At 44.5% G+C, this 72,089-nt stretch overlaps 1 protein-coding gene across 1 annotated transcript; it reads right to left on the reverse strand.

Moving 5' to 3' along the window:
• Positions 1-10,284: 10,284 nt before the first annotated feature.
• Positions 10,285-45,027, reverse strand: Adgrf1 (adhesion G protein-coupled receptor F1). Its single transcript, XM_036167117.1, has 14 exons — positions 44,959-45,027; positions 42,154-42,214; positions 40,194-40,337; positions 38,412-38,585; positions 37,377-37,477; positions 35,740-35,798; positions 31,348-31,499; positions 28,591-28,754; positions 26,413-26,601; positions 22,938-24,302; positions 20,642-20,683; positions 19,119-19,178; positions 12,362-12,428; positions 10,285-10,358 (listed from the first exon to the last, which is right to left on the reverse strand). The coding sequence occupies exons 1-14, from the start codon at positions 45,025-45,027 to the stop codon at positions 10,285-10,287; spliced, it is 2,721 nt and encodes a 906-aa protein (XP_036023010.1).
• Between the last annotated feature and the right edge of the window lie 27,062 nt (positions 45,028-72,089).

A 72,089-nucleotide genomic window follows, 5' to 3' on the forward strand; every position in this document is an offset into this window, starting at 1 on the left:
AATTCACAAGAGTCACAAAATGACACTTATGAGAGAGCAACTAGCAATGGTAGAGAGCATGCCTGAACTGGCCTTCCCCTGTAATCAGATTCATGAACACCCTAAGTGTCATCGTAGAGCCTTCATCCAGCAACTGATGGAAGCAGATGCAGAGATCCACAGGCGAGCACTGGGCCGAGCTTCAGGAGTCCAGTTGAAGAAAGGGACGAGGGATTCTATGAGCAAGGAGTGCCAAGATCATGATGAGGGAACCCGCAGAGACAGCTGACCTGAGCTGGTGGGAGCTCCCAGACACTAGATCTAGAAGCTAGGGAGTCTGCATGGGACCCACCTAGGCCCTCTGCATATGGGTGACAGTTGTATGTCTTGGTCTGTTTGTGGGGACCCCAGCAGTGGGACCAGTATCTGTCCCTGGAGCATGAGCTGGCTTTCTGGAACTATTCCCTGTGGTGAGATGCCTTTGTTGACTCCCATGGTAGGCCTTACACTTCCTGAGGAGTGGAGGGCAGGTGGAGTAGGAAGGAGGTGAGAAGAGAAAACAGGAGAGAGGAGGGGGGAAACTAGCGTTGATATGTAAAATAAATGAAAAATAATAAGAAGGAGAAGAAATAGCAACAAAATAATTTTATTGTTGAGGGTCACCACAAGAGGAACTGTGTTAAAGGGTCACAGCTTTAGGAAGGTTGAGAACCATGTCCTACATAAAAGTCTCTCTCTGTCTCTCTCTGTCTCTGTCTCTCTCTGTCTCTGTCTCTCTCTCTCTCTCTTGTTTGATTATTTATTTATTTTGAGTGGGTCGTTATGTGTGAAAAAAAGTGTGCCTCTGTGCATGTGTGCCACAGGGACATGTGGAGGTCAGAGGATAGCTTCAGGACTCTGTCTCCCTTTCTGTCAACATGGATCCTGGGGATTGAACTCAGTCATCAGACTTAATAGTGGGCACCTTTACCCACGGAGCCATGTCACCAGCCCCAAATAGTCTGCTTTGTGTTAACTAGGGGAAAAAAAGAACTAGAAATTCTCTTGGCTTGTAACTTTTCAGTTTTAATTCTTTTAGAAGGCTTCTTTTGCTACTTTTGTTTCTACCTGACTGGGGACATCAACATTTTCTATAGGATAATAAACAAGAAATGGGAATATGTTTTTCTTTCTTCCTCCCTTCCTTCCTTCTTTCCTTCCTTCCTTCCTTTCTTTTTCTTTTTTTGGTTTTTTTGAAACAGGGTTTCTCTATAGCTTTGGAGCCTGTCCTGGACTAGGTCTGTAGACCAGGCTGACCTTGAACTCACAGAGATCCACCTTCCTCTGCCTGAGATTACAGGCGTGCGCCACCACCGCCCAGCCGAATTACGTTTCTTTCTTATTCTCAGCCCCTTCCATAGATATCCCTTCTAGTCTTTAAACATGATTTATTTTATTATTTTGTGTTTATGTATATGTGTACCACATGTGTATAGAAGCCCATGGAGGTCAGAAGACGTCAGGTCCCTGTGACTGGAACTGCCACTGTGAGCCTCCACGTGGGTGCAGTGAACTGAACCCGGGTGCTCGAAAGAGCAGTCAGTGCTCTAAACCACTAACTCCAGCCCTCCCTCTAGCTTAAGGCAGGCATTTTCCAGTCTGCATGAATAGAATGTCCCATTGTGTGTGTGAGTGTGTGTGTGTGTGTGTGTGTGTGTGTGTGTGTGTGTCAGAGATGGGAGATTTATTCAATGTGGTCACAGTGGAAAGAGAAATAGTTAATGGGACCCAGTGTTCAGAGACCCCAAATCCATCTTTGGGGGACTGACAGGAGCTTTGAGTTCAAATAGGGGAAGGCTAGGAAGAAGGGGGAAAGTGTGCACAATCCCAAAGTCCTGACCCTGGTGTGGTGCAGGAGGAGTGTCCTTGCACTCTTGAATACCTGAGTTTGCTTCCCCCACTGAAGAAGATGGTGAAAAGGGAAAGGCACTGTTGAAAACTCCTCAGTGCTTCAAGCCCCACACAGCTGCCCCGTCTGCTTCTCCACCTGAACCTCCCAGGGACCCGGCAAGATAATTATCGTCTTCCCCATTTTACAGTGTGCGGTACCACAGTCTGTCCAAGGACGTCAGTGAGGGAAATGAGGTTTGAGTGTGCATTGTCCTCTTGAATGATGCCTTTCCTTTAACCACACTGAGTTAAGCAGAGCTGTGCGGAATGCTTCCCCTGCTGTTGGTGTTAGCATCACCAACACTAATAAGAGAGGCCCTTTGTCAGGAGCTCTCGTCAAATAACAGGAATCTGTTAAGAATGTCAAGCATGTAAAACCCAGCTCAGGCCGTGGAATGCAGACCTGCAGCAGCCCTCACAGATACTGACAGGTACCGCATTGAGCCTCTCCTGCAAATATCTACCCAGCAGATTCCAAGCGGGTATGGTGGTCACACTGTGAAAACTCCCCATCCTCAGAAAGGTCTCAGGAAAGACTCGACTTCAGCTCTGTGGGCCTCAACTTTCTTCTCTCCGGAAGCCCAGCCATGTCATCTGTCTGGAGCTTGAACTTGCCTCAAAGCCCCTTCCATGCTGCTGTCCATCAGTCCATCTGCCCATGGCACTGATAACTCCTCTAATAAATTTCTTACTTTCAATAATCCATCTGGTTGTCCATCCTGAACCCTACCCAGAGACTTTTCAAAGAACTTTCAGGCTTCCTTCCCATACTCTCACCCATAATTTTCCCTATGATAATGTGCCCGAGGGTTGGCAAGGTAACCAGGTCGGTACAGTTTAGCACAGGAGCCAGGCCTCCAGCCTGTTCCGTTCTTAACACCCATACTCCATTGCCTGAAAAACCTCCATCCAACATTTTAGCTCAGGCCATTCCTAACACTCTCTTGACTGTTGAAGCTCGGGGAAATACCAGTGACGATGCAAAAGTGATCAGAAAGAATGACTCACACCATCACCACCTTGGCGCCTAATCGTAGCTCAGTCTCTACCAACCTCCTCTCAAGTTTTCAGTTTAGTGTCTCTGAACTTGAGTAGGCAGCAGTTGCTTGGATAGTGTATGGAAATGCAGGCCCCTGGTGTCCACGTTTTAATTTATTGTACGTGTTTATGTTGGTGTTGTGGTGTGTGTACAGGTGCGTGTGCCTGTATGTGCAGAGGCCAGAGGTTAGCATCTACTCTTTTTCAATTGCTTTCTTTTTTACTTTATTTATTTGTTTGTTTGTTTACTTACTTGAGGCAAGGTCTCACTAAGAGGACTAGGCTGGCCTGAAAGTCACAGAGATCCACCTGCTCCTTCCTTCTGAATGCTAAGATTAAAGGTGTGCACATCGTGCCCTGCTCCACCTTATTTTTGAGGCCAGATCTCTCACTGAACCTGTAGTTCACCAAGTAAGCCAGACCGGCTGGTCACGCAGCTTCAGGGGTCATCTTGTCTCTCCCTGCCCAGCGCTGGGATTCCAAGCATGCTCTATTGTTCCCAGAGGTTTTTTTTTTTTTTTTTCCTTACATGGATCTAGGAGAATCAAGCTCAGGTCCTTATATGTTCACAATGAGCAATTTACCTACAGAACAGTCTCGCCAGCCTGGACATAACATTTCTAACAAGTGCTTGAAGGCATGGACCTGCTGCTTGGAGTGAGACCTGGAGAATCGTTCTCTAGTCTAAGAGAAACCAGGTCATGACCAAGTCATATTTTTTGCAGACTTTAATATGGTCAAAACAAATTCTGACTGTGCCTCTGTGAATACGATTTCCTATTTATTCCTTTAAAATCGGTGGCAAGGGTGGGTGCTTCATAACATTCCCTCTTTCTGATGAAACAGGTGATAGATGGGGCTAGTTCTCTGGCCCAGCCGACTCCAGGAAAACAGAGTCACATTATCGCCAGTACCAGGGGAGGCTCTCAGACAGCACAGTTATCCTTGGCAGAGCCTGGGAGTGTGTTGTTGTGGAATTCACAAGCTGCCTTTCCCAGGTCCTGGTGAGGGATGTGGCTGAGATCTAAGAACCAGGAAGCCTTATCCACAAAACCAATGTGTCCCTTGGCAGTACATCACAGCAAGGAGCTCCTCTGCTGTGGACCAGAGCATCAGGTCAGAATTCCAATAGGGTGTCACCTCCCATGCAGTTGGCATAATGTAGCTGGTGGCAATGTTTGTATCGATGATTCCTACCCACCAAGATAGGGTCTTGCCAAACCCACTTGGGCTGGTAATCTCTGGCGATAAATTTCTCTTCTCCCAGGGTGTTAACTGTGAAGAGTCACAGAACCATAGAAAGTTCGGGATCCAAGGGACCTTTGAGGTTATCTATTGAGTGCAGGTTTGCCATTTCAAAGATGGAAAACTCAACTGTGGAAACAACAGAGAAAGTCGGGTGTGGGTTCCCCAGGGTCTCCCTGACCTGGACAGACTCCTCCACATCATCTCATGGGAGTCAGTCTATAGAATGGCATCCTGACTCATTCAGCTAGGTTCAAACCAGGTGAACTGTGGAACTACTATAGAGTTAGCAGTAGGGACTGAGTTATGAGACCCTTCTAGAGTTTTCTCCTGACCCAGCTCTCCTTCCACCTTGTCCCAGTTTTCAGAAGGACCTGGAATGAGCAAAGGATGCCACTCTGTTGGCAAAGGGCTGCTGGCCTAGCACGCGTGAAGCCCTGCGTTCAGTCCTCGGTAGCCTATAAACCAGCAAGCATGCTGTGGTTGAAGCAACCCAAGCATTTAGGAGGCAGAGGCCAAAAGGATCAAGAGGGACCTTTAGTTCCATGGAGATGTCACGGCTAGCCTGAGATAAATGAGATTCTGTCTAAAAGTATCTCTCTCTCTCTCTCTCTCTCTCTCTCTCTCTCTCTCTCTCTCTCTCTCCCTCTCTCCCTCTCTCTCTCTCTCTCTCTCTCTCTCTCTCTCTCTCTGTGTGTGTGTGTGTGTGTGTGTGTGTGTGTGTGTGTGTGTGTGTGTGTGGCGGTGAGAGTATATAGCTTGACGGTAGTTTGGTAGCATGCTTGTGTGGCTTGTGAGACTACTGACTCACTCCAAAGTGCACATATGTACGCGAGCTCTCGCACAGAATCTGGGGTGGGGGGAGCAACCCCATGGTGTGGTGTTAGAAGTGATATACTTTTGTTGTTTGAGCTATGGTCTCCCTGTGTAGCTTAGATTTGCCTCAAATTCATGAGCCTCCTGCTCCAGCCTCAAAAGAGTTGAAAGATGGAAGGCGTGTGTCACCATATCCATTGAGGGAATGAAATCTTTTAAAAGAGAACCTCAGCGTTCAATCACAACCCGAGGACTAAAGCTTTATGGGTATGCTGCACGGTCTTTGCTGCTTCTCTGAGGGAAGCCGAGCAGCATAAAGAACAGAGACCCCGCTAGGGCTTAAATCACAGCCGCAGCTGGAGGCTGGAGGGTGGGAAGACTGGGGTGGGATTCAAGTGGAATCCTCTTTATTCTCCTGTGTGCTTATACATAAGAGTGACGCTTGGCTGTGTGTGAGCCAGCCGGAAGGAGTACACAATGAAATCTCCCCAGGAACAAAGTTTATTGTTCAGTTTATTTTCACTTGATTATTACATGTTTTGTTGTTGAATTAAACCGTGTATGTTGCAGCTTATAAAAAAAAGACCTAATTTGATAACATTTCTATGGGGTGTATATATGTGCTCTAGTGGAGTATATTGTCTAGCTATGGGCCACAGGGTTGGAAGTCATTGGTTGACTTACGATGGAGAGGACAATCTGTTTACTGTCTCCTGGGGTGAGCCCGAGCCCTGGACAGAGGGTTGAGGTGCGGTACTGGTTAGTTTTCTGTCAACTTAACACAAACTAAGGTCATCTGGGTAGAAGGAAGCTCAACTGAGAAAATGTCCCCATCAGACTGACAAGTCCCTGGTGCATTTTCTTGATGAACGATGGATGCAGGAGGGCGCACCCACAGTGGTTAGTGCTCCCCACAGTGGTTAGTGCTCCCCACAGTGGTTAGTGCTCCCCACAGTGGTTAGTGCTACCCCGTGCAGGCAGTCCTGGATGATACAAAAAAGCAAGCTAGCAAGCCCTGATAGCAAGCTAGTAAATGGATTCCCTGCAGGTTCCTGCCACGCTTGAACCCAGGCCTTGGCTTCTCTTAGTGCTGGGGACTGTGGTAGGATGGGTAAGTCAAACAAGCCCTCTCCTCCCAAGTCACTTCTGGTCATGGTGTTTATCGCAGCGACAGGAAGCAGAGTAGGACAGGCACTGATGGCCCAGCAGCTCTGATTTCTCCAGCGGCGCTTGACTATAAATCTCTATTCTGGCTGCAAATCACTGTTTGTGGGTTTGGCGGTAGGAACAGAACTGAACCTACAAGAAGACCAAAGCCACCACTGCACCAAGGTGCATCCACCCACACAGGCTGCTTTCCAGTGGGTGAAAATTGCTCACAGGCCGTGGCTGATTGCTCCTTTGCTTAAGCAGTCTGCACTGTTTGCCGGCACCTTGGGGCACAGCCCTGGGAAGGAGAGGCATTGTTTGCCACTCGGCTGAGCAATTGTGCTCTGAGCTTCCTAACCTCTCCCATTAAACAGAGCAAGGATGCAGCCACACTCCTAATCAGAAGAGCAGCACTAACCCCAGCCTACCTCCATACTCCTGTGAGCTAGAGGCACTCAGGTGTGGTTAAGCTGTCAAGGTGTCTGAGTGAGTTTCTTGGTCAGAGCCTGCCCCCTACAGTTCAATAAAGGTAACTACAGTTCAGCTCAGCAGGCTTGAAAGAACCCCATTGTCTTCGCCAAAGAACCCAAGGAAGTAGATCTGGGAGTTTCTACCGAAGCCTTCCATGGGCTGAGTAACTTTCTAGTGGGTGGAGTGGCCATCTCTCAGCCTCTTCATTTGCTTGAGAAACAAAACTGACTTTTCCTCATAGTTCTTTAAAAATCTAGAGTTTACAGGGTGGGGCTATGCAGACAACCTCCAAGTTTTTAAGTTAAATTTTCATTAATTAAAAATAATGTTTTACAGGGCCTGAAGAGATGGCTCAGGGGTTAAGAGTACTTGTCGTTCTTGCAGAGAGTCCAAATTCAATTCCCAGCACCCACAGGATGGCTCACAACCATCTGTAACTCCAGTGCCAGGGGCTTTGACACCCTCCTCTGGCAGGCACACATGTGCTATGCAGACAAAACCCATGTATGTTAAACATTTCAAAGCATTAAAAATAATAATGTTTTACTTTGCATATACAAAAATGGGTTTCCCCTACACTATGCTCCCCACTCACTGGTCCCCCTTCTTCCCCCACAGATGTGTGAGCATGTATTAGGATTTAGGGAGTGTAAGAGGAGGACACATACACACACACACACACACACACACACACACACACTTGCATGTTCTCTGTCTGGGGCTTGAACTTGCCTAATGGGGTGACTGTCCTTCATTTCAGGCAATAGACCATAGCAGGAGTCCAAAGGCAAAGCACGGGGCCCACAAGACAAAGATTATCTCTACGTTTAAAAGCTTCTAAGGCAAAGTGTGGGCTGGAGGGAGCTGTATTGAGGAAGCAGGTTTAGTTAATATGTGACCCACCCAGCACACATGAGTGGTGAGTCACAGAGGTACTTGGTGGAAGAGCAGGACCATAGTCAAGCTGCCTCAGACCCCAGAAGCCCACTGGAGGTCTGGGTCCTGCTGGAACCTTCTCCGCTTGGGTCTGAAGGACCTGGGCACTCACTCTATCATGTGCGTATGTAGTGGAGTTGAAGGAATTGTGTCTGCCTCTATGTTTTTAAAAGATATCATAGTATTTGCATTAATTCTTTGAGAGTTTCATACAATGTTTAAATCATAGTCACTCTTCACTCCTCCGCACAACTCCTTCCAGACCCACCCCTCCTCTTCATTTCCTCTTTTTTCCTTTCTTTCTTTCCTTCTTTTATTTTTCTTCCTCTCCCTTCCTTCCTCCCTCCCTCCTTCTCTTCCTTCCTTCCTCCTCTCCCTCTCTCCCTTCCTTCCTTCCTCCCTCCCTCCCTCCCTCCCTCCCTCCCTCTCTCTCTTCCTTCCTTCCTTCCTTCCTTCCTTCCTTCCTTGTCTTTATTTCCCTCTCTCTCTCTCTTTTTTTTTTTAGAAGACACACTCTCCCAGTAGCCACCCTGGTCCTCCAGCTCCCACCCTCTTTCAAGCCCTCTCCTGCAATGTCCCCTGGGCCTTGGGTGTCAGAGCTGTGTTGTGAATTGGTTGGTGGTGGGCACCCATGAGTCTGTTCTCTGGTTGTGGGTATCTATGATGGTCTCTGTCTGCTGCAAAAAGAAGGTTCTTTGATGAGGGGCGGGAGCTACCCTTATCAGTCGATAAAAGGATAAGCTTGTAAAAGGAAGTTAGAATGGACACTGGTTTAGGAAAGTGGCTTTCCTGATGCCTGTGGTGAGCTCTGACAGTTTGTACCTAAGAGCAGAGTACAGAAAGCGGACTGGGCATCCTGGGGTGGAGTTTGGTAACTCTTGCTCCTCTCTGGGATGATGTGGAGGAGATATCATCATCACCCAGCCAAAGTCAGTCTTTGGTATTTTCTCCTGATAGAATTAGACGTTTAGAGATGCTTGTCTGGACTCTTGCCCGGAAAGCATGAGACTTGCTTCTCTGTGAGTGTTCACTCAGCCCCTTCTCTTAGGGTGATAATCCTTCCCTCGGTCACTTCCGTTATCTCTTGGTCCCAGTGGTCCATTTTTTCTAACCTATTCATGCAATCTACTTCCAAGATTGGGGAGGGGGCACAGTTGTCTGGACACTTGGCTTAGAGAGGGACCCGGGACTCTCATTGTCCTTTGTTTTTAGAAAAAGCCATTAATTACGTCTTAATTTATTGTGTATACGTGCATGTTCACACATATGCCATGGTCATTGTGGGCAGTCCAGAGAACAAACAACCTGTGGGAGTCAGCTGTCTTTTTCCACATGTGAGTCCTGAGGATCTAACTGAGGTCCTCGCGCAGCCCATGAGTTTCCTCTTTCCCTTTCTTTCCTTCCTTCCTTCCTTCCTTCCTTCCTTCCTTCCTTCCTTCCTTCTTTCCTTCCTTCCTTTCTTCCTTCTTTCTTTCTCTTTTTTCTCTCTTTCTCTCTTTCTTTTTTCTTCTTTCCTTCCTTCCTTCCTCCTTTCTTTCTTTTCTTGTTTTTTTTTTTTTGTCTTGTTTTGGTTTGGGTTTTTTTGTTTTGTTTTTTTAAGACAGGGTTTCTCTGTGTAGCCTTGGCTGTCTTAGAACTAACTCAATAGACCAGACTGGCCTTGAACTCGAAGATCCACCTGCCTCTGTCTCCCGAGTGCTTGCATTAAAGATGTGAGCCACCACCACTCATGATTGTTTCTCAAGTTGAGTTTGAACCAACTACACTGCTCTGTCCTGTACCCCAACTTTTTGCCTTTAAAAACCCTATTGACAATAAATTCTATGTCTTAGTTGCATGTGATATGCAATATGTTTTGATAGGTGGATGCGTTGACAAGTCATTATTTCAATTAAGACAGTGAATGTGTATTTCACTTTATAGGGGAATTTATATGCTCCTTTCTTATTCTGTATAATTTACCCACCTGACCCTACCCTAAGACAAGTAATTTGCTCTCTTTCTACAGACCATCTTGTTTGTTTATACAACAATTATATACTTGGGGGTGGGGGTTGGAGTATTTGCTCAGATAGTCTAGTAGATGTATGGCATTATCTTTTTTTTTTCAAAGCTGAGGATCGAACCCAGGGCTTTGTGCTTCTAGGTAAGCGCTCTACCACTGAGCTAAATCCCCAACCCATATGGCATTATTTTGTTGGTGGTTTAATTTTCTTAAGGGTTGGACATATTGACCAGGGGCTTTGTGGGTCACTGTCACATCTTCCTGGATCAACAATATGTGTCGTTTCTTTGTCCACTTTGTAATTAATATCATTTCTACTTAATTTAGGATAAAGGAGGCAGGGTTGAACCACTAAAGTCACCTATTTTGTTGGGTTTTTAAAAACAGATTATTTTATTTCATGTATGAGTGTTTTGCCTGTATGGATGTCTATGCACCTCATGTGTGTAGTGCTCATAAAAGTCAGAAGGGGGCAGTAGATCCCTTAGGAACAGATGATTGGGCTCCACCATGTGGGTGCTGCAACTGAGCCCGGGTCCTCTGCAAGAACAAGTGACTTAACCACTGAGCCACCTCTCCAGCCTCAGAGTGACCAATTTGTCCTCAGACCCCTAAGTCACAAAATCTCATCTGATTTGTGCATGTCTTCTCTGCCACGTGGCTCTGAAGGACATGTTGCTCAAAGAAAAATCGGCCCTTGCTTATGACTCATGGCTTTATTCTGTTGATAAAAACTGGGTTAATGTGATCTCATTGGACGAGTCTCCAGTATGAGAAAGCGAATACATGCCTGAAGGGGGAAAAGAAGACAAGGTAAGTCATTGCTGTTGTTTTTGATTCTAATATAAAACAAAATGACAATGAGCCTAGGGAATGTCTTAAAACAGGGGCTAATGCTAGGATGGCACTAAGGAAAAATGGAGAACATGCTTGGTTGGTTGAGAGAGATAGCCCTTCACTGACACCACAGAAACTTGCATTCGTCAGCTACCCCTGTAGATGAAAAGACTTTGTTTTCAGTTACTGCTGGAAAATGAGATATAACATAGACTTCAACTCAATGTATAGTTTACAGGATGGAGCCCTGGAAGTTGTCATTCTTTTTATCCCCCTGACTCATGGGGAACAAGTGTCTGAAAAGGTGGAGATCAAAACCCTCTGTCTGGTTGGAGGCTGTAAAAACAGGAAGGAAGGGGCTGGGGTAGGCACTTTTTCCAATGCTTGAACTGTATCTGGAATTTAAGTATTTTGTTTTTCCTTTTTTAAAACCATTTTACTATTTTGAGAAATTTATTCCTGCAAATGATGTATTTTGAGCAAATCCTCCCCATTCTCACCCTCCAATTTGTCCCCTATCCTCCCATTTTCTCTACCAATTTCATGTGTCCTGTTTTAAAATCTACTGAACTCATTAGGTACTCTGTGTACGTGCAGGGATGTAAGACCATCTACTGGACATGAGTAGTGTGGTGATTTGAATGTCCCCCATAGGTTCTGGCATTTGAACACTCGGTCCCCATTGGTGGTGTTTTTTGGGAAGGAGAAGGAAGCGTGTCACTGGAGGTGGGCTCTGAGAATTGAAAGATTCATGCCAGTTCTAATTCAACATCTCTCCTTCCAGATGTGGTTCAAGATGTAATTCCCTCAGCTCCTGCTCTCAGCATCCAGTTTCTTCCAGCTGCTGACTCCTCTCTACCATCATGGACTCTAACACTCTGCACCCATAAGCCCAAATAAACTCTTTCTTCTGTAACTTTCCTTGGCCATGATATTTTGTCACAAAAATAGAAAAGTAACAAATAGAGACAGCCTCACAAGTATCACACCTCTAAGAAAAACTGACTCTTCATCTAGGGAAACCTCAACCCTTTCCTCATCTATGTTGAAAGTTTGCCTGGATTGATTTTCTGCAGGTTTTATACATGCAGTCACAGTCACTATGAATTTACATGTGTGATGACGCTGCCATGTCCAGCAAATACTGTTTGGGGAGAGCTACCCACTATGTCTGATTCTTATAATCCTTGTGCCCCTCTCCTATGAAGATCCCTGAGATTTTAGAGGAGTAGGTATAATAGAGATGTCCCATTTAGAACCAAGCACTCCACAGCTAGAATTTAAATAGTTTTGATGGAAATCTAAAAAGTATTTAATCCTGATGGTGTCATAATTCAATGTAAAATGGGACTGAAGCTTTTCGGTAGGACTGCAATATAACTGGGAACACAGAATATCTCTTCCACTTTTTCCTCCATATCCCACCCTTCCTCCAAAAGCACCTTGACTCCACCATGTTTAAATGTCCAGTAATCATCAGTATATGAATTCACTGGGAACAGTACTTTCTCAACCTCATGAGGTGTTACACCTCCCTCCTCCAGGTCAGTTTAGAAAATAATAGGTGTCCATCACTGAACATCAGCACATCATCCCATGCCCAGCTGGCATAAGATGGATGACTCTCAGTAAGGAGTTAGCTGGGGCTGGGAGTTAGCTGGGGCTGGTCTAACCATACTCCTCAACCCTAGGGCCTTGATGATCAGTGCTCCAGGGGCGTGTGTGTGTGTGTGTGTGTGTGTGTGTGTGTGTGTGTGTGTTGTGTTGTGTTTATGTGTGTGTACATGCCTATGAACATCAAATCCGCAGTATTGCTTTATCAGCCCTGAACACAACCCAGAGGAACTCATATGCATGGCCATCTGGAACTGTTTCTTTTAATAGTTACTATCAGATTCTCTTCAGAATCATAATCTCTTCTTATCTCTTACATTCTTTGGCTGTATTGTAACTCACCTTTGTGTTGGAGTATGTTGAAAGGCTTTAAGCATTTGGGCTTGGTAACTATATCTGAGCAGTTCTGCTGTGCAAAAGAACAACAAAATAGTTTACGTTAGGTAGCTCATTGGAAATCAGACATGAAGGTCATGGAGGTTTGGTTCCTCTTTATAATTATAATCCTTTATAATATAGTTTGGGAACCCACGTCCTATATTCCTGTTAACAGCGTAATTTAAGGAATCACACTTAAGAAGGAAAAAAGCAGTACAGTGACTAGTCTTTAAATTTTTTATATAACCAGGTGTGATGGCACATGTCTAATCCCAGCACTCAGGAGGCAGAGGTAGGTAGATCTCTGTGAGTTCCAAGCCAGCCTGGTCTACAGAGTAAATTCCAGGACAGCCAGAGCTGTTACACAAAGAAGCCCTGCCTTAAAAACAATCGTTTTAAAGATAACTACAGACTAAACCAAGCAGAAGGTGGGGGTGGCTTTAGTATGACTTATCAGGGAAGACATTCCCCCCTGGGAAAGCACAGGTTTCAATTTTTCTTTAACTCCTTTTGGTTTTGGTTTGTTTTTTGGTTGTCTGTCTGTCTGTCTGGTTGGTTGGTTTTGGTTTTTTGGGACAGGGTTTCTCTGTGTAACTCTGACTCTCCGGGAACTCGATCTGTAGACCAAGCTGGCCTTGGACTCACAGAGCTCCGCCTGCCTCTGCCTCTGAATGCTGAGACCAAAGGTGTGCGCCACCACACCCAGCTTCTTTTAATCTGCTCTATTGCATGATTTTGTTTTGGTGGTATTATTTTGGTTTGGTTTGGTTCTTGAGACAGGGTCTCACTGTAGCTCTGGCTAGCCTGGAACTCAGAGATCATCCTGCCTCTACCTCTTGAGTGGTGGGATGAAATTAAAGACATGCACTGCCACATGATCAAAGAATGGAATCTGAAGTTTGTCTTGACTATGGATGAAGGCATGGCCTTATGGAAACTTACGGAAAACCAGAATATCTTAGTTACTATCAAGCAGGAAGCCTGGTTGTAAATACCATGGACAAACCATTGCCCCCAAAGAGTTAATTAAATCGGGCTTCCCAGTCACTTCATAGTCTTTTTTCTTACCCTTTTCAGTCCTTGGATGGGAAAATGCCCGGCTGGAAAGCTATCAGCCCCAGCAACTTTATGTGAAGTATAAAGGCTGCATAAGCATGCAGGCTGGCACAGCAGTCCCCTTGGCTGGTGTGCACACATATCCCTGGTGTTATTAAGCCCTACATAATGGCCTCTCTGGCCATTGTCCATTCACAACCTATGAGAGTGTTTTCTTCAACAATGGTCACTCTGTCTGTGGCCCACCCTCATCCCCAGGAGTGTAGTTCTCCACAGAGATCTCTCTCACCCTTCCCCATGCTCACGATTGTATTATTGTATTATTCCTTAATGAACTCTGCCTGGCTTCAATGTTTCGTCTTGTGACTCTCCTTTATTCCATGTACATAGGCTATGATTCTATTTGCAAGAATATAGAATAGTCACTCATTCATCCCTTCATCTGCTTTTTTAAAGTATAGGAGATGCTGGAGTTTATTTCCAAATAATACTGTGTTTCTGTGTTTTTATGGTTCTAAGAACCAACTAGGAAGTGGCCTTGGGGGAGACATTACCCCTTTTCATATCCATGCTCATACTTCGCTCGTTTGTACATTTGCCACTCGAAGCACTGAAACGAGCTAGTGCTCATTGTAAACACAGCCCCGACACAGCTTTGCCTCACTCTTGTACAACTTAGCATTCAGTCCTGTGAGTCATCCATTGCTTGTTGGTAGACAGACCATGGAGACTATAATAATTTAGGGACTGAATCACTGAGCTGGAGAGACAGATGGTGCAGCAGTTGAGAGCACTCTCTGCTCTCTGGAGAACCTGGGTTCAGTTCCCAGCACCCACAAGGTGACTCACGGGGTTCTGTATCTCCAGTTCAGGGGATCCATGGCCTTTGTGAGCATCAGACATGCACACAGTGTACATTCTTGCATACATGTAGGCAAAACAGTAATAGGCATATGATAAGAATATTTTTAAAAAATTGAAACTGAGCCACTAAAGCTGAAATAAAATGTTTCAAGCAAAGAGCAAGCATGAATTAGGAAATATAATAGTGTTTAGATACGTGACACCCTTTTAGATTTGTTAATACTGATTTATTCATTCACTCTCATATCGAGAGCTTTTGTTTGCCACACACTATTCCAGGCATTAGGAATGCTGGGAAGAATAATTTCCATTCCCATTCTCATGCCATGTGACATGGATGTTAAACCAAGAAGGGAGATGTAGATTCAGCAATGACCATCTCCCAGGCAACCTCAGCAGGACACAGGGTGGATGGTCCTCACTGAAAACATGGCAGCTTCCTCTTCCAACCCTTCTGGCCTGTCTCATCTCTTCAGTGTCCTTCTATAGATCCCTGCTGCATCACCTCTTTGCCTTCTCTCAGTCTCATGGCTCCAACCTACACCTGCTGCTCACCTTCTGTCATTCAGATGGGCCTTATGTCAAGAAAAGAAGCCACTCCGCTCATCTTTATTTGCTTCTGAATCTGTCTCTTGCTTCCTTTATCTTCTTCACCTATTTGCTTTCCACACCCCACAGTTCTAACAAGCCTGCTGCTTTTGTTCCTGCATTTATTATTTATTTATTTATTTATTTGTTTGTTTATTTATTTTTACTTTCCTGGCTCACCTGTATATAAGGTCCTGCATGTATACTTTGTTCTCTTCTTTTCTCCTGTTCTTTTCACTCACAAGCTCCTAATCTAAGCTCTTACTGTTTCCAGTTATGGTTGAATGCATATAGCTGTGTGTATGTGAACAAAAATGCAATGCTCACAGAGGCCAGCAGATGTCACTGAACTCCCTGGAGATGGAGTTAAAAGACATTTGTGAACCACCAGTGTGGGAGTCTGGGAACTGAACTTGGATTCTCTGCAAGAACTTTAGGAGATCTTAACCACTTAGCCATTTTTCTCCAGCTCCTATCTCTACTTTCTAATAATCCATAATCTGAGTTCTTGGTTTGGTTTGGTTTTCCATTTAAATTCCCTCAGAGAGAGAAAAACAATCACTATGCTAGTTAGTTTTTATTATTGGCTTGAAATATCCAGAACCACCTAGAAAGAAAGTCTTAACGAAGAGTTGTCTACCCTGGATTTACACAGAGACATGTGAAGTTCCATCCTAATTAGTCTTATCTATAAAAACCTGGAGTCAGATAACAGAGTGAAAGCTCAAAGATCAGAGAAACAGAGCAGCAGCCACTAGAGACTTCTTATCCCTACGAATCCTCAGACTGAATAGGAGTGCAGATCCTGTCTCCACCCACCTTATATTCTTGTCTCCACCTCCGAGTGCTGGGATGAAAGGCATGAGCCTCCCCTGGTGCTGGGATTAGTGTGTGCCACCACTGCCTGGCCTCTATGGTTAACTAGTGGCTAGCTCCACCCTCTGATCTCCAGGCAAGCTTTGTCAGAACACAAACAAAATATCATACAACAGGCATGTCTGTGTGGGAAAATCTTAATTATGTTCATTGATATGCCATCATTTTCTGAACAGGGCATCCTGAACTGTGCCATAAGCTGAGTACAAGCTTATGTCCCCACCCCCACCCCTCCCTCACCCCCCCCCTCTCACTACCCCCTCCCCTGCACTCGCCTGACTGCCGACTCCTATCACTTTGAATGCACTGTAACAAATGACCTGGACGTGGGAGCCAAACAGCCCTTCCTTCTCTAAGTTGCTTTCTGCCTGATATTTTATCACAGAAACAGAAAGTAAAGCCAGGACAATCATTGGACCAGACAACCAAAAAGGAAATCTAATTTTTACCACCTGGCTTGAATCAAAATGCGGAGGGCCATGGATGCTGAGAAACCGGCCCTCGTGGCCGTCACCGGCTAGTGACCACCCTCGCATCGGAAGAGCACTGACAGGACATGTCAGACACAGGGAGAGGTGCTGCGGGCATTTGAGCCTTCGACTCTGTTTTGTTTTCTGTCTTTGATTTTCAGTGAGGAAAACACGGACTTCCTGCTCTGAAGGGTAGGGCGTGCCTCACCTCATTTTATTCACTGATGTGTATTCTTTTCTGTAATTTCCTCCTTTTCCTGAGACTACACAATAACATCAGCTCACACCTTCTGGTCCCAGCAATTTGAGTTCAAGACCTAATACTAAAATCACAGACTATAAGAACCTCTTTGAGCTGCTGTGAAACTTTGCTCAGACCTATGGCCAATGGGGTACAAGTCACAGGACAGCGGCCAAGATGGGTTACTGTTCCTTACATCCACAGCAGTGCTCTGCTGTAAGCGGAGATCAAGGGAGCTCTAAGATGATTTCCTCAATGAGCTGTGATTTATTTTACATCTACTTTTTTGTGTATATGTGTGAGGATGCCACATATGTGTGGGAGAGCACCAAAGCCAGAAGAGTGTGTCAGATCTCTTGGAGCTAGAGTTACAGATGGTCATGTGGTGCCTGATGTGAGTGCTAGGGACCTTCAGGAAGAACAGCAAGTGCTCTCAACCACTGAGCTGCCTCCCCAGCCCATTCTTTTGTTTTTGTTTTCATTTCATTTTGCCCATGAGAGACCAAACCCTTTATGTTTCAGGAGCTAGCCTTGAACTCCCGACCTTCTTGCCTGCACCTCCCTAAACATTAGGACTGTAGTTGTTGGCTTAGTTGCTCTTCCATTGCTGTGAAGAGATACCACAACCAAAGCAACTCTTGTAAAGGAAGCACTTAACTGGGGCTGGCCTACAGTTTCAGAGGCTCAGTCCATTGTCATCATGACAGGGGTATGGCATCCTGATCCACCAGCAAAAGGAGAGAGAGGAGAGAGAGAGAGAGAGAGAGAGAGAGAGAGAGAGAGAGAGAGAGAGAGAGAAACTGGGCCTAGCATAAGCTTTTGAAACCTTTAAGCCCACCTCCAGTGACATACTCCCTCCAAGAAGGCCACACCTCCTAATCCTTCTAATCCTTTCAAACAGTTCCACTCCCTGGTGACTAAGCATTCACATATGGGAGCCTATAGAGGCCATTCTTATTCAAACCACCACCGTGGTGTACCTCTACACTTTAATGATTTTAAAATTCTATTGTTTCTTATAAAAATCTCTGAACACTCATATAAGTTTGTGTGTATAGTTAACTCAGATGACTTTTTAATCAAATAGAGACATTGCTACTTTAGCACTCTCTCTGAAAAGTCCTCCATGTCTTGTCAAAAGTCTTAAACTAACATTGAAAGCAGAAAATGTGTATGTGAGTGCTGTGCTATAGCACACCACCCTCACGGGCACCTTTGTAGAAAGAATGAAACAGCAAACCAACCCACTCCACCCCAACCCCATTCCCACCCCACCCCACTTCCACTTAACCCTAATCCCAACCCACCCCCAGCCCACCCCAACCCCAACCCCAATCCACCCCAACCCACCCTCCCAACCCCATCCTTCCTATGCAAATTCCTCAGGTTCTGGACCGCAGACCTAAATGCTGGGGCTATCAGGGACCAAAATCAGTAGTTTTATCCACTCACAGCAGACAAGGTAGTAGATGAGGGGGATAAGCAGACACAGGAAGAGGAGTCTCCTCCCACTCCTACTGGCTGAGAACTGAAGAATCTCATGAATGAAATTAGGAATGACCTTTACGGGCAAAGTGTCATGTCACAGTGCCTTATGTGTACTAAGGAGTTCTTTAATATTTTTTTTTGTGTATTTTTTTCATTTTGTTGTTTTTTTCAAGACAGGGTTTCTCTGTATAGTCCTGGCTACATGGAACTCGCTCTGTAGACCAGATTGGCCTCAAACTCAGAGATCTGCCTGCCTCTGCCTCCTGAGCGCTGGGATTAAAGGCGTGCACCCCCACTTCCTAGCTCCTTTAATTTTTTTAACCTCTATTTTTAAGTCACACCTCAAGAAATATCTTACCATCTTGTTTTTTTGTTAAGTTCTTAGTTAAACATAAGTTCACCAGAGTATTATTTTTACCTAATTTCTAAAATCTTTCAAACAGTGTAACTCCAATGTCACCAAAGTTGTATATTAGCTATGGCTAAGACACTAGAATGTGGCTCTCTTGAGAAGCAGCCCCACTGTGTGCCACTGTCCTCCTCTAGCCCCGCCCCTTTTTGCGGTTTTTCAAGACAGGGTTTCTCTGTGTGGCTTTGCACCTTTCCTGGATCTCGCTTTGTAGAACAGGCTGGCCTGGAACTCAGAGATCCGCCTGGCTCTGCCTCCCGAGTGCTGGGATTAAAGGCGTGCGCCGCCGCCGCCCACCTGGCCTCCCTCCCCCTTTTCAATGCCCATGCTTAAGTACACATTAACATGTTTTCTTAATAAACTCTAACCTTGCTTCACACTGACCCGCCTTGAGATTCTTTTCTGCATTTTCTGTCAAGAAGACCACCTTAATACAGAGCTGACAGAGTTTCTGAACACTCTGGCCACTACCAGTGGCTGGTGGCAGCATAGACACCCATCTCCGGCAGCCCTGACACCCACCATGGGTCTTGCAGGTTTCAAGCCTTCCTATGCATTTGCCCAGGCCCCCCTTACATCAGCTCTTTATCTGTCAGCCCCTGCCGGGCACCCTACCAAGTGATGATACCGGAAAAACAAGGGCCTTCCACAGAAGTGAGCTAGCCACAGATGGCATTGAGGGAAAATCCCAAAGCTCCTACTTCGTGCCTTGGAGCTGGAGGACATTACCTTTGGTGCTTGCTTCCATGAGCTTAACAAAGTCATCTTGTTAGACAGAAGTTGTCGCAGCTGTCGGGACATCAAAAAAAAAAAAAAAAAAAAAAAAAGGAAAGGAAGGGAGGGAGGAAGGAAGGGAGGGAGGGAAGGAGGGATGGAGGGATGGAAGGGAGGGAGGGAGAGAAGGGAGGAAGGAAGGAAGGAAGGAAAAGAAAATGATGAAAAGAGACAAATAATCCGACATCAGCATATTAAGAAAAAAGTACCCTTTAAGACTGTTAATTAGCAACGTCACTTCTATGCAACACGTCTAGAGCATTACACAGAAATATAGTAGATGACTCTCACAACCTCGCTTCCTAGAAGCAAAACTAGAATCCAGCATGAAACAACAGTATCTAATGCAGTAATGCATGAGCATCTGGCAATCATTGCTGGGGTGAAGTTTATCCGTGGAGGGAAGGGTTTGGTTTCCCAACCATGTGTCTGGTAGGAATATGGCAATTGTTAGAAAACTGCCTGTAAATGGGTGGTAATACATGTCAAATGAGTTTACAATACAATCCTTTCTATTTTTAGTATTATTGGTTGATTGATGTGTATGAGTATTTTTGCTTGCATGAATGTCTATACACCACGTGTGTGCCTAGTGCCTGTGCGGGTCAGAAGAGGTAGCTGGTCCCCTAGAACAGGAATTACAGATGGTTTTAAGTCATCATGTAGTTGCTGAGAACCAAACTTGGGCCCTCTGCAAGAGCAACTCCAGCCCCAATAAAAAAACCGTTTTGTCTTCTTACTGAAACCTCAATTACCGCCTTGACTCTCAACATAATTGCTCACTGCTTGGGAGGGAGAATTGAGGGGCACGGTTCTTCACATTTTTTTTCTATTTATCTTTCACTAAAACTAATAGTCATTTGTTGGGAATTTTGTTTAGTGTGAGAAACTACTTAGAATTTGATAGCTTGGAAATGTGAAAGTTGTGTCCTTCCTGCATATTTTAAATAAATGGGCAAAGGAATTCAAGGCACAAAATAGAATTCATGCCCTCAGAAAGCAATCTGACCCTTGAGCCATTGCCAAAGCATAGTTTAAATTAGAAAGAGATTTTCCTGCTTGCTTTGGAGGCAGAATCTCACTCCTCTAGCTGGTCTGGAAACCTTTGTGTACCACAAGCTGCCCTGGAACTTGTAATCCTTCTGTCTCAGCCTTCTGAGTTATTGGGATTACAGATATGTACAACCACACCAGGCTTAGAAAGATTAACTAAAAAAGGCTCTCTCTCTCTCTCTCTCTCTCTCTCTCTCTCTCTCTCTCTCTCTCGATGTTCACTTTGCTTACTATTGAATCTATATGCTTCGTCAGTAAGGATGGCTTAGGGCCTTCATCTCCTGGATGAGTCTGTCTTTTGTAAAATTATAGAATTTTATTACCTAAGTACACATCATGTGTATAAAAAAGGCCTTGGATCTGAAGGGGAGGTTTTTAAATATACCTGCATTATGTAATGAAGGAAGAAATGAATATACACGTACCTTATTATCCAAGAGAATTCCAAAACAGAAGATGAAAAATCCCTTTAACAAGCAAAAGCAAAGAGTAAATCATATGTATTATATTATGTTTTCTTCTCCAGATAAGAAATAATCTATATATTATATGACACAATTCTATCATCCTGTCAACCTTATTATACTCTAATGTTGACTTTTTTTCTCTTTTTGGAGATTAGGCCACATTCTATAACCCAGGCTAGCCCACATTCCATAACCCAGGCTAGCCCATATTCTATAACCCAGGCTAGCCTGGTACTCACTGTGTAGCCAGGCTGGCCTCCAAGTTGTGATTCTTCTGCCTCTACCCCTTGTGTGCTGGGTGACAGCCAAGCACTCTATGCTCAGCTTGAACTTGTTTTCTTGTCTGCCCTCCTGCTAGACTGTAGGCTTCTAGAAGGCAAGAATAGTGTGAGCTCTACAGTGCCTGTCACATGACCAAAGGCTCATAGCTTGTTTTTCATGAGTGTGTTAATGAGCAAATGATTGAATGAATAAGGTTGTAAACTCATATGGAAATTCATCCTCGCCTGTGGTGTTATTCAAAGCCCCAGATAGCTCCCAATGACTGTGTATCTTAGCCTTTCTTTAGATCAAGCACTTCATAAGCATTTATCATGTACATGCAATGGCAGCAGGCCCTGAGCTTCAGCATCCCTGTGGCCAGGAAGAGGAAAACAGCCTCTGTGAGGATCCTTCTCTTCAAGTATGTCTCTTAGAAAATCTTGGTAAAGGCTTGCTTCCTCCCAGTCAGAGAACCTTCATGCTTGTCAAATAGCATGCTGCTCTCAAGCCTGCCCTTCCTAGAGCTGCCAAGACTTGTCACCATTGGGTGAGTGATCCCTGTGACTTCATCTGTGACTAACGCCTGCACGTTAACTGCAGTGTTGACTGCCACATCACCTCCAGGAAACTCTCTCAACATTTACTGAACCTGAGCACGGTGTCAGGTGCTGAATTACCTCTCCTAACCCTCCAATTGTTCCATCACCATTACTGATGCCACTACTCATCAGCTGGGAGAACTGAGGGACACAGACACTAAGCACATAGTTGATATTTGAGAGAAAACACACTTGACTCCAGAACCCAAAAGTAAGACTACCATCTCTCTGAGTCATTGTCCTCGGTGATCTGGCCTGAACCTGCAATAAACCATGGTTGAAGATTTTCTCCCAGTTACATCCAGGCCTAAGGATTATTTTTTCCATTTATTCTGAATACTTTCTGACTATGAAATATAAAAACCATCCTGAAGAGGAAGGATCAGCAAGCTTTTTTTGTGGAAAGACTACATTGTAAGTCTTTGGGGCTTTATAAAACACATAACATCTGTTTTAGTTCCTCTGCTATTGGAGAGAAAAGACCCATAGGCCCTATGGACATTAACAGGCATGGTTGTGTCCCAAGGAAATGTTAGTTACAAAATTTGGCTATTAGTGTCAGGTCGCTGGCCTCTGTTTATTAAATTCCAGGGAGTTGCTTGCTTTATATCTGTCAAGGCCAACAAGTACTTTTGAGTTATTTCTCTTTCTCTGCTTTGTCAGCGATTTGTATGAGAGATGACTGAGTCAACCACAAAAGAGATAAATGTCAGTTGTGTGAACACTAATAGATTTAAGCTCTGCCATGGGTTACTGGGAAGGTCTAGAATTCAACTTTGGTATGACATGAACTTCTGGGGAAAATGGCTGGGTTTGTCTTCTCACTGTTTCCAAGCACTTTGTGTTATAGACTTGTTGGAACCAAGGAGATGAGATCATCTCCATCCACTAACCCCAGTTGTCTATACATATTCCAATGGCAGTGTTTGGTTGGAACCTCTAGCTTGCTCCTGCACATTTCTCTCTCCAAACCCTGCCCTCTCAGAGAATCTTCAACAAAGAAAAGGGGCCAAAAAGCCCAGTTCCACGTTCTTGGCAGCCACAGCGACTCCTCCCCTGAAGTTGCCAGCAACCCAAGTACCTGCCTAACATGTTCCTTTTTTTTTTTTTTTTCCCATACTTAGGCACAAATCCAGCTTGTGGTAGACACATCATCATCACTTGCCTACAAAGCTATATAATCTCCCTGCTTTAGTTTATGTGTATGACTTCTCCTGCCTCGATCTCTGGGACTAAAGAACTTACCCAGGAATTGCATTGCTCAAATAAACTTGGTCTTTTACTTTTTCAGTTGGGCTTAATCTGGCTTACTGTATTGGCAGAGAAACCTATTATCAGCCTACAGAAAACCTATTAGACAGGTGTACATAATACATTGTTCATATTTTTCTTACCTGGAAAGCATTAAGCAAAGCAAAAAGAACATGCCAAGCTGCATTCTGGCTGTCCACCATTGTTCCTATGCCAAAGCCCCAGGTGAGCCCTAGAAGTGGGGTCAGAATGAGGAGGCTCTTTCCCATGCGGATGGCAGTGGCCTTGTCATCCTGACTCAGTCTTTCTCCAACTGCTGGCCTCCAGAGCTTCCTGAGGACCAGCAGCACCACAGCCAAGTTCACGGCCACAATAGTCAATGCAGGAACAACAAACGCCAAGAGAGGTTTGTTCTCATCAGACCAGTTAAGCCAGCACACATTGCTTCTCTTGTAGCTGTTGCTAGGTTGGGTGGCTGCAATGGTGATGACGGATATAAGGAGAGGGCACCCGTAGCCCAGGCAGAACCCAATAGCCATCATGGTAGGCAGAGCCATGTGATGGAACACGAGGATGATGCGATAAGCCAGCAGGGCGCCGAGCACAAGCATCCAGAAGAACAAAGCAAGGTAGAAAAAGTGGGTAAAGAACACGGCAGCTATGCAGACTCCAGAAGGGCTGACGGCGGCATCCACGGTGGCAGCAACGATAAACCAGACATCAGCAATTAAGAGGGACAGGGCGATGTTCACTAGGCAGACATGGCGTGTGTATGAGGTTTGGCTTTTCTTGGTTTGCTTCCAAAATAGAGACTCGATGAGCAGGCATAAGATTAGACTTGCAATGGAGATGCCCAGTCCGATGTATGTAATCCATTTCACCACAGAGATAATCGAAGAGGGCACCAAGGGAGACATGAGCACGGAGAAGGAGGTCAGGTGCTTACATCGGCACAACACTGTGCCTGGAGTTTCATTCACGAGTTGGCATCCTACGTTGCTCCATTGCAAATGACGGAAATCCCAAAACACACAATGAGGCTGGCTCAGGTTTCCATTTATCTTGGAAAGGTTCAGGAAAATTTCATTAATAGAATCGTTTTGGATAAGTGTGGTTATCACCGGTCCATTGATCTGTGCATTTCCTGCAGAGGTAATGGGTAGAATGTTCCCAAAGGTCAATGAGGCCATGCTGATAATAGTCTTTGGATGGGATTTCTGGAATTGCTCTGGTCCAATAAGCACGTGGCCTTGGATGGGCAGAGAGGCATTTTGTTGTATGATTTCAATGTGATAGTTGTAGCTCTGTGTGCTTTGGATTTGGGTCCCTTTCCAGTCGATGAAGTTTCGAGAAAAATTAAGAGGCAAGGCAGTGGGAGGTATTAGAGTGCTGATGTTTTCCAGTGTCTCTAGCAGCTTGGAGCTGGCATCCTTCTCTTCTTGTAATAAAATTGTCCAATTAGTTATGGATGTTGAGTTCAGAACATGATCAGCTATGTTGATGACATTCTGAAACATAAGAATCCAAATCAGTTTAGGTCTTCTGAGAGGGGAGCCAAGAATGGAAGGTCAATCTTCTGAGGGGAAAAGGCCGTAGAATTGGTGAGCTGAGGATCACAGGAAACCTCAGGACTTCCACCATTTCTGTCACTCAATCCAGTACAAGTGTTTGTGTAAAGAAAGCTGGGCTAAGATTGCAAGATACCTCTGTGAGGGAGGTGCTGCCACCAATCCTGTTGACCTGAGTTCAAGTCCCAGACCCCACCTGATTGAAGGAAAGGGCCAACTCCCACAGGCTGCTCTCTGGTCTCCAGACACATACTACAGTGTATGTACCACCCCCACCCCCAACACACAGAATAAATAAAATGTTTTTAAGGTGCGTCCAGGGTGGTCACCCAAGTAATCTGCAATCACAGTAGCACTTTCCTTCAGCATGGAGGAATAAGCATCCTACAACCCACAGGTGTGCATTCCTTCATCCCTGGGATGGGGGAGATGACTGCACTAGCGAACAGCCACAGCACCAAGACAGGAGCATGGCCTCCAACAGCTTCCCCCTTTTGCTTCTTTAGCTAATGTTCAAATTTGTTTTTGTTTTATTATGTTGTATCTTATTTTATTATTATCTCTTAGGAGCCTGTTCTCTTCTAATGAGAGACCAAAAGGGGGTGGATCTGGATGGGAGGAGAGGTGGGGGAGAAGTGGTTGGAGTAGAGGAGGGAGGGGACTGTAATCAAGGTACAGTGTATGAAAAACATCTGTTGTTCCATTGTGAAAGAATGGGGGGAGGCTGGTAAATTCATGTCATGGGTGCTCAAATTTCAATTCCTGGGTTTTTAGTGTTGTTCACTGCATAAGACTATCCAACAGTGATCCTTAAAAACAGTGCAATATTGAACTGTTGACTGGGGAGATGGCTCTTTCAGGGGACTCTCTTCAAGTCCCCCATCTTCCTCCTTCAGCCTCTCAGGGGCTAGAACTGCAGGCCTATGCCAGCAGACCTTGCCCTGCCATTCTTTTTGTCCTTATTTTTAATTGAAAATCAATTTTTTTCATAACATGTATTCTGATTAGTTTCCTCTCCCAGGTTCCCCGCCTCCACCCAAATCCACACCCTTTCTTTCTCTTATTAGAAAACAAACAGGCATCTAAATAATAATAATAATAATAATAATAATAATAATAATAATAATAATGTAAAGTAAGATGAAATAAAAGCAAACAAACCAGAATAGAACAAAACAGACAAACAGGGGAAAAGCCAAGAAAAAGCACAAAAAACACATAAACACACAGCTGCACACCAACTTGCACACACAGAAATCCCATAAAAACACCACACTATGTACTCAAAGGACCTGTTAGCACATGGGGGTTGCTCTTAAGTGTGTGTGGTTTGTATCCCCAGTAAGACTTTATGGGACAAAGCAAATTAGTTGTACTGCCATTCTTATGGTGACCAAATATTATCACGTCATTGGCAAATACCAAAATTTAAATATCTAAACTAAACCAGACAGTTCTTAGACTGTACAATGCAAAGGTCAGAATTTACAAAACTTAAGATGATACATATTATAGATTACAAACATCAAGGATTTAGGGTGTAGTAAGCATTGGGCCCCAGGTTCAGTTCTAACTATGGGGTCCAGGGAGAGAAGAAATGAAATGTTAATGCCCATGTTCAATAGTGCAAAAGCTTACCCCATCCTCTAAGCCTGAACCCTCACAAGCAGCCTGTTTGTGGGCAGATTTGAATTTAGTCTGTTTATCCTATGAGTTCATTGTATACTGTAAAAATTGCCAAAAAAGCTCACATGGGGACTGTTCCATGGCTTCTCTGTCTTTCTCAAGAGTTTCCCCATCATCCAGGCTCTTATTACACCTCCCACAAGATGTAGCATTTGAAGTGAGACCTTTATTCTTGGTGTGGTGGCACAGGCCTGTAATCCCAGCACTCAGAAAGGTAAGCCAGGATTGTTTCCAGGACTTCAAGGTTAGCCTAGCCTATGTCTTGCATGCCAGGTCAGCTAGAGCTACATTGTGAGACCCAATCTCGAAAAATACTCAATTATAAATAAATACAGTGAGCCCTTCAAGCGTAGGAAGACCATACCTTCAGAGTCAAGTTAGACACAGTGAAAGAGTTCGCCAGTGACAGGGATGAAATGTCACTCAGAAATGACACCACTGAAGCCAGGTTCCCAGCTGTGGTGGAGGAGCTTTGCTGAACGATGGCAGAAAGATTTTGCACCAAAGAAGACACATCCGCCTCTGTGATGTTGCCTGCAATCATGCTGAAATTCTTAAAAAACAAGAAAAGAAAGATTAAGTTCTGGGGGGAAAAACAGAAATGCTTGCACATCGTCAGATTGCAGATCAGATGTCTTGTCTACAGAACAAACAGTGCAGTACATCAGCAGATAACTATACAGTAGTGGCAAACAGCAATGGCATGGTTCAGTGCTTCAGATACTCTAGACCCTGTGCTAAATGCTTAATAATGCTTTATAGGAATTTGTTGATTGAGTGTCTTCAACACTCTTGGAAGGAAGTCGTGTTATTATTGATATTTTAGCGCTAAGGGAACTGGATCATGAAAAAAGTCTATGAAAGACCTTTTCAAGTACACCACAATCTCAGTTACAGGAAAATGGATAATGACTTAAGATTTGGTGATTTTTGCAAGGAGTACTCGGCTAAAAGTAGTACTGCCAGTACCGAGCTCTGCCAGTACTAATCCTGTACTTCTTGTACAGAGTGAGAAAGAGATGGGCAGTGAGTCAATATGGCTACTGGGCTTGGGTCAGTCCCCACTGCGTGGGCAGGGTTTAGAGTCTCACTTCCTCCTTCCAGGCCCATCTACTTCTGCTATGCTAGGATAACTGAGAGAGTGGCGAGCACAAGTGCTTGTTTCCATCAACACATGTTGACCCAGGATCCCAGATCCCACCCAAACTCCTCGCTGTCCTCAGCTGACAGTACTGCTCTCTGCCTGCCCACACTTCCGGGATCAACAAGTTCTAACTATTGCCATGTTCAGAACTGGGGCAAGGAAGGAGAGAGCAAGACTAGACTCGGCTGTGTATATCACTCTGTATAAATAAAATGCTGACTGGCCAGTAGCCAGGCAGGAAGTATAGGCAGGACAAGGAGAGAGGAGAATTCTGGGAAGTGGAAGGCGAAGGCAGGGAGAGAGACCTGCGAGCCACCACCATGACAAGTGAGATGTAAGGTACTGGTGTGGCCACTTGGAGACTAACAGAAATGGGTTAATTCAAGATATAAGAACTAGGTAGCAAGAAGCCTGCCACGGCCATACAGTTTGCAAGCAAGTTTCTGTGTGTTTACTTGGTTGGATCTGAGCATCTGTGGGCCTGGCAGGTGAGAGAGATTTGTCCTGACTGTGGGTCAGGCAGGAAAACTCTAGCTACAAGACTCCAGTGGCTACCTGCTCCTAGTCTATAGGTGAGGACTAAGAGGGCAGAAAGGGACTGGTGTTTGTTCCGGGATGCTCTGTGCTTTGACATGCAGCCCTCCTTTGGTATCCTCTATTGTGAGAGGAAGGGCATCTGGCTGGGATGGACCCTCTGCTCAATCCAGAGGTCTGCTACAAGAGCAATGGCTGAGCCGGTCTGGAAGACACCTCCCCCGGTAATTTCAGTTCTCCTGCTCCTGACCGTTTACCTCCTCTTTTCTTTTTTCTTTTCTTTTCTTTTTTCAATACAGAGCTAGAATGGAAGCCACCGCAGTGGAATAGGAATCAAGTGACCCTGTTTCCAGACCACTATTATTGTTATCACTGGCTGCTTCGTCTTTTGTTTCCTGAATATTTATATTTAGATTTTCATTTATATGTATATGAAAGGTCTATTGCATGGGTCACCACCCCATCTCCCGCACCCCCCCATCCAACCTACTCACTATTCCAATAGAAGATATTTGTACATTCTCACTTATATTAAGTATATTACCCTGACTCATGCTTCCCCTTAGTCTTCAACTCCAAGGCCTCTTGGATTTCCAACTCTAGCTTAGTCACTGTTTTAGCATCTATCATATCTGTAAGCATTGAGTACCTTCACCCTACTATGACAAAATCATCAACTCAGGCATTGTCGGACTCCACCCATCATGCTCACAATCCCTGGTTAACCAAGGCCCAACAGAGCCCTCATATTTTTGCACTCTGTCTGAAGATACAAATAGTCATATTCGACCCCCTACCTAGGCACACTCTCTGGGTGAAGTCCACTGTGAAATTCAAAGTGCCAAGTTCCTAAAAATGCATCACCTTCTTCAGTTCCTCTAGCTGAGAGAGCACGCAGGACTCCTTGGTGACCTGCCACCCAGAGCGACCGCACCTGATGGTGATGTTTCCGGTGAAGCCGCTGCTACAGGGCAGAGTGTATTCATCATCCTCAAACCCGAATCCAAAGGAGACGCTGTTACACTGGGCTGGAAAATAACAGGTACATTGGAGGGGGGAGACTCCAGAACATTCTAGTGCTCTACAACAAGAAAATTGCAGTGTTGAAATGATTTAGAAGTTATATTTATAGATTTAAAATCAAGTGGGCATGGCAGCCCACTTTTAACCCCACCAGCACTCAGGAGACATGAGCAGGGAGTTCTCAGATCAATCTGGCTAGACAAACTATCAGGAAACAATGAGCTCCACATGTGGTAAGAAACCCTGCCGGGATATATAGACTAGAAAGCAACTGAGGAAGACATCCAACATCAACCTTGGGCCTCCACCAGTACACATATGCACCCGTACATACTTGTGTCCATACACATGCAAACTTGTTGTGGATGATTGATTGATAAATAAAACACTGATTGGCAAGTAGCCAGACAAGAAGTATAGGCAGGAAAAAGAGAGAGGAGAGGGCTGGGAAGTGGAAGGCTGAGGCAGAAAGACGCTGCCAGCTGCCTCCATGAGAAGATGTTAAGATACCAGTAAGACACAAGCCACGTGGCAACTTATAGATTAATAGAAATGGGTTAATTTAAGGTATAAGAACTAGATAGCTACAAGCCTGAGCCATCAGGCCAAACAGTTTCGATAATATAAGTGTGTGTTTATTTTATAAGTGGGCTGCGGGACTGTCGAGGCTTGGTGGGACTCAGAGAGAAACTCTCGAGCTACACAAACTTGATAATCTTGAGGATGCCATCGAACAAAGAATGATAGTACAGTTGGAATATAGATGATCGTCACTGTGACATGATCCTTCCTGCCATGTGCTTATTTCAAAGCTGCTTTTACTGCTATCACCAATGACCCTTAAGTATACCCTCCCATTATGGGAACTAGGAGATGGCATTATCAGAAGCCAGGTCCTCAAGGCCTGGAATTTTTATTTCTTCATTGTCCTGTTCTATGTCTGACATATTAGATAGTGAGTATTGGCTGAGTGAATGTTGTTGGTAGACACTGACAGAGGTTTTGATCGGAGATACCCAAGGCTGAATTTAAAAAGTAAAATGAATATGCAACATGTATTGCTAACTACAGACCTCCTAGTCTGCATCTTATATTTCTTGCAGACCTAGCCCTGCATTCACACCACTTTGCATGTTCTCTACAACCACTGGGGACCACATGCCATTTCTCGGCTTCTGTGAGAGCAATAGATTCTTTTGGACTCCATACATGAGTGAGGACATATTAATCTTTCTGTGTCTAGCTTCTTTCATTTACCATAATGTTTTCTAGATTCATCCATCATGCCACAGGTAGCAAGAATCATCCTTTTCAGGAGCTGAAGAGTACTGCATATCAAAATAGCTGGGAAGCATTCGTTGACTATTTCCATTGCAAGGAAATCATAAATGTTTAAGGTGATAGATGTACTAATTACATCATTATACAATGTCACCAGCTCTCAAAATAGTACATTATCATCCCATAAATGTGCATGACTATTCTGTGTCTAATTAACTTTTTTAATATTAGGCATAGTGATGCACATCCATAATCCCAGGACTCAGAAGGCTGGGGATGGGGGCTTGAGAACTGGAAGCCAGTCTGGAGACTCTCTCTCAAGAAATAGAAGAGAGAGAGAAAGAGAGAGAGACACACACACACAGAGAGAGAGAGAGAGAGAGAGAGAGAGAGAGAGAGAGAGAGAGAGAGAGAAAAGAGGAGAAGGGAGGAGAGAGAGAAGGGGAGAGGAGAGGAGAGGAGAGGAGAGGAGAGGAGAGGAAAGGAAAGGAAAGGAAAGGAAAGGAAAGGAAAGGAAAGGAAAGGAAAGGAAAGGAAAGGAGAGGAGAGGAAAGGAGAAAATGTGTGATATTTGTTTTAACCATCAGCATCAACTTTGCACAGTGTAGAATTAATTACCTGGGAAGGGAGTCTATGAGGGCTTGTCTAGATTGGGATGGTGTGTTGTAGGTCTGTGGTGGATTTTCTTACCTGGGTTAGCTGAGGTAGGAGGACCCACTCTGAATGTGTCACCATTCCATGGGCTGGGTCTTGGACTTGGATGTGACTGTGACTAGCTGTTTTAGGTGCTGCTGCCTCTACTTCCCCACAAAGATGGCCTGGAATTATGAGGCAAATAAACCCTGTCTCCCCGAGTTGCTTTTATCAAGGTATTTTACCTCATCAAGAGGAAATGAACTAAAATGGTATTTTTAAAATGTAGAGAGAGGTGGGTGTGTGCACTTTCTCCTTGGGTCTTTAGGTGATGAGTTAAAACTACCATCAGCTCCAAGGCATTTCCAATATGTATATCAGCAAAGTGCTGCTGAGTCATGTGCATCACGGCCTGTAGTTAGTCAGTGCTGCTGAGTCGTGTCCATCACAGCTTGTAGCACGGTCAGTGCTCTAGCACATTTATCTGAGATGCTCAGATCTCCAATTAGTAACTATCAGAGAGTCAGCTAGGGTTAAGTGGTATGGGGGTGGGGGAGGCTGCCAGTTTCTACTGAAAGTAGGTTTTAGAACAGTTCTCTTGGAAACAGGTATCTGCAATCTACTTTCTGAGGACATCATGCAGACATATGAAAGATTGAATCAAAGATGGAAGCCCAGCATTACCTTCCCTGAACACTCGAAAAGAGCCATCTTTAACTGAGAACCGCCTTCTCAGGGCCACCAGTGCCTTGTCCTTCACCTGCTCCATGGCAGACAGGAGCTCAGCTGTGTCACTGGAGCCGGTCACTTCATAGCCAACAACGATGCTTCCTTCTCTGCAGTGAGGAGTAGGGGAAAGTAGAGATTTCCCTGCATTTACTCTCTCAGGACAAATCTGTGAATGCATGGTATGGAGCCCACAGGAACGAAGCAAGCAGATTGTCTATGTGCCTTCATGGAGCTGAGAAATAAGCAAATGCTCCTCCCCCCCCAACACACACACATGTGTGCATACATACATATGCACACATACATTTCTATCCATGCATGCATATGTACATATCACTTGCATGCACATGCATACCTGTATGCTTCCTAGCATCCATGTGTACATACATGTATGTACATGTGCCCACAGTCATTTCTAAATGTTAAATGTTATGAGAGGCAGGTATAGAGTGGTAAGCATAGAAGGCAGAAGGAAATGCCTCACACTCTATTCAGGCTGGATGGAGAAGGTTTCTTGGTGGAAAACATGCCTGGTTTTTGACACAGGCCTTTAAGATGATGTTTTAGTTAGGGTCACTATTGCTGTGATAAAACTCCATGACCAAAAGCAGCCTGGGGAGGAAAAGAAGGGTTTCTTTGGCTTACTCCTCCAAATGACAGTCTATCACTGAGGAAAATCAGGGCAGGAACTTGGAGGCAGGAACTTGGAGGCAGGAACTGAAGCAGAAGCCATGGAGGAGTGCTGCTTACTGGCTTTGTCCCCACGGCTTGCTCAGCCTCCTCCTTAAAACACCTAGGACCACTTGCCCAGGGATGGCACCACCCACATTGGGCTGGATTCAACATCAACCAGTGATTAAAAGAATGTACAAGCCTGTATACAGGCAAATCTTATGGACACATCTCCATTAAAAATCCCTGTTCCTAAATTTGTCTCTATCATGTGTCAAGTTGACAGGAAACTAACCAGCATAGACAAGTGATGAGCAGCATACTGGATGGCATGCACCTATCTGTAAAGTTCTGGAACAGGCAGAGTGTGACCACCTTAAAGACTAAGTGAGACAGAGAGGTAGGAAGCAATACAGGGGAAATAACATCGGGAAACCAGCTAAAGGAAGGTGATAAGGAAAACAGGAGGATGAGCTAAGTTCGGCTTGAACAAGTTGGCTAACTATTTCTGTGGAAGCTTTTAGATTGAGGTTATACTTGGCAGACTTGCTAGGAAAGCAGGTTTGGAATGTGCAAGAAAGAAACCAGTTAACAATAACTTCACAAGGACACCCACAGAACCAACTAAGCTGGGCTCATAGGAGCTCACAGAGACAGAACTGACAACCAGGGAGCCTGCCTGGGACAAGGCCCTCTACATGTGTGTTACAGCTGTGTAGTTTGGTCTTCGTGTGAGACTCTGAATACTGAGAGCAGGGCTGTCTCTGACTCAGTTGCCTGCTATGGGGACCCTTCCCTCCTACCAGGGTGCCTCATCAGCCTTAACAGAAGAGGAGGTGCCTAGTCTCGCTGCAACTTGATACACCATGGCTGGTTGATACCCATGGGAGGCCTGTCCTTTTCTGAAGAGAAGAGGAGAAGGAATGGATGGGGAGGGGGCGGGGAGATGGAGGGAGAGGTTTAGGAGAGGCGGGAGGGGAAACTGTGGTCAGGATGTAAAAACAAAATAAATAAATACAAAACAAGAGAAGAATTTCACAGAATGGAAACAAAATCAGTGTATTTATAAAGTGGAATATTATTGAACAATAGAAAAGTAGGACTCACAGCTACTGGGTAAATCAAGAATGAACTGCAAGGATTTCATGCTGAGTGATAGAAACCAGGTAATAAAAAAACAAATCAATAACAACAACAACAACAACAACAACAAAAAAAAAACCAGACCTTGTATCTATGTGACATTCTAGAGCAGGTTAAACTAACCTAGGGAAGTAGAAATCAGACCCAGTAGCTGCTTCTGGTGGAGAGTGTGTTGGTAGCCATGGAGATTGGCTGCAAGGCAACTGGGGGAACTGGAGGTATTGGAGACGGTCTGTCTGGGAGGGACAGGCTGTGTGCAGCAGGTCAGACCCAATGGAACTGGGCGTTGACCATCTGTGTACAACGTGATGTGTTCATTACACCTCAGACAGTAACTGAGAGCAGAGCATGGCTCCAGGTTTGAGTCCAGCAAAGGGAAGGTCAGGTGTGAAGACAGTGGAGAAGGTGACTGGTCGGGAGTGAGTGGGCCTGGGGAAGCAGGGGTGGACATGGGTTTGCCATGCCCACTGGAAGAGCAAGCAGAAATGTCCAGTTGGTGGCTGACATTCAGAGTTCAAGGCCAAAACAAGGACAGGTAAAGCCGCAGGTACACAGAGGGGATCTGAAGCCATAGACACACTCGAGAGCACGCACGTTGAGGAAATGAGTCCTATGGTTAGTCCAAGAGATCAGCACTGAGTCACCTTCACTCTTGTTTTTCACTCTGGAGACCAGGCTGGCCTGGAATTCACCACGGAACTCAGGCAGGCTTGGAACTTGCAACAATCCTCCTGCTGCAGCTTCCTAGGTGCTGAGATTACAGGCGTGAGCCACCATGCCCAGCTGCTCGTTGTAATGTTATATTTTCTGGCTTTAAAAAGATATTTATTTTAAAATGCTCTTTTAATTACATTTAAAATACAAATTTTAAAAAATATTTATTTTTTATTATGTGTATGTGGAGAAGGGGGATGTATGTACACACAAATACAGGTGCTAGGGAGGCCAGAAGAGGGTATCAGATACCTCTGCAAGGGGAGTTACAGGTGGTTGTGAGCCACCACATATGGGCTCTAGGAACCAAACTCAAGTCCTCTAGACTTGAGTTTTTAGTATGTATTCTTTACCCCTGGGCAAACTCTCCAGCCCCCCAGCTACCCACATTTTAAAGATAAAAGAACGGAGACACAGAGAGAAGCCAGGTTAGGAAATGAGAGATTGGCAGGAACTTCTGAAGCCTCCAAATGCAAACACTGATGCTCTTGCTCTGGTCTGGCCCACCCTGTACCACTTGCTGACTGTTTTCCTACCTACTGTTTATTATTTTTTACTTTGAAACAGGGTCTCCCTGTGTAACCTTGACTTCACTGTGTCCTCTAGGTCAGTTAGGAAATAATGGCAATTCTGCCTCCACCCTCCCAAGCACTGGGATTACATTCATGCGCCACCATGCCTGGCTGTTTTCTCAGTTTCTGAATGTAAAATTGCTGAATTTAAATCTCAGTTTCATCTAGTAGTTCACTGACAGAAAAGACAAAAAAAAAAGAAGACAGACAGACAGAAAGAAAGAAAAGAAAGAGAGAGAGAAAGAAAGAAAGAAAGAAAGAAAGAAAGAAAGAAGAAAGAAAAGTCCATTATACAGATTCAATAGAAGAAAAAGGAAGGCATGTTCCTCTCTGTGTTGGATTTTAAAGAAAATTACTCCCATGGGACTTTCTAAATGACTTTATGGAATAAGAATACATTTATAGCCAGTGTTGCTGAAAATTTCCCATGACTGGTTTGAAGTTAACCGTGGAAATATAATGACTCAAGTTCTCTGACCTCTAAGCTACTTCCTCCAGCAAGTGGACGACAAGTAGCTGGCAGTTGATGCACACATGGTCAACTCCAAATAACTTTGAATTGAATCATAAACAAAAGGCTAATTTACTAAATATCTCTTTATTTGCTGTAGACAGTGACTTCTGAGTTTTGAACCATAGCCTATATTTGAGAACTGCACAGAAGGTCTTTTTTATCCAAGGTTCCCATCGTGACTCCAAATTATACAACACCATGTCTTCTGTGGTAGAAAGATGCTCATCTCTCTACACCCACATCCTTCATACTACCCCTCACTCCTGAATCATTCACCATGACCCCCCTTCCTCCAAGTTCCTGTCTATGCCCATGTGTTTACAATTCTCTTTTTAATGTGTGTGTGTGTAGTCTTCCATGCATTGTCTGCATATGTTCACATGCACATGCATGTGTGTTCTTGCATGTGGGGACCAGAGGATGACCTCAGGTTGTCATTAGGAATGTTCTCTACTTCTTTTGAGACAGGATCTCCCACTAGCCTGGTTCTCATTAGTTGAGTCTAGCTGGCCAGTGAACCCCATGGATTCCCAGTCTCTTCCTCCTGAGCCCTGGGATTACATGTGTGCACTACCACGCAGGCGTTATTATGTGGGTTCGAGGGTCTCGGGCTAAGATATCTCCCTAGCATTGACTTTACAATTCTGTCAAGACCAGCAGGAATATTACTGGGCATTCTCAGGACCAGTGCGGAATTCTAGAGCAGCTCTTCTAAGACCAGCTGTGACTTACCGAAATTGGGTGACCCGAACTGACTCAAAACCGCCGATTCCTCTGTACGCTTCTTTAAGCTTAGAAAGAAAACAAACGACAGTGTTCCAATCTTTGTCCTTGTACATCAAAGAAACAAAATTGGAGCAAAACACAGATGCAAACAACAAATAAACCAATAGCAGATGAGCAAAGAAAGAAGGGACCATGGGAAGAAGTTATGGATCAGAACAAATACAATTAAAATCACAGCTGAGAACACATGCACACAATTTGTTTTTGAAGATGCTAAGAGTGTGTAAATGACCAGAGGCTGGGGAGGTGGCTCCATCAGGAAAGAGATTGCCACAGGAATGAGGACTTGAGTTTAGAATCCCAGCATTCATGTAAATGGGGTACACAGCCACATACATCTATAACCTGAGTGCTGGGAAGTAGAGACAAGCAGATCCTGGAGCTGGTTGGTCAACCAGTCTAGCCACTTGGTGAGTCCAATGGGAGACCTTGTCTCAAAAATAACAATGATAATGTGTGGACACCTTTAACCAGAAGGCACTTGACATCTGCCTCTGGCCTCCACATGTGCACAAAGAGAAAGATGGTGTTGGAATAAGGGGAATAGGGTAAATGATATGGTAAATGTACCCAGATCTGTGCTCTGGCACACTGACTGGTCTACTTCTTACCTGACTTCACTATGAATTCAAGTTTTGTTCAGTAACTCTTTTCAGCTTCTAAGAGATGCTTCTTTATGGAACAAATTAAAATGCTGACGATTGAGTTTAGGTTGTGATCATTTAGTATGTGTAGTTAAAAACCATAAAATCATCAAAAATCCTTAGAATAGCATTCAAATCAGTAAGAAAAACCAAACCCAAGCCAACTGATAAAATCTCAAGAAAACGCTCAAGGAACATCAACTGTGGGCAGAGCGAATAGGGGCTCTGTAAGAACTCACCAAATGTAAGTCACTAAATATGTACTAAGGGACCAAAGAGTTGGCTCAGCAGTTAGTTAGGAGCCTGTAGAGGGCCTAACCTCCTCTGTTCCCAATGTCCACCCATTGTCTAACTCCAGGGGATCTGACTCCTTCTTCTGGACTCTGCAGGTACTGCACTCATTTCACTCACATACCTACACACACACACACACACACACACACACACACACACACACACACAATTTAAAATTAAGTTAAATAATCTTTTCAAAATATGTTATTAAGGGGCTAAGGTGATAATTTAGTCAGTAAAGCTCTTGTCTTGCATGAAGATCTGAGTCTGAGCCCCAGGACCCACATTAAAAAAAATTCAGATGTGATGGTACATGCTTGTAATCCCAACACTGAGGAGGGAGAGACAGGCAGATCACGCAGACTTACTACCCAGCCCAGGTGAATTGGCAAGCCCCAGGCCAAAGAAATCCCTGTCCAAAAGGGGAAAAAAGCAGGAAGAGAAAGAAAGAGAGGGGAAAAAAGAAAAGAAAACACATTTGAAGCTGTTTTCTCTGTTCCCCACATGTGCACACAGCACCCACATGGATGACCCTATATACAAATATGCACACATATAAAATACGGATTAAATACATCTTCTGAATTGAAGAGCATCTGAACTTGTGGTTAGAAAGAAAACCCTCACATAATAAATAGTGCTTACTTGATTTTCAATTTCAGTTGTGTAGTAGGCGTATACAGCAGAAGATGAATTCCAAAGGTCTTTGGCAAAAGTTCTAATAATTTCAAAAGTGCCCCAAACCTCTATAGGAAATGGGGAAAATAGATACAATAAATTTCTAGCTTGATTTTTATCAGCAGCATAAAATTATGAAAGTACAATTCAGAACCCATGGTAGGTATTTCTATTTTTATTTATTTATTTTTCCATAATTCTCAAGACAAGTTACTCAACACTGTGTGTGTGTCTCTATGTGTATGTCTGTACATATGGAGATGGGATGTTTGGTGTCTGTCTCAATTATTCTCTACCTTATTTTTGGAGACAGGGTCTCTCACTGAACCTGGAGCTCACAAATTCTGATAAATAAGCTGGCCAAAGAGCCCAGGGATCCTGGAGTCTCTGCTTCTCCCATTTTGAGATTCCAGGCATGCACTACTTTCCCCAACTAAAGATCCAACTTCAGGTCCTCATACTTCCACACCAAACACTTTATTTTTGAGCCCCATCTCATTCTTCATAAAACAGAAACTGAAGTTAACAGTGGTTTCCCTAGTCTCTAAGGCTATATACAGTGTGTGTGTGTGTGTGTGTGTGTGTGTGTGTGTGTGTGTGTTGTAATCCAGAGCAGGCCTTTAGATATAACCACCAAATGTTCCTCCTGCATTCACACATCTAGAGTCAATGCTGGGAAAGAAGAGAGAGCGGAGAAGGAAAGCATCCTGGCTCAGGAGGTTGCCCACTTGGATTACAGTGCATCTTTCTAAATCTCAATAGAATTCTGCAGTCACAGAGCCGAGCTGCATGCGTCTAGGGGTTGAAATGGCATCCAAACATCATCTTGTGGTTTGGGATCTGCTGCACCAAGGAAGCTCTCACTGGGTCTAGACAAATCTAACAGGGCACCTCTGCCTCATCACCACCCTTCAGCATCAGCTGCCCTCAGCCAGGCAGAGCTATATAATACTGTCTGTATTGCATCCTGGGATGAGAGTACCCCAGCCAAGAGGTACTTACTTGCTCTCTCACAGAAATTAACACTCTGGCTGAGGTCTTTGAGAGGGCAATTACAGCTTGAGAGGGGTCCAGCTGTGTGAAGGTAGCAGTTCTGGGGATCAAGGCAGGAGGGAGGAAACCAGGTGTAGCTGTCTTCACAGGCACACTCTGGGAACCCCTTCAGGCTTCTGCAGTCTATATATAGAAAAAGAAATAGAACAGTTTCAGTGTGTCTGCTTTCTAATTCAACTTCTGTTCAGTCCTTGGCTCTGACTTGGAATCTGGAGCAAGAATTTCTCAGCAGCAGCTGGAAGGCAGGCAGTGTGTTTAAGATATAGAAGCATCCAACTCCATAGATTCTGAGGTTGCTGTGAAAATCCTAGCAAAGACAAAAACCCAAATATCCTGCCTTAGCGTCCAAAACAAGGCTACAGATCCCACTGGTACCCACTGTGATGGAAGAAAGGCAGAAGAACATGGTCACCACATAGAATTAATGACAGGGTCTAGAGGGCATTTGACTGTTATCTCATGGAGTCCCCATCCATTCACATGTCAACACTCCAAGGGAGACCTTCCCAGCCACATGGCAGGGCTGGATACATGATTCAGTGTTTAAGAGCTCTGTTTCTCTGCAGGGGACCTGAGGTTGGTTCCTAGCATCCACATGGTGGCTCACAGGCATCTTGAACTCCCAATCCATGGCATCTGAAGCCTTCTTCTGGCCTTCTCGGGTACCAAGCATGCATGTAGTGTACATATATATATGTAAGTAAAGTACTCATACATGCTGGGTATGGTGACACCTTTCTTTAATTCTAGCACTTGAGAGGCAGAGGCAGGAGGATTTCTATGAGTTCAATGCCAGTCTGGTCTACAGAGCAAGTTTTAGGACAACTAGGGCTACAGAGAGAAACCCTGTCTTGGGGAAAAAAAAAACATTTATACACAAAAATTGTAAGTGTCTAAGTGTTTTAAAAGCTTAGAAAGGCAGAATGATTTGGAGGTGGGGTAATGATGAAAATATCTACCAGTCAATGTTGTGCATTTGTTATTTTGTATTGGATCTGACATGCCCATAAAAAGCCTTTCATCTTAACAAAAAGGTGAAGGGCGGGGCTGGGTGGGGCTGGGCAGGGATGTGAGACAGTCCAAGATAAGTCTGAGAAATGTACATGGAAGTGTATAGTGAGTGCTTGTCAAAGTTTGTCATGCTTCCTGGAACATTTCACCCCCAGAGTTTCTGATTCAACACATGGACTAAAGAATTTGCATGTCTATCCGGTTCCATGCTTCTGATGGTGGTGGTGATCTGAACACTTTGGGACTCACAGCTTTAGCCAAGTCATTAAACTTTTCTGGGAACCACTTTCATGTTTTTAGTTACCAAATATTTTTTGCTATCTTCTAGACACACACTGGGATTTCATATCCTGGCCTCATGAGGCTAGATGGAGTCATAGAATAAATTCAGGCCAATAAGATAGGAGCAGAATTAGTGTCTTCCATTCTCAGCCCAAGACTGTCATTGGCTGTAAGAGGGTCTCTAGGGTTTCATTTCTTTGTTCCTCAGAATAGATATATTTGAAGTAGGATCTCATCCATCAGCTGGTACCTGAGTGATAACCACAGACACAGCCCCCTTGCCAACATACAATGCACATGTCCCATTAAGAAGAAGCATTAGGTCTTGATGCTATAGGACTTGTGTGGAATGATCATTTTTCACATCACAGCCTGCCTACCCCGACTGGCCCGCCGCTCTCCCCATTTGCATTCCCTCTCCCTGGAAAGCTAATTTACATGTGGTGGACTTCACTCTGATGATCTTGCTGGGCCCATGTAAGCACGACGATGGTGACTTCAAATGCTTCAGAAATCTTTTCAATTCTCTCTTCTCCCCAGGATCTCTGTATGTCATCTGAAGCAACACCTCATACTCCTGGACTGGAGGGAGAGAGAGGTTATCAGAAGGTCTCTGTGTGAGGGGAAGATCACTTAGCCATCATCACGTCCTGCTTAGAGCTCCTGGGCTGTCCCTGACACTGGTCACTACATTCTGCACGTCCAGACATTGACTTAACATGTGCACAAGCAGACGTGCCTCACACATGCCTCATACAGACCTCTCCTCCCACTTCTGCTAGGCCAATAGTTCCTGTGCTCTCTGTCCAGACTCAAGCAGAAACAGGCTTGAACATCCTACTCACTCTTCCATCATACCTTAGCTTTGGTTTCCTTGAAATATCTCCAACATAAACCTCCCAACCTCACCCTTTCCAAAAAAACTTTTTTTTAATGTTCCATTAATTAGTGGGAATTTGGGGATTTGATTGAAATACAAAAGCAAAACACAACCAGACCTTAGCTTATATCTGTGCACACTTACCTCCAGCTACTTATTTCTGTAAATAAACAAATTTCTTTTCTTTCCCCAAAGATGAGCCTTCTGTACCTGGGGCTCTGATGTTCTCGGCTTCCACATGACAAACCCAATCTTACCTTGGGCCTTTGCATGTGCTAACTCTGTAGCCAGAATTACTGGGTTCATATCTTGTCTACAGTTCTTTGGGAGTACCACCAAATGGTGGGGAACAGGGTAAATGTGATCCTGTTCACTTTCCTAGGAATCAGTGGTACTGACACCAGCTAGGTTGGGTTAAATCCTGTCTTACAGCCCCTAGTTCTGGGCCCTAGTTTCTGTCTTTAAATAAAGATGACCATGAACAAAGTATGAGTATGATGGTTCAGTTTATATACTATAACTAAACACAGCCTGGTATAGTGACAGCCCAAAAAATAAATAAATACTTGCTGTATTTTATTGTTGTTGTTATTGTTGGGGAGATCCTGTTTGTGGCACTCCATGTTAAAATTATTTTTTGTTTCATTTTCCTGAAGAACTGTAGTCTTGCACTGGGGACATGGTTCATGCCAAGCCATGTTCAGCACATGGCCATATGTCATGTAAGTGTACTTAAATACATTGTGTGTCAGAAAGTCTGTTGTGGACTGCGCTAGAACCTAGCCATCATCTGTGTGGGTCAATGTTTTTGAAAGGAAATACATTCAGTATTCCAAACATTGGGCCTGTGTATTGACATCCACACCAGGACTCAACCCCATGGTGAGAGCTCTGTGCATTGATGACATTCATGGGCACAAGAGAAAAGGAAAAAAGAGCAGGCTCCTGTTGGGCATGGTACAAGATGCTCATCTTCCTTGTCAGGTGCTTCCTTCCTCACCTGGATTTGTAGTCACCTAGGAGACACACCTCTGGAGCAGTATTTGAAGGCATTTCCAGAGAGGTTTTACTGAGGAGGAAAGCCCACCCTGAATGTGGATGGCACCATTCCAGGAGCTGAATAAAAGGGGAAAGAGAGGAGGCACACTGAGCGCCAGCAACCATCCCTAAGCTTCCTGAATGTGGACATGGTGTGACCAGCTGCCTGCCGCTCTTTGCTGGCATGATGGACTGCATGGGCTCTGAAATCATGAGCCCCAAATCACTGGTCCTTCACTGCAGTGCTTTGGTAAGATATCTGGCCACAGCAGCAAATAGACCAACCAGTACACCATGTCTTTCTTTAATCCTTAAAAACGTCTTACTCTTAAAAATTACCACTATTATTCACAGATTTGGATGATTCCATAATGTGCCTAAGATCACTTGGCAGTTGCTGGGGTAGGAAGCCTGTCTTCTTGGCATCAGTACCCCCATACCCGGACATACCCTCATACCTGGACTCCAGCAGGGTCTTACCTGGATGCCTTTTCTCAACCACACTGACATCTCCTTTTATTTTGTTGTTGTCATTTTTCTGCTTAAAAAAAAAAAAGGAAAGAAGACAGCTGTGGTGAGGCTTTGTGATCTCCAAATCATAAGGCCTGTGGAGTTTCCCAGATAACCTGAAATTGCTGATCTAATACTCAAGCCTAGAGTGGTAGGAGATGGCCGACAGAGGCCTTGCCAAGGCTGCTTTGAGCAAAGACCTGGAGGAAGTGATGGAGTCTTCAGGAAGAGGAAGCAATGGAGTCTACAGGAAGAGGAAGTGATGATATCTGCAGGAAGAGGAAGTGATGGAGTCTTCAGGAAGAGGAGGCAATGGAGTCTGCAGGAAGGGGAAGTGATGGTCTTTGCAGGGGGCAGGAACAACATGTGTGCAGGCCAGTGCTATGAACGAGTCCAGCTATGATGATAAAGTAAAGGACTGGAGAGCATGAAGAAGCGGGTGAAGGGAAAAGATTAGGAGGTGGGGCCAGAGTCCACAGAGGCAGGTCATGTAGACAGAAGTGAGTCGGGTACATCTATCAGACCACAGAAAGAAGATTTTAACTTTTTGTGGGAAGGGTTGTTGGTGGTGTGTGTGCGCCCATGAGAAGACCAGAGAAGCTATTGAATGTCTTCCTCTATCACTCTTCAGTTTATTCCTTGGAGACAGGGCTCTCACTACAGTGAATCTGGTCACTGTTTTGGCTGGACTGCCTGGCTCAGTGTCTGTCTGTCTCCACCCTCCTGTATTGGGGGTTACAGCCATTCCCATTTGTTTTTTAAGTGCGTGCCGAGGATTCAAACTTGGAGCGTCATGCTTCCAGAACAAAAGGTCTTCACCACCGCATCAGTTCTGTAGCCCTGATTTTAGCTTTTACCTGAGAGTTATGTGGAGTTCGGACAGGGGTAGCACAAGAAAGATTTGCTCTGATTTACTTTACAGAATCCTTAATCCTGATGCCATGTTAAGAATGGACAAGCATTCCCTATGCTTAGTCACCCAACCTTGATGCAGGGGGAGGAGATTGGTCCTGCCTCAACTTAATGTGCCAGGCTTTGGTGACTCCCATGGGAGCCTGCCTCTTTCTGAATGGAGACAGAGGAGGAGTGGGGGAGGGGAGGCAGATTGGGGAGGGAAAGGAAGGGGAAACTGTGGCCAGTACATAAAATAAATGAAAAAAAAAAACTTTTTTAAAAAAGGTCTATTTTTGGCTTTTAAAAAAAGAATGGCCAGGCACCGAAGCAATGGAAGCATTTCTGGGGTTACCAAGGTACTACAGGAGCAAGACAGTAAAGCTGTAGATGACAGAGTGGGCAGTAGTGGAAGTCAGGAGTATCTGACTGCTGGATATACTTTAAAGTAAATTTAAAGCTTGTCTACAGTGGCAACATGACAAGGTTAGAGCATGGCACCATTTCACCTGGGTGGAAAGTGGTGTTGCAGGAAAGAAGAGTTTAGTAAGAAGAATTCAAGGGTTCATTTGGGACGCGTGAAGTTGAGGAGTCCTAGTGCCCAAACGGATGGTGGCTACAGAGTTCAGGCCAAAGCTTCCGGATGAAAATCCACACTTGGGAATCGTCAGGGAGCTGAAAACATTCAGACTATGATCCTCGATGAAAACATCGAGAAAATGACGAGCCTGTAGCCGGGGTGACAGCTCAGTTGTCAAAGCAGTTGCTCTACAAGGGTAAGGAGCCACTAGAGTTTGGGTGCCCAGAACCTATGTACGTGCTGAGTAGGCAAGGTGGCCTGCCTCGGATTCTAGCCCTGGAAGATGGATACACAGAACAAGCTAGCTAGGAAGAGTCATTGTGTCACAGACCTCTGGGCCTGAGAGATCCTGACTCAATAAATAAAGTGAAAAAACAATTAGGAAGGTTTTCTGCTATCAACTTTGGGCTTCTGTGTGTATACATACTCCCACACACGTGTGCGCGCACACATACAAACATGCATACTCTTAAATTTGCAACAAATACACACAAATAGGAAAAAAAAAAAGTAAGTACATTGGCCTTTGAGAGACAGAGGTGGGCAGGTTGCTGCAAGTTTGAGGATAACCTGGTCTATACAAAGAGTTCCATGGCAGCAAGAACTACATGATAAGACCCTGTCTCAAAAAGCATAAAGCGCTGGGCAGTGGTGGCACATGCCTTTAGTCCCAGCACTTGAGAGGCAGAGGCAGGCAGATCACTGAGTTCAAGGCCAGCCTGGTCTATAGAGCAAGTCCCAGGACAGCCAGGACTACATAGAGAAACCCTGTCTCAAAAAACAACAAAAAAGCATAAAACAAGGGAAGGATGATGGCACACATCTACAATCCTTGAAAGTAGGAGGTAGTGGTAGGAAGATCAGCAGTTCAAAGGCAGCCTCAGCTACACAGTGAGTTGGAGACCAGCCTGCGTTGCATGAGACTCTGTACTAAGCAACAATTCGAGAACAAAAAGGGGGAGTAGAGATGATAGAGAAGGCCTGTGGTCGTTAGTGTCCACCCACACGGCTTTTCTGTGCCCAAGAGGCCATAGAGAGAACGTGTTGAACTAGACAAGATGGCTTCATTTTCAGGGGAGAGCCTCATTTGCAATTCAGTCACGTGCACTTCAACGAGATAAAATAGCTTCCTGTAGACCTCACCTGAATGCTGGTAATGCTGAGACGAGACCTCAGGACTTCTGATGCAAAGTCTGCTAGCCTCGGTAGCTCAGCTGCCTGCACAGTGATAGATTCTGAAGGTAACAGGAAGGTGGAGAGGAGAGATGGTTGCCAAGGGAAACAGGACATGTGTACCAACTCACCTGCAGGAAGCTATCGGTGCCCTTGGTCAGAGTGAAAAAAGGGATGAGCCACAGGAATCCAACTCTCATTTCCAGGAGCTCCTTCTCCCTCTCTCAACTGAACGTAGACACCCGAGTCTAGTCACCTGGGAGGCAGCGTACTAAAACAAATATGCGCCAAGACTGTAACCGGGTACATTCAACATTGGCCCCTTAAGTTTTACTGGGATTCTTGTTGTCCCATTAAAATATCCAAGGGTCTAAGAAGCACAAACACTAAAGATTTTAGCATAAAAGTTCTTAAACTTAAAGACAACCACCAGCCAGTCTAGAAAGTTCCCTTCTCATTAGCTGATGGAGTCAGCAACAAATTGTTCTTAAGTTTCTACTTATGCTAAATAATTTGGACAGAATTCAACACATAAACATTGTGGTGATTCAAAAGAAAAATGTCCCTCATAGGCTCTGGTGTGTGAACGTTTGGGCTCCAGATGGTGGCACTGTCTGGAGAGGTTGTGGAACTTTGAGGAGGTCAAGGCTTGCTGGAGAAAGCACATCACGGGGAGTGGAGGCAGCTTTGGGGAGTTCACAGGCTCACCTGCTTCCAGTCTGACTTCTCGGCTTTGTGTTTGTGGGTGAATATATGAGCTCTTAACTTCCTGTTCCCACTGCCTGCGGCCATGCTTCCCTTACCATTACAGACTTTCCCTCTGGACAGTCAGCTCAAACACACCCTTTTTTCCTCTAGTTGCCCTTGGTCATGCTCTTTAATCTCAGCCACAGAAAAATAACTAATACAGACATAGTCACGAAATTAATCTTTTATAGCTAGGCTGTTTGGCGTCAAAGAAAAATCATGCTGAATTACAATTATTCTGCATAATACTTAGCTACTAGGGACACGGGGCCTCTGCATTTTAAATTTTAATTAAAATTCAGTTTCTCAGATGAAGGCTGTAGCTTGGTGGTAAAACACTTGCCTAGCATGAAAGAGTTCATCCTGCAGGAACACAATACAATGCACATGCATGCATGCATGCATGCATGCGCGCGCACGCACACACATGCACACACATACACACACACACACACACATGCACACACAATTGATTTCTCAGTTGTATTAACTATACATTTTTTTGTCCTTGTGTTTTTGAGATAGGATATCATGTAGCCCAGGCTATCCTCAAATTCACTACTAGCTAAGGATGACTTTAAATTTCCTAGCTATACATCCCAAGTACGAGGACCACCAACATGTGCCGCCAAGGTCAGTCAGTGTATGTGGTCCTGGGGATAAACCCAGTGTTTCACACATCCTACACAAGCATTCTTTCAACTGAGACTCATCCCTAGCTAATGGATGTATTTCTAAGATTCACAGGTCACAAGTGGCTAGCATCTACTAGGCTAAGTAGCACATTACAGAATTCCTCCATCATTTTTGAAAGTTTAACTGGATAGCAGTGATCAAAGATAAAGGATTATTTCCCCACAGACTTTCAGCATTTCTTTTACAGCTCTATAGAAAATAGTTTTAAAAATGGTTCCCAGACTCAATAATCCACCACTGGAGTAAGTGTACAGAAGAGTACAGAGTGGGACTCTCTCCATCACTTACCTTCTTCTTGATGAACTTAAGTCTTCATGTGCACACTGACATCTCCACCAGATGCTGCTCTCTGACCTAAAGAGAAAGGTGTCAGGGATGGAGGAAGACTATACCCAGGGCTGATTTTCTAGGGCTGTCTGGGGCCTTCTCAGGAAGCGTGGAATACATATGACATCTGCATCACCCTTCCCCTTGGGTGAATGAATGTTCTTCTCACACCCCACCTTCCTGATTGCCAAGACTCCTCTTCCATCTTTGGCTGGATGAGTCTGCAGATGGTAACCCATGCTTCAGCCATTCTTTTAGATCTCGGCTTATCTAAAGCCCGCCCCTCTGCCTGTGTTCACTTCCAAAGCTGAAGGACATTTGTCTCCAAAGAACAACATTTCAATGTTTTTCCAGCCTGTGGTAACACAACACACACACACACACACACACACACACACACACACACACACACACACACACACACACACACACACACACACACACACATCTTCTGTATCAGCATTTGGGGATTGGTCCAGGGCCACTGAACATACCAATACCTGCACAAATCCCTCATATAGACTAGTAAAACAGTGGTTCTCAACCTATGGGTCATGCCGAAAATGCTGTGAGGTTTATGTTTAAGAATGCAAAGTTAAGCACACATGCACATGTGCACATGTACACGTAGTAGAGAGCCGTTCTGATTAATCCCCTAGACCTATCCATTCCGCCTCTCCTTTTCCTATGGAGAACACTGAGTCTAAGTTTTATTGTTCCACCCCGACCCTATAACAATTTATCCATAACCCTGAGAAAATCGTCCATTTCCTTCCATGTCAGAAGGATCCCAGAAACTATAAAAAAAAAAAAAGAAAAAGAAATGCCCAGAATCTTTGTGTAATTCCACAAATGAGTTGTCCTTGCCACTAGAGCATGGGTGTTTACATCACATTTCACTCTGGGGGCAGCTAATGCCTGACAGACAGCTGTGTTGGCATTACCATCTGTGGAAAGGCTTAACCACAGTGGGGGGATGCCCCCCTACTTCCTTGAATTCATTCAAGTGAATTCATTTCTGATAATCCCTGTCCTTTACGTAACCACAAGCAATCACTAAAACTTGCTGCTGTGCCTCTGGGGACGGCAGCACATTGTCTCCCGGTCTTTCAGTTCTGTGTTTGTGGACTCTTATAACTTTGTTGACTACAGTAGGCAAAGCCTAGAGAATCTGAGCCTCCTCCTGGATTACTTTGCTTTAAAGAAAACTCAGCTGAAAGGCACTTAGGAGAAACCAGAGTTAACTGTAATTGGGCTTGGGGAGATGTCTCAGTGGGTAAAAGTGCTTGCCGCACAAGGATGGAGACTGGAGTTCAAATCCCCAGATCCCCAGATCAAAACCGAATGTAAAGCACAGCATCTGTGATCCTGGACTCCCTATGGGGAGATAGACCAGAGACAGGAGGAGTTCCAGGCCTGTCACAGCACACCTAGCCTGGTGCACACACAGAAAACAAGGGGCCCTGTCTCAAACAGGACAGAGTAAAGACTGACAGCTGAGATTGCCCTCAACCCCCACACCTGTGTTATGGCATGTGTACACGTGTACCCCACACACAGACACACATGCACGCACACACTTACATATACACACATACATGCATAAAGAAAAACTCTAATTTACAAAATGTTTCCATATATATTGGTTTTTTGTTTGTTTGTTTGCTTGCTTGCTTTTGGTAACCTTGTATATTACAAAGAATTGTTTCAATTTTCATTTATGGAAAAATGAAAAGGGTAGACCTGAACTCCACTTCAAAGAATATATCACTATTTCCTTAAATTCCCTTTTCCTTAGACTATGAGTCAGTCAGGTTTAATTTCTTGGAGCATGGTTTTAATTATTCAGGATTATAGTTGGATCCCCATCTGCATAGCTTACAAACAAGTCCCTTTGTTCAGGAAAAGGAAGCATACACGTTTCTCAGTAATCATCCTAGGAAATGTGAGTGTCTCAAATGCAGGAAGAGACTCTGGTTTACAAGGACAAGGACAAAAAGCCTGGCCTTTTGGGAAGGCGCTGGGGAGCGCATTGTGCCAGGTCTGTGCCTGTGGACAGTAGATTCAGGCTGCTGCCAATTCCTCCTGACTGACATTCTTTCTTTACTTTGAGACAAGGCCTCTAATTCACCATTCCCTTGCCTCTGTTGGGATTACTGGTGTGTGCCACCATGTCAACACAAACCAATCTTAGATCTAGTTAAAATAAGGGTAAAATGAAGGTAACCTCTGACCTCACACTAGCTCCCTAACTCTTGCCGTGTGCAAATGTGTGCTATCTGTACTACAACTTCCTTAAGAGCAAAAGCAAGTTTTTCAATCACATCCTCCAAGTGGTCATTCTAGAAACAACTATTGCCAGGTGTGACATTGAGCCTGGAAATACTAATACATCCACCAACCCTCAGAAGCCTTCAAGACTCCATGCTGTGTGCAGAATCAAGAGCAACCTGGAGTCTCCAACTTCCTTCCTTCAAGGGCTCCTTCTATAATGCATCCTCTCACGTACCCAAATCCCAGGACCTTTCCAGGTTAGGGTGAAGGTGCTGTTCCAGAAGGTTCACATGCTTTGAATTCTGATAAATGTAGCCTGTCTTAGAGTTTCTAATGCTGTGACAAGACATCATGACCAAAAAGCAAGTTGGGGAAGAAAGAGTTCATCACTCTTGAAGGAACTCAAACAGGGCAGGATCATGGAGGCAGGAGCTGATGCAGAGGCCATGCACGGGAGCTGCTTACTAGCTTGCTTCCCCTGGACTGCTCAGCCCACCTTTTTATAGAACCCAGGACCAGCCGCCCAGGGATAGCACACCCACCATAGACTGGGTCCTCCCCCATTAATCACTAAATGAGAAAATGCTTTACATTTCAAGAGGCATTTCCTCTACTGAGGCTCCTTCCTCTGATGACTCTAGCTTATGTCAAGCCAACACATGAAACCACCCAGTGCACAGCCCAGTAACCCTCCAGATGAGGACCCCATTTTCATGCTCTGGTCAGAAGCAGAGATGCCATCTCATTTTTCTCCTGATTTCTTCTCATGCTTTTATTGTTATCATTTTAACACATTTGAATATTTACTTCTGGAGTTATTTTGTTTTCATGTCAAATTAAGATTTATTTTCATTTCTTCAAAAATGAATGTCCACCAACTTCTTTCCAATTCAGACAAATTGGCAAGCGATGTTTTTTATCTTCCTTCTTGAATTTTCAGTCCTTAATTATTAATAAGATCAATCTTTTTCAGATTGCTTATTAGCTACTTTTTCCCCATAAACCACTATCCCAAGTTTTCTAGCAGACTGCCCATCTTTCTCTGAAGAACCACTTTGAGACCTCTCATAATGCTGGGACCCTGGCTCCTGGTCGCTTGTGCTAGAGATATTGGCTCAGGGCTTGCCATTCATCTTTTAGGCCCTTGTGTTGTTTTATTTTGTGTGAAAGCTTAAAATATTGTGAAATCACTCTTTTCAAACATTGTCATTGTATATATTGAACACAGGGTTTTGCTGAGAATTTTTTTTTCTATAAAGAGATTGTAAAAAACACTTTTCCTATGTTTTCTTCTATTACTTTTATCATTATAAATTTAGTGCTTTGGAATCTTTGGTCCTGGAGATTATTTTAGGTTTTCATGTATAATTAAGATTGATGTCTCTGTGAATTCGAGGCCAGCCTGGTCCACAGAGCAAGGATCCAGGATATGCACCAAAACTACACAGAGAAACCCTGTCTCAAAAATCCAAAATGAAAAAAGAAAGAAAGAAGATTAATGTTCATTTCTTCAAAAATGAATAGCTGGCAATGCCACCTTCATTATTTGACTAAACTGCTTCTTAAACCTACCTGATGTTTACATCATTTCTTTTCAGTAGCTACAGAGCTATAAGAGTGCTCTGTCCCTGAGAAATACTACAGCAAGTATCTTAACAAAGATAACTTAGTCAAGCATGGTGGTACAGATGCCTATAATTCCAGGACTTGAGATAATGAGGTAGGATTGCTGCAAGCTGGAGGTTAGCCTGGTCTACATGTGGAGTAGCCTGGTCTACATCTGGAACCTCACCCCCCAACACACACACACACACACACACACACACACACACACACACACACACACACCATTCCTCAGCCTAGCAAGAGAAAAGTTCTGGAATGGGAATGCTGACACTGTTTTCTAAGACATCTATTGCCTTCTGGAAGAAGTAAGAAGTGTGTGGCTCCCACAAACATCACATCCACTTGTGAGTAATGTGAGTGTTCATAACTGTTTCAGCCACTTATGGTAGCAGCACATACTTCTGAGCCCAGCACTTGGAAGGGGGATAATGAGTTCAAAGGCAGCCTGGGCTACATAGTGAGTTTGGGACCAGCCTGAACTACATGAGATCCCATCTTGAACAAACAAACCCAATAAATAAAATCCAGTTTAACCTTTTCAAGCATGATTGGATTTTAAGAGCATCTGCACCATTGCTAGTTAGATACAACCAAACAACTGGTAATTGGAACAGGCTTCCCAGATGAAGCTCTCACACACTAGTCAGCCGATCTTCCTGACAGGGCAGATGGTGGTGGCCTGCCCTGTCCTGGATAGCACTCTGGGCTTTCAGCTGGAAAACCTAGCATTTGAGACTGAGAAAAATTGTCTCAAGTTACACTGTGAGGAAGGGACAGAGCCCTTTTGTTTCTAATAGTGGCTTCAAGGACGCTCTTCCGTGTTTATCTTTTCAGGAAATGAGATGTTGAAATCAGAATATTCCCCACAGAGTAAACCACAGCTTAACCACCAGAGCTGGAACCCTAAAAAAACCAAACAGCAGTTATTAGCTTACCTGGGCCTCCTGTCTTCACAGCACAGCTGAGCCTTGCTCCAGTGCTCCCCAACCACTAGCTCTGCTGAGGGGTGGCAGTGGGCAGAGATGGGACCCAGGGCAGTCCTGGCAGCCTCAGGTCCACTGATGGATCAGCAGCTCCAGCCAGGTTACTGCCTCTGCCTGCAAACCCCAGGACACACCCCCGCAGGAGGAAAACAAAGATTTGTTTCCACTCTCTCTCCCTCCTCTCAGAGCCAACATCAGAGCTGGTAAGACAAAGAGCTCAGACACCAAAGACTTACTGCTTCTGCCACAGAGATGGGAGGCTCAGCTCATTAGCCCCAAAGAGAACAATATGTTATTGGGCGCACAGATAGGACCCTACAAAATGCCACTCCCTCGGGCGCTCCTGTCCAGCTTCTGGACACTCAGTCACACCTCATAAGCTAAAGGAATGCAGCCCTCCATGCGGAAGTCCAGAACGGGAAGCAGGTGAGTTCTGCGGTAGGGCAGGTAAGGTGTTTTCTTTTCCAACCTCACTCAAGGATGAAGAATCACCATACTGCTTTCCTGGATGAAGGACTCCCGACTTCCTGTGGAAAATCATGGACTGGGCACCTACAAGAAAGGATGGCAGGAACATGCCAAAGGTGAATGACATTTAATAAGGATTGGTTTCCTATCTAAAGTTTCATCCGATTTTAAAACTGTAATGGGTCAGCTCTCTCGCATTGATGAGCGTACTGGCTTATGAATTTCTTTGTGGTAAAGTAACTACAGATGCAAACAGCCATATCTAAATCACATTCTAGGGACAAAAACATACTTCTCACAAACATCAACAGAAAAGAGGAAAATATGTCCCTGAACTCAGTGAACTTTCTCATGCCGTTTTGCTTTTTTTTTAAGTATGCACATTCTACAAATGTCTTGAGGTGGTTTACAGTTCAAACAGAAGAACAACATAGTGTTGGGCAAAAATAAAGAACCATGAAGTGGGAAGTTATAGACAAGTACATGAACCATATCAAAGGCAAAGTTTAGCCAGATGTGTTAGCTAATGCCTATAATCTCAGCATATGAGATACTGATGCAGGAGGATTGCTATAATCTCAGCATATGAGATACTGATGCAGGAGGATTGCTATGAGTTCAAGGCTATATAGTAAGCTCCAAGCCAGCCTGAGCTACAGAGTGAGAGCCCCACTCATATATATATATATATATATATATATGAACATACATACACACATACACACACACATATATATATATGAATATACATACATACATATACATATATATCCTGTACACACACACACACACACACACACACACACACACACACACACACATCTATAATCATTGAACATGGGAGGTAGAGGTAAGAGGATCAGAAGTTCAGGGTCAACCGTGGGTATATGGTGAGTTTCCAGGCTAGCCTGTGCTATCGAGTGAGATCCAACCTCAAAAACAAATAAACAAATGGATAAACAAATGGACATTTAAAAAGCAAGATCAAAATCACGCAAACGATAATCAGAGTGACTATTATGTTTTATAAATTCAAAGCTCCACTCTAGGGACAGAAGCCCTAAGATCTGTGAGCAGAAGGGAATGGTTTATACACTTCGTCTACTGAGGTAGACTGCTCTCCTCCTCAGTAGAGGAAGCCTCTACCTTAGAAAGTAGAAACCTAGTCTAGGAGCATTGAATTTCAGGGTATATATCTCTAAAAGTGGGCCATATAGCCAATTAGAGTCTACTTAATGTCATATTAGAGACCATCAGGGTGGGGAGGTGTGTTCTCAGCATGGCTCTTATTTCCTAAACAGCTGGACTTCTTCACCCATATCAACCCATACGATAAGCCTTCATCTAGCCAGTCTAGATCTGTCCCAATAGGAAACTTAGCAGGGGAATGGAGCCCATCTGAAAAGCTCCCACTATCTGAGGGCACCAAGCACTATTCCCTATCTATCCACCAGTCTAGGGGAAAGAAAACTTGTAAGTGAATGGAGGTAATTTCATTCTTTTCTTATGCCTTTCCTGCATAGTTCTGCCTATTTCCAAACCAATCTGTTGTGAATGACACCAAATTTCCACTCAGTAAAAATGACTGAGGACATCTAGAAATACATCGTGCATGCCACTGGTCCCATACCCAGCAGTCTAGGATTATAAAAGACATTTCTTTTGCTATTGTCTAGGCTAAAATGCATGGCTTGCAGAGGCACCTGACTCCCTCACATCATCATGAGAAGATGCACATAAAATGGGGCTAGGCAGCTGTGGTGAGTGAGGCACACTACAGTCTCAGCACTCAGGAGGCTGAGGCAGGGGGATTGCATACCTTTGTGGTATGAGTGAGTCCCAGGCTGGCCACAGTTGAATATGAAGACCCTCTAAAACAAAAATGTACATAGAGAAGTAAATAAAATGAGATTAACAGGGTATGGGTTATTTGGACAGGACAGTGGCGGCTGTGAAGTCAGACAGTAGTGATGGAGGGGATGAGGAAGTAATAGAAGGACAGATGGAATGGTCGGTTGACAAGGAGCTTCACCACTCCCTTTTAGACCAAAAGCCTGTTAGAGGACTCTAGAAAGTGAGACAAGCAGTGGCCTTTGGGGGATCTCGTAACTCCATTGGTTTGGGAACAGGAGGATATGCATCTGTCAAGTATAGAGATACTTGACATTTTTTTAATCCCCAAATCTAAATCAAAGGGGGTCAAGCTGTGTCCAATATTTAGGTCATTTCAGAAATAAGGTGCATTTTTTTAAACCGATGACTCACTAATAAGCCATTTGTTTATTCCTTCTGGTTTCCTCATAAAAGCCAGTTAAGACATGAAGCTGGATTCCTTGGTACTTCCTGGTTAGGCTGTGGGGCATGATGCAGACGGCACAAAGGATGGAACAGAAGGAAGTGGTATGGGTCTGGTCCTGTGACTGCCCTAGGTCTTGGATTGTGAGTCCAGACCTGGGTTAACCTACAGAGGCAGGGCTGAGGACCTGCGCCTGCTAATTTCATTAGAATACTTCACTGACTCTAAAACGACACACCTGGCCTGAGCAGGAGCTAAGTGTTCACCTGCGTTCAAAAGGCAAGCCAAACATGCATTCACATGTTCTGCACCTCATAGGTTTGCATTCCACAAATTCCACAAAAAGAGAGACCTAAGTTGAGAAGAGCTTGGAGCCCCACTGACTTCAGCTGCTGGTTTGTGACATCAGACGGATAGCTTTTGCTTGGTATCACTATCCATGTAAGACCAAGGCTAGGCAGGACCTCTGTGGTGGCACATGCTTATGACCCCAGCATTTGGGAGGTAGAGGCGAGAGGATCATGGGAAAAAATTATATAACTAGAGGATGAGGTCATGAAACTATGGGAACCTCTGCCATATCAGAGGCAAGCACCCCAATCACAATCGTGGGAGCTGACCCTGGAGAACAACTTAGGGCAGAGTCAAGTGCCATGCCCTTCGCCACGTGACTTACTGAGAACTTACTGTGTAGCATATCCCAAATATTGTTCTGAGCAGCTTCCATGATGGTGATTCCCACTGTTGCTCCCATTTTACAGTCGAGGAAGTTGAGGCACAGAGCAGTTGAGTAAATGATGAATCAGGAAGCCATCTCAGCCTGACTCTCACATTCACACTGTTAACCTGCACACTGCTGTTTCCCACGGACAAAGAAGGAAGGCAAGCAGAAACATCCAGCCCATGCTCAACAACAAAGGCCCAGGGGAGCATAAACACAGGTGCTGAGAGGGGAGAGGACTGTTATTCTGAGCTTCCTGTGCTAAACCGGAGAGCCATGCACAGCTGACAGAATCCATTTGCCATTTCATTCAACAAATCCGGGGACCTGGGTACATTGGGAGAGCTAGGCAAGATGCCTATCTACCTCTCCATTCAGATTTGTGTTCATGGGCTGCGACAGTGTTGGGAAGAGAGTTGGGACTACAGAGTAAATGAGTCACTTCCTCCCTCGTCCTTCTTCTGTGTGCATGTGTGATATGCATGATGCATACACGTGTGTGCACACATATGTGCACGTCAGAGGTCCATGTTGGGTGACTTCCTCATGTGCTCTCCACCTTGTTTGTGTGTTTGTTTATGTCAGGTCTCTCGCTGAGTTTAGAGCTCACTGATTTGGGGTGGACTGGACGGCCACTGGGTCCCGGTAATCCTGTGTCTGCCTGCGGAGCCCTGAGATTACAGAGGAGTGCTGGCTTCTAATGTACATGCCGGGGATCCACACTCAGGTCCTCACCCCTGTACAACAAGCATTTTACCGCCTGGGCCATCTTCCCACCCACCCCCGTCTTTAGATTGGAAACCATGCAGCACCAAACAGACAATCTCTCCAAGCTCAGAATATCCTCCTGAGGTCACACAAATAGTACACACACACACACACACACACACACACACACACACACACACACACACAGGTGTCAGCACACAAACCCTGTGATCCCACTGTGGGCAGCATTCACACAGGCTTAAACTACAATGGAGACAACTTCATCCCGCTGCAGCTTACAAGAAACCTACTTTAAGCAAGAACACTTCTCAGTAAGACACACACACACACACACACACACACACACACACACACACACACACACACACACACCACCTAACATGACACAGCAAAGTACAGTAAACAAGACTTGGAAAGTTTGCTGGGTTCGAGACTGACACAGGGAAGTAAAGGGACATTCCCAAAACTCTCCTTGAACTAAAGCCTGATGCACTGGTGGACACCTTCCCTCGGCATTGTAACTTTGCTTGCGTGCTTGTCCCCAAGAGGACAAACGTCTGGAGGAGATGTGGTCAAGATTAAGACATGGTTTTTTACTTCTCTCCGATTTCTTGGAGCAGCCTCAGTGTGACCCCAGAACTTCAGAATGTCTGAAGCTAAGAAAAGGGGGCCATCTAGTGGTGAGGACTCACACTGCGGCAGAAGACACCACCTGTTTAAAAAGTCAGAGTACGGCTGTCTGACGACCTAATGAGGGCGCAGAGGGAGGAGGGCAAGCCAGCAGGCCAGCAGGGAAGCGAGAGTAGCTGTCCTATCTAGTCTTCAGGGAGGGTAGTCTGTTTGCAGCACAGTTTGCCCATTCATCCATTTATTTCTCCAACACACATTCATGTTAAGTGTTACTAGGTAAGAGACAGGATACACTAGGCCCTAGATTACTTTTAAAAAAAAAAAATTCCTACAATTATTAACTTCAAAGACCTTATAGTATGGTAGAAAATTGGTCCAGCAACAGTCACAAGGGCTGACATCCTTACACTGGGAAGACCATAGAAGGGGCACGTAAATGAATCCTAGAGGGTAAGAGGAAGAGATGTCTAAACCACAGACCTCAAACTGGTACCCCGAGGGCCTCATCTGGCCCACAGATGTGTTTTGTTTGGACCACGCAGTGTTTTTATAATTTAGAAGTAGTTGCCTGTGCTTAAACGTCACACAATTTCACATGCAACCCCAGATTTCACATTCTTTTAGAAAACTGAAAGATCCGATAATTCTAGTTCCATATTCCCTTGGGGTGACATTCAGCTAAGCTATGCAGAAATGTGCATCCGAAGGCTCTTTTGTAACAGCCAATAATTTGCTTATTTCAGTGAATTGTGGTGTGTTTCGTGTTAGTGAGCTAACAAACGTCAAAATCACAAAAAAACATATTCACTGCAATGTAAGTTTCACAGCCTGCCATGTCTCGACCCATAAAAGCATCTTCTTTGCCAGGAGGGCATGATTCAAATGCTCATTCCTCCCTCACAATGTACGTCAAAATTAATTTTATCTAGATTCAAATTTTAAACACAAAATATAAGGCGTGAATGTATTAGAAGGAAACACATAATTGTTACATCACTGCTGGCTTGCTGGCTGCGTTACTTACTTTGCTGCTGTTGTGGTAAAACACCCTGACCCCCCAACCCCAAAAAATGTCAGGAAAGAGTTTATTTGGGCTTGAGCTTCCAGGGGGATAAAGTCCTCATGGACGGGGCATAGCTGATGGCTATGATAAACGGCACTGGTGGCAGCGCTGGTTACCGGCGGAAAAGTCACAGGTCACGGCCATGACTACCAGCGTTACAAAGAGCTTTATTAGAAAGAAGGAGGGGATAGGAGGGAGGAGAGCCAGGCCTGGAGAGAAAGAAAGATGGCAGGAGCAGAGCAGAGAGCAGGGAGCAGAGAGGGAACAGAGAGAGAGAGAGCAGAGAGAGAGGGTGGGGGTCCATGTCCTGCTTTTTAAGGCAGGGATTGCGTGACCACGTAGTTGTCAGCCCCTGCTGATGATGTAAGATGCAAGACCACCGAGCTGTGCGTGTACAGGATCCTAACAATAGCAGCAAGTGGCAGGCATGAAGAGAGCAGGAAACAGAGATCATGTGCTCAACCTCAAAAGCAGGCAGAGAGAGCAAAGTGAACTTGGCTGAGGCTTTAAACTCCCAAAGCCCGGACCAGAGATGTAATTCCTCCATCTCCAAACAGCACCACCAGCTGCGAACCAACGCCTGATCTATGGCAGCCATTTCTCATTCAAACCACCACATTCCACTCCCTGCCCGCCCCACTGCCCAGGCCTGTAGCCATATCAAAATGAAAAATGAATTTAGCCCAGCTTCAAAAGTTCCCATAGTCTCTCACAGTCTCAATACTGTTTCAAAGTCCAAAGTCTCTTGTGAGACACATGGAGATCTTTTAATTACAACCCTCTGTAAAAATCAAAAAGTAGATTACATACTTCTAACATATATAATGACACAGAATATACAATATATACCGAGAGAGAGAGAGCGAGAGAGAGAGAGAGAGAGAGAGAGAGAGAGAGAGCACCCAGCATATCTTTAATCCCAGCACTCAGAAGGCAGGAGCGGAAGGATCTCTGTGAGTTTGAGGCCAGCCTGGTCCACAAAGCAAGTTCCAGGCAGCCAGGTCTCTGTTACACAGAGAAACCCTGTCTCAATGAAACACACACACACACACACACACACACACACACACACACACACACACACACAAATAATAATAATAATAATAATAATAATAATAATAATAATAATAATAATAAATAACTGGAGACATAGAGAAGAATATAGGACTCAGAAGGGCAAACTCCAAATCCTATAGTTCTGTGTTCAGGCTTAGGTGGCTACACCAGGTTTATTGTCTGCAGCACACATTTGTCTCTTAGGCTGGTTCCACTCTCTGTGCACAGGTTTCCTTGGAAGATAGCTCATTGCCCTGGCATCTCAAACATCTAGGGGTCTCTAATGAAATCCAGGCTGTGCTTCCACAAGGCCACACAATGGCCTACCAGGGCCTTCTGCCTTCACAGGGCCTTCCTGCAGGGATTCCCCTGACACGTAGTGCCTGGCCTTAAGCAGTCCTCGGAAACCACAGAAGAAGAATCCATAACCCTTTAATGCTTCCATCCTGCATGCCTCTAAAGCTAGCTCTACCTGGGTGATACTGCCAAATTCAGCTGCTATCATAGGACGGACCCCGCCTCCTTGAATCACATTAGTGGTGATTTTATTCAAATGCTTTCTAAGAGCAGAAAACTCTTTAGGTTCTTCTCCAAGTTGGAAACTTAGCTATTGTGGAATATTATTTTAAGATGGGTTGCATTTGTTTATGCTGTGGAACATTTGCTTTAATGATGCAAAGATGTGTTGCATTCCTTTATGTTGTATTTGTTAAACTCTGTGAAGCTGTGTTACTGTGTCTGTCTAAATCACCTGATGGTCTAGTAAAGGGCAGAACAGCCAATAGCAAGGAAGGAGAAAGGATAGGTGGGGCTGGCAGGCAGAGAGATGATAAATAGAAGTAGAAATTTGGGAGAAGCAAGAACACAGATCAAGGAACAAGAGAGGAAGGAGGAGGATTTCAGAGGCCAGCCACCCACCCACATAGCCAGCCATGGAATAAGCATGAAAATAAGATATACAAAAGTAAGAGAAAGGTAAAAGCCCAGAGGCAAAAGGTAGATGGGATAATTTAAGATAAGCTGGATAGCAACAAGCCAAGCTAAGGTCAAGCATTTATAAGCAATAATAAGCCTCTGTGTGATTTATTTGGGAGCTGGGTGGCAGTGGCCACACAGTCAAAAGAACAAAGAGCCAAAGAACCAAAGGGCAAAAACTAACAACACTTAGTTGGGTGAGGTCTTATCCCTGGGATACCCTTCCCTTTCTCACAGTGGAGAGCTGGAGGCCTTTCCTTAATGATGCAATCCTCTTAACAACTGCAGCCTCTCTAACTGCACATGCCTGGGCTACAACATTAGGTTTCCTAGTGATCCTTTTTTCTTTTTATACTTCTTCTTGTCCATTTGCTTCTTTTTCTGTAGACCTGCACACACATACCAGTAGTAACTATGCTATTGAGTCAACATTATGCAGAGAAACTGGTCCATTACATTTTAAGTTTTCTGCATGCAATTCCTCAGGGCATGGGCAGAAGGCAGCCAGATGCTTTGCCAAAATAGTGCATGAATAGCTTTTAGCCTGTTGGCAATGTCATTCCTCCCCGAGACCACTTGAACTGGGCCTCCACAGTCTGTATGGCTCCCAGCACTGCTGACTTTCAGGCTGCTCTAAGACAGACCTTTAAACACTGCCTATGGCCTGTAGCCACTTTTCTAGTCCAAAGTTCCAAAGTCTTCCAAGGTAATCAAGTTCCTCACAGCAGCAATCCATGTGGTAGCCGTTCCTCTATTAGTTGTTTTTCTGCTGCTGTGATAGAACATTATGACCAAAAGGAACTTAAGGAAGAAGGAATTTATTGGGTTTACAATTCCTGGGAGTTGAATCCATCATGACAGGAAGGCACAGCAGCAAGTGGCAGGCATGAGGGCTGAAGTGGGAAGCTGAGCGATCATCCTCAACCACAGACACAAATAGGAGAGAGCAAACCGAAGATGGGTGAGGCCTTGAACTCTCAAAGCCCACCTCCAGTAACACACTCCCTCCATCAGGGCTGCATCTCTACAACCTCTCTAAACAGCACCACCAACTGGGGGCCAAGGTTCAAATGCTTGAGCCTATGGGAGACATCTCTCATTCTCCCCCACCCCTTTTCAACACTAGATTAATGACATTTTCCATTTTTATTTGTGTGTGTGTGTACATGCAAATGTGCATGAGTGCAGCTGTGTAGAAGACAACTTTGAATGTTATCCTTCACCTTCCACTTTGTTTGAGACAAAGTTCCTTGTTTTTAGGGTGCTGTATGCCAGGCTAGTTAGCCCATGAACTTCCATGGATTTGTCTGTCTCTGTCTCACCTAATCATAGGAGCATTGAGATTTCTCTCTCTCCCTTTCTCTCTCTCTCTCTCTCTCTCTCTCTCTCTCTCTCTCTCTCTCTCTCACACACACACACACACACACACACACACACACACACACACACACACCAATAATAATAAATTAAATTAAATGGAAAAGAAATCTAGCCCAGAGTTCTACTTGCATATCTTTAAAATGATACCTATGTAAGGAAGTATAATATAAGAAGATTGGCATAACCTGAAAGCCTATTGGTAGATATGGTAGACTGTCTTTATATACACGGAAGGCATAAACCCTTTTCATTTGCTTATCTGTTCTAATCAATTAGCATTTTAATGTTGTTATCACATTTAACCCAACTGAAGCAGATGAATGAGGGATTAAAAAAAACAAATCAAAACAAAAAAAAAGGAGTGGAGCATAAGCTGCCACAAGGAAAATCTGGCATTTCTTTCTGGTTTGATCAACAAAAGACATACAAGTTCATTCTTGGAAACCAGAACAGAGGAGGGCTAGTATGTAATAAATACATAAAAAATTAGCAGTCTTCTGGTGTGTTAGTTCATCTGGTGCTGCTGTACAGAATGCCCGAGACGGTAGAGTTTATAAAGAAGAAATATGATGGGTGTGAGGGCACATATATAATTCCAGCACTTTGGAGGTGGAAACAGGGGAACAGGGAGTACAAGGCAACCCTGGCCTCCTTAAGACCCAGTCTTAAAACAAAGCATGAGATGTGGAGGGTTGGTGGAAGCTGGGATACCTTCAATTGAGTGACCACTATCTGTGGTGGTCCCTCTTGCTGTACAGCTACAGATGTGTCACCAGAAGGGGAAGGGGAAGAGGAAGGGGAAGGAGAAGGGGAAAGGGGGGTAAGAAATTAATGACATAGCCATAAGACATTGTGATTGGTCCACTCATAAGGCTGGGGCTCCAATGGCTTTATGCTGGAATAAAAGCATACCCACACCAAGATTTCACCAGGATTCAACAAATGACAGGAGAATGTCAATTCTTTACCAAAAAAATATTAGACCAGAGTAAGGTTAAGATAGACTACACTCAACTATGGGCTTTGGTAGGTGCACTAAATGCATTTCCAACTTAATGATATTTTCCAGTTTTGATGTGTATAATTTAAGACACAATCACATTGCAAGCTAAGGAGCACCCCCCCTTGTGTGTGTGTGTGTGTGTGTGTGTGTGTGTGTGTGTGTGTGTGTGTGTATGTGATGCTCATCTACTTACATAGCTCTATTATTGTAACTTGTACAGTAACAATGTGAAAGCTGACAAAGACATCCAGAATACTCACAACCTTGTTGGTAGCATTGTCAAATAGTACAACCACTTTAGGAAACTGTTTGGCAATTTAAAAAGTACATTAAATAGATACATGTCATGTGATCCACTGATCCTATTTGAAAATGTTTACCCAAGAGAAAGGAAAACAATACATCTTCACAAAGATTGGTATGCCATATTCATGACTTTGTCATTAACAGCAAAAGTATAGAAAAAGTACAGATGTCTGTTAGTAGGTGTGATGGTTAGTGTTGTCAAGTTGACAGACTCTAAAATCACCTGGGAGACAGGGGTTATCTTCATTGTGTGATTGACATGGGAAGACCTGCCTACTGCAGGTGACACTATTCTCTGGCTGGGATCCTGTGCTCCCTGCTTCCTGATGACAGGTGCAATGTTGTAACTAACTGCTTCCATCTCCTGCTGCCGTGACCTCCTAACCAGGGTGGACTGTCCCCTTGCCCTGGATCATGAATAAACCTTCTCCCTTCAGTTGCTTTGGTCAGGGCATTTTCTCACAGCAATGAAAATGAAACTAAGGCAGTAGGCCAAGGCATAAACAAATCTAGAAAGAGACATACAACGGAATGCTACCCAGGAAGCCCTTGATTGCTTAGCAAGACATGTGGGCCTGCAGCAGTTCATAGGACTTCATGGCATGTGGGAAAACAGTGCAGTGTAAATGCACAGTGTTAGAGCCCCCTAGTTCTAGCCTGGATTCCTCCAGGATCTCCAACACCCACCACTTACTCTGCTTCCTATTAACTAAAGGTGCCAACTACGCTTATAGTGCCTCAGTTTTACTCCATATTATCCGATATATTCTATCAGTTGCTTTTCTGTTGCTATAATAAGACATCATGACCAAAATCAACGTATCAAAGAAAGTTTATTTGACTTCTGGCTCCAGAGGGATAAGAGTCCATCATGGTGGAGAGTTGCAGCAACAAGAGACAGACATTGTGACAGAACAGGAGGCTGAGAGATCAGATCTTCAAATGCAAGCTTGAAGCAGAGAAAGCAAACTGCGAGCAGGCTATATAATCTCAAAGCCCACCCCCGCTGATGCCCTTCCCCCAGCAAGGCTACACCACCCAGACCTCCCTAACCGGTACCACCAGTGGGGAGTCAAGTGTTCAAATACTCAAGCTGGGGTGGTTTGAATGAAAATGGCCTCCATAGGCACATACAGAGTGACATTATTAGGAGGTGTGGCCTTGGTGGAATAGGCGTGGCTTTGTTGGAGGAAGTGTGTCACTTGGGGCTGGCTTTGAGGTTTCAAATGCTCAAGCCAGGCCCAGTGTCTGACTCTCTTCCTGATGCCTGCCAATCTGGATGGTGTACTCTCAGCTACCTCTCCAGCATCAAGTCTGCCTGAATGCTACCATGCTTCCTGCCATGACAATAATGGACTAAACCTCTGAAATATAAGCCAGCCCCAATTGAATGTTTTCCTTTATAAGAGTCGCCATTGACAGGTGTCTCCATGACGGGTAAGGTGACCTGCTGACGTCCCATGCAACCTAAGTCAGAAGCTCATTTTTTTAGTAAAAGGGGGGACCTGTAGGTCTCTGGCCTCCATTTTGCCCCCACTGTTGCCTTGCTTGCTGACCTTGACCTTGATATCCTCCCTATGCTAACTCCCTGCGAGATTCCACCTTCTTGAATGCTTAAGGGAAGTTCCTTGTCTGTGTATCCCGTATATTGGGCATTAACAGCTTAGATGCAAGATTGTAAAACATTGGAAATGAATTTCTGCCCTCCGGGGTTCTTCCATTGTGCTGTAAGCCTGTATTTAAGACCTCCTCCCCCCTTCAATAAATGGCATTCGGCATTCATTTAAAAAAAAGGAAAGAAAGAAATTAAAGACAGCAATGTTCTAAAATAGGAAGTGCTGATGGTGTCATGGGCCTATGAGGATGCTGGAGAAAAGTCTATCAAATTGTGCAAACAGAAAAATTGTATACTATGTGAATTATCTGTCAATAAAGATCTTATAAAAAAAGAGTTGCCATTGTCATGGCATCTATTCAACAGCCATAAAACCCTAACTAAGACAGAAGATGGCAAGGGATATTTCTCATTCAAACTACCACATATAGTAAGCAGCCGTATACATAAATCCTAGAACCTAGATCAGGCCTCAGGATGGAAGGAGATGATCATTTAGCAGAGCAACAGGAATAAAAATGAGAACAGTAGCAGACATTACAACAAACATTTCTAATGCCTGCAGTGGGTAGCCATCCCAGCCTTGGCCTGGAAGTTCCAACCCCCACTGAGGCTTCGGTAATGGTCACGCCCAGAAGGCAGGGCGGAGGAGGAAGCGGAAGATCCAGGATCGGGAAGAGGTCACTCTCTATGGTTCCCGGACTCGGGACGCTGGGGGTAGACGGAGCAGAGTTCTCCAGAGAACACTGCTGGACTGCGCTATACCCTTGCCAGACCCTGTAACCTACCCCTTCATTTGTAAGTTACCCCACAAAATAAACCTCCCTTTTAACTACGTGGAGTGGCCTTAATAATTTCACCAATAAATGCCTGTGCCTGTTTATACTGAACCAACATGATGAGCAGAGGAGACACAAAAACATAGGAGCTTAACCAAAGCCTTAGGGTGTGCCACATTTGCTGGGCTTCTCTTGCTCACAGCTGACATGAGATGAGCAAGATAGCCAATCAGCCCTCTGATGTCAGTTCTGGAGATTGCAAGCTTAGGATTCTCCTGTGGCTCTGACAACACCAGTATGGCAAGGTCACGTGTCACCTTCAGCCAGACATACATTGCCTTCAGCTTACAGCAGTGTCTCATGTAAGTTAGTCTAACTTCTCTTAAAGCACGTTCTTTAATTGGACTTAACATCAATTATTCACTCTTGAGAGCAGACTCTGGTGTTGACTATTCTCAATCTTGGTGCTTTATTTGCATATTTTGTAGAACCTCTTTGGCAAGGCGTGGCCACTCATACTCTCTCACCTGCACTGGTCAGCTGAAGATCTAGCTATAGTTTGTCAGGGATCAAGCTCTTTATCAATCCCTTAAACTGAAACCCATAAAAAGTTGAAGATCTTTTGTGGAGGCATAATCTTACCTTTAAGATTATCTTTTATCCACATTCTTTTTCTTCATGCCCTTGCACATCTGCTCACCATTAGGCAGCAGGCCAGGGATGAGGGTGCATGTAATTAACTGTGGGAAAGAGGACTACAGTGGCCCATCAAATGCTTAGGCATGCTGTCTTGGCCAGATAAAAGCGTGTCTAATTTTTTAAGCACTTAGGGTTCCTCAGAACTAGAGGAGTCAGCTTGAGCACTTATGAAGCTAAGAAGTTTCATGGCCAACAGCCAGCATGCTGGAGACCCAAGACAGTGATGTGTCATTCCAGTCCAAGTCAGAAGGCCTGAGAACTCAAGGGAGCTAATGATGCCATTGTGACTCCAAGAGGTGGCAAGTAAAGTCAGTGCTTCAGACTGCAAAAGAATGATGTTTCTGTTCAAGCATCAGATGGCAGAGGTTTTCTTTGAGAGAAGGCTGGACTTTTTGGTCTATCATAGCCAGCTGCTTAGTTGAGGCAGATGTAGGTTTGCCTATAGCAAGATGGAAGTATAGTTTACTCAGTCTCCCAAATTCAAATGTCAAACTCATCACTGAATTGTCACTCAAAAGTCCTTCCCGGAGATATATTGAATGATATTTGTCTAAAGACCTAGACACTCCATGGCATATTTATATTGTACACAGAATTAACCATTTCACCAAACTAAGTACGCACCAACAGCTGGCTCAAAGGTATGCAGTCTGAGCTCCTATATTTTTTTTCATGCAGCTCCTATGAAATTACATGTCAAAAAATGATAATCTTGTAGTGATTTGTAGAGACACATCACTTTAGCCTGCCAGAAACAAAAGAAAATCGATTAAGAATTAGGTAATTCACAGAGGTCACCAATGGGTCAAGAGTTGGCTGCTCTTTGTCAATTGTATTTAGTCATTTTGTCTGTTCATAGTCTCCCATGACCTTGTCAGATGCCAGATGATTTACCTTAAGACACAAAGAGCCAATACTAAGCCCTTCTATCTTCAACAATTATGGCTAGCTTAAGCAGTCACCATACCAGATCCTTCAGGCTCAACCAACACACACCATCACTTGTTTACTGTGAATTGATATTTCTGAGATCTCCAAAGCCTCCTTTTAGCTTAGCCACTTAGGATAGGGAGTTGTCTAAATTAGGGTTTCAATTGCTGTAAAGAGATACCATGACTACAGTAACTCTTATAAAGGAAAACATTTAATTGGGGTGGGTCACATTTTCAAAGGCTTAGTCCATTATCACCATAGTGTGACAAGGTGTGCAGGCAGACATGGTGCTGGAGAAGGAGCTTAGCATTGTTATATCTTGACCCACAGGCAACAGGAAGTGGTCTGAGACACTGGGCATGCTTGAGCATATGTGAGACCGCCTCCACAGTAACATACTTCCTCTAATAAGGCCACACCTCCCAATAGCCACTCCCTTTGGGGACCATTTTCTTTCAAACCACCACAGGAGTACACTAAGAGTTACTAATGTCTTCTTGTCCTTGTGACACTATAATTATTAGGTATAACTGGATATAGAGGCACAAACCTATAATCCCAGAAGTCTAGAGACAGAGACAAGAGGATTGAAAACGGAAGCTAGCCTAAGCTACTTAGAGAGTTCTGGCCCAGGTCAATCTACATAGCAAGAGCTTGTCTCTTAAAGGAAGAAAGGCAGCTGGGAAGATGATCCAGTGGGTGAGAGCACTTGCTATGGGATTATGAGGACCTAAGTTCAAATCCTCAACATCCATGTAAAAGAAAGGCATAGCTTCACATGCCTATAGCTTCAGCTTTGGAGAGTGGAAACAAGTGGATCCTGGGAACTCTCTGGCCAGCTAGTCTTGCCAAAATGGTGGGCTTCATTTCAGTGAGAAAACCCCGTCTCAAGGGAATATTTCAGTGTGACAGAGCAGGACTCCCAATGTTCTTCTCTGTGCACAAATGGTGTGTGTGTGTGTGTGTGTGTGTGTGTGTGTGTGTGTGTGTGTGTATAAAATAGATAAATGGAAGTAAAGAAGGGAGGAATGGAAGGGGAAAAACTATCAAAAATACAAAACAAATCCATTAAATATACATATATACATATATATAAACACTTTATTTTTATGTATTCTGAATGGTCTTTGACAAAGAGTAGAATAATTTTAAAAACCAGGTTTCTATTCTAAAAAGCAAGAAAAAAACTGCTCTTTGTAGAAAATGTGACATTTCTTGAGGTCCCCCTTCTCTGTGGTAAGACAGATGTTCACTTCCCTCCATGTGTAAAAATGCCTGCACTTGCCCCCACCCTGCCCCAGGGTCTGACTCATGGGACCTTCTGAGCAGCTCTTTCAGCTGCTATCCCACAACAAAGGCCACACTTCCTCCCCAATCCCTCTTTGCTAACTCTTCCTTCCTTAGAGACACAAATAGGCTTTGAAATAACTGGGGCCAATCTACTAATTTATTTCACCTCCCAGCTTAACATTCACCCATGCCAGGAACTCTGCATGTATAGTCTTCATTAACTCTCACAAGACAGCACCTGTGGTGGGCTCTATTTTTGCTTCCACTTTACAAATAATGAGAATAAAGCTTTGGAATGTTGGCTAGCTCACCCACAGTCATCACACTGTGAATGGAAAATCTACTTCAGCTCCTGAATTCTTTTACCCTCAAACCATGGTGTGGTGTGTATGTTTAAATTTAGAAATTGCAAGCCATAAGTGTGCATAAATCAAACTCTACAGTAAGTCTTAGGATATTTCAAAAGACAACAGTTCATCATTCATACAATGCCATCAAAAAGTATTTCTGGGTCTTCTGACCCAAAAATACCCCTACATAGCTTTTGTTGGGCGGTCTCAAGATGTAAACCTAAAGCATTGTTTTAGTTTCTTCACATGAGTTCAGGGTGCTAGAGAGATGGCTCTGTAGTTAAGAGTACTTGCTGCTCTTGCAGGGGACCTGGGTTCCATTCCCAACACCCACATGGCAGTTCACAACCCCCACAGCACCAGCTTCATGGGATTTGATGACCTCTTCTGGCCTCCACAGGTACTGCAAATACATGGTGCACATGCACACATGCAGACAAAACACACCAACACACAAAAGGTAAATCTATCTTTTTAAAGTGAGTTGAACCTTTTGAGAAGGAGGCAACAAAGTTCTCAAGTCTAAGTTCTTTGTACCCTATTAAAATTCAGATAGCTGAAAATAGATTGGATTTAATTTAATTAATTTCACTTGACACCAAGTGGAGATGAGGGTGGAACTGGAGAAATTTCAGCTAACCTAAGCTAAACAAAGGTGACTCTCCTTCTCAGGAGCATACAGATTAATGAAAGGCATGGCCTTGTAAACAGTACTGGTATAGCAGCCCCTCCTACTGTAGCAGGAATTGGTCTTGAAAAGCATACCTCTCTAGGCCATTTCATTAGCCCCCCAGTGCTCTGACAGTGTATCCTATGAAACTGCATTGAGATGTCCCATTTATAGTGTTACAGCTTCATTTTCTATAGCATGTAATGGCTAGGTCAGCAGATGTCAAGGAATATTGAACACCTATCCACAGAAAGTCCTGTAAACTGGACCCATTCAGCCAACCCCATTCCACTCCCCATCTCTTCTCAGAGAACTCCCTTTTCTCTCCTGTGCCATGGTGAGAAGCAATGCACAGCAGGTGTGGTGAGGTCTCCACCGGAGAAGACCACTCAGACATGGGTTCAAGCCAATAGAAAGTCATTATTAGCTGGCCATTGACTAAGACTGGGTGTTGGGGACCCACATGCAGTCCCAAGATTTTCTTACAGTGAGCTTTTAAGCACAAAACCACACCCTGGGTAGACACATCTTAGTTAGGAAGAACAGTTAGCCAGAAGCAGAACCACAAAAGCCAAAAAAACAAGGTTGGTACATTTAGGGACTTTCCCAGAAATATGGACTTGGAGGGATTGGACATTTATTCTTGTTTTGGCAGGTGCTAAGGTCTACATTCTGAGCTCTTAGGTCAGGATTGTGCCTCAGTGACTCTCATGTGACATCAGTTGTGCTAAGGTATGGGGACCTGTCAAACAGGGCTAAAACTGGGGACAACTGCCAGGTTTGAATTCCATCCCATCCACCAGCTGGTGCCACTAAGCATGGAATTCCATCCCCATGGAGCTGAGTCACTGTCAAGAGAAGATGGGAGGGTGCTGGGGAGATGGCACAGTGCTCACTGCACAAACATGGAAACCTAAGTGAGGATCCCCAGGTGCCATGTAAAACATCTGTCACTGTGTTGGGAAGGGGAGATGGGGGTTCTGTGGGCTAGCTGTGCAGGCAGGCCAGTGAAAAAGATGAATTCTCTGCTCAGATCCCAAAAAGATAGGGTGGAGAGTGATTGAGGAAGGCATGCAACATCAGCTTTTGGTCTTCACATATGCACAAGTTCACACACACACACACACACACACACACACACACACACACACACATGATTAGATGACATGATATGGACAGTGCTTTGCTACCAACTAGCATATAATAAATCAACATTTCTGGGGCTAGAGTAATGGCTCAGTGGCTAAGATGGCTTGCTACTTAATCATGAGGACCAGAGTTCACATCCTAGCATCCATGTCTCAGGCCTTTCAGTAACCCCTGCTCTGAGGGATGTGACACCCTCTTCTGGCCTCCATCCACACGTGCACAGGTGTACACACCATGCACAAGCACATACAGACACATAAATAAAATAAACAGCTACAAAATAAAAAAAGTCATTTCCTAGAATATCTAACGTTCTCTGTCCATTTCTTTGAAATAAATTGCAAAGACTCCTGCCTGCGTGGTGTTTTCTTCCTCTGTGAACTTTGCCTAAGTATTCCAGCTCCTAGGGACACTGACCACGTTGACTTTGGACACAGACCTACTAGACAGACTCTGGGAACACCCGGTGGGTACGGTCTGAGGGGATGGGAAGACAAGCAGCGTGACTCTGCTCTTGCTCACCTAGACTGAACATGGCTGCCAGAGTGACCCATAAAGGAACCTATATTGTACTTCCATCTCTCTCCCTTCCTTCCTCAGTGTCTTAGTTTCTAACTACACAACCTGAGGTGAGGCCAGGCCTTGTTTGTTTTAATCTATAAAATGAGGTGTTTCCTGGGGACTTCTGAATAAACATCTACTCACCTCAGATAAGGGTACCAAAAACAAATCATAAAACCAACACCACCAAAGTCCAACTTGGCAAGCCAATGAGTTCCTGGGCTTAATTACAGAGTGTGCATGAAGGATTAATTACAGGAGTGTGGGGGACCCCAATGCAGTCACATCCCTGGAAAGTGTCACTCAAGCATGAATGATTACTTACCCACAGCCGTATAAGTGGAGTCATCCCTTCCAAATAACCTCACATTCTATATACTCCATTGCCTCAACATGCAGCTCAGACAGAATTCTGCACAGCTTAGAAGGATGTACAGGAAACAGCAGTTGGAATCTCAGGTGAGGTCAAATGACCATCCACACTCCCATCTATGAGGGAATATGACCAGGCCCTGTCTTGAGGGGAATTTGCAATTAATCACAGCTGCTCTGGTGTTGACGATAATGTCAGCTAGGCTTGGAGGATAGTTTTCTAAAATGTGTGTGGATGCTGTTTCCCTAGCTGGGATAAAAAACTGTACCAGATCCCCCTGGAAGACCCCCTCCAGCTGCAGACTTAGCATCCTACTGGCACCTGTGGCCTGGTGTGGGCAGGTGTATCACCCCTAAACCAGGTGACCTGCCTGCACCATTGGCCACAGTAGATGAACAGATGAACCCTCTGGATGAACAGAATGTGTTGTTCTTGCTTCCCTCCACCCCCTTCAAAATCTGGAACCTCTCTCCAATTGGGCCATGAGCCAAATGCTACCAGCACCCAGGCTGCCAACCAGGCAGTGCCCAGGGCTCACTGATGTAAACACTGATGAGAAGTGATTGAAGCTTGGCTCTCTCTGTCCCTTTCGGTGCTGTCTTGAGCCAGAGGCCTGGAGGCTTTTACCCACTGTGCCAAGCAGTCTTAAACAACATTAGTTGATCCCCCTTCCTGCTCTGCTTCCCACCCCTCCTTCTGGCCACCGTCTCAAAGGAATGAGCTAGTGAGGCCTGGACCGCCCTGACGTCTGCATTTCCTGTCATAAGGGAGGGTGGTGGCAGACATAGCCAGTCTCTCTATATCCTTCAACACTGGTCCATTAACTAATCCCAGGGAAGATTAGGAAACAGACAGAGGGGACTAGAGGCTTCTCTTGGCTGAAGAACAAGAGATTTTGATCAAAAAGCTCAAAATCCAATCTGTATCCAGGCAAAACCCTATCAACAGTCAGGTTTTCCTCTAGAAAAAGGAAAGGTAGAAGGCCCTACATGGAATGACTCACAGTGCATCCACCTCTACAACCAACACCAGTAGGAAGGTAGCTAGCTGTCCATGAAGTCGTCAGTAGGGTCATTGCATACAGAACACAGGTTCTGTCTCCAACCTGGCCTGTCTCTACCTCACCATGTGCAGAATCTTCCCCAAAGAGGTATATTTCCTGCTTCTCACAAAACTTCCATGGAGCTAACCTATGCTCTGCGCATTCTCTGCCTGTGCTGCAGAAGGGCATGCTGGGTAGACCAGTAGCATCCTTCCAGCCTACTGCTTCCCAGCGTTCTCACTTCCTGATACCATGACTTATTTATTCCTCTTCCTTTTTTCTTTTCTTTCCTCATTCCCACTTCTCTCTTCTTTCCCCTTCCCCCTCATGCTTCCTGGTCCTTTCTCTCTTTCCCTTCCTTCTCCTTCCCCTAATCCATTACCACGTCACTTTCATTGTCGCACAGATGCCTGACTGACAGACACCTGACAAGAAGCGATTTCAAGTTAGGAGGGTTTGTTTTGGCTTATGGTTCAAGAGGATACAGTAGGGAAGACTTGGTGTGAGGGAAATCGGGTAGC

Source organism: Onychomys torridus, chromosome 18, assembly GCF_903995425.1.
Source record: "Onychomys torridus chromosome 18, mOncTor1.1, whole genome shotgun sequence".
NCBI classification, from domain to species: Eukaryota; Metazoa; Chordata; class Mammalia; order Rodentia; family Cricetidae; genus Onychomys; species Onychomys torridus.

What these genes read in the sequence shown, in the direction of transcription:
- Adgrf1 (XM_036167117.1), bottom strand. Translation starts at nt 45,027, where the DNA reads ATGAGAGTTGGATTCCTGTGGCTCATCCCTTTTTTCACTCTGACCAAG. An exon ending in GGTTGAGAAAAGGCATCCAG is followed by an intron (nt 40,338 to 42,153) that starts GTAAGACCCTGC and finishes CTCTCCCTCCAG; the next exon opens with TCCAGGAGTATGAGGTGTTG. An exon ending in TGTCTAACTTGACTCTGAAG is followed by an intron (nt 24,303 to 26,412) that starts GTATGGTCTTCC and finishes CTTATGTTTCAG; the next exon opens with AATGTCATCAACATAGCTGA.